We start from the raw sequence: 60,948 nt of genomic DNA on the forward strand, positions 1-60,948 counted from the left end.
GTGGGTGTATCTGAAGCAGATGTTTGTCTAGCTTGTATCCTCTCTCATCTCACTGAATTCTGGAAGACGCTGAGTGCCCCCAGCTCTCACTGAAGTCAGGAAGAGTTGAAGGGGCTCAGCGCCTGACAAGAGCGCTGTTAAATGGTGATCTATATTGCTTGTAACACAAAAGCCATCTCTTTCCTCCATTTTGCTTGTTGTTAGTTTGTTAACAAAGGGAAATGATTGATTTCAAGCCACATTTGCTGGGAAACAGGCATGTTTTCCACCTCTCTCATTTTGTTGTAAAGGAATGTTAGTGCTGGGGGCATGTACTGGATTAACAGTGATGGAGGCCAAAGAGAACAAGGACAGCAGGGGCAGCTCTGTGAGCTTCCCCCCTCACCTCGCCCTACTAACATGCCTCCTTCCTGACCTGGAGGAACCCGCAGTCTCCATACCTGTTCAATCCTTTGGTTCTTTGCTAAAATGCCAACAGGGCTGCTCACTTTGGATGGTGGCTGCTCATGGTCAAATCATTCTCAAAATAGTGAGATACAGGAGCATAGAGCCCTAGAACAGTGATTCTCAACCAGGGTGCATAGAGGTCTTCTACAGGGAACATCACCTCATCTAGATATTTGCCTAGTTTTACAACAGGCTACATAAAAAGCACTAGCAAAGTCAGTACAAACTACAATTTCATACAATGACTTCTTTATACTGCTCTATATACTATATACTGAAATGTAAGTACAATATTTATATTCCAATTGATTTATTTTATAATTATATGGTAAAAATAAGAAAGGAAGCCATTTTTCAGTAATAGTGTACTCTGACACTTTTATATTTTTATCTCTGATTTTGTAAGCAAGTTGTTTTTAAGTGAGGTGCAACTTGTGGGTACTCAAGACAAATCAGACTCTGCAAAGGGGTACAATAGTCTGGAAAGGTTGAGAGCCAGTGCTCCAGAAGTTATGGAAGATCAAGTCCATCTCCTTGCTCCTCCCAGCACATCAGCTTGAGGTACATTAACGACCTTGAACAGGACAGATATAGTTACAAGGTATGGCTTTTATACAGCTAGGGGTCTTATTCTAGATTTAGAAGGTATTCTGCCTTCTCCACTACAAAGGCCTAATACAGCTATGAACACTCTCTGCATGTCACTGAGTATTCCATTGTCATTTGCTTGTGTTACATGCCTCTATTTTAATACTGACTTGAACTAATCTTTGAGCTGACTTCTGCCTTGGTGTGCAAGGGGGCCAAGGGAGAAGTGCAGAGGGGCGCCTCCTCCCCTGCCAAATAGCCACATAGAATGGCTCCCCAGCATGCACAAATGCACAGGCAGAAATTCCTGATTGACGTGCCGAAGCTCATACCACATCCCAAAGAGAGTGAGGGCTGTTGGAAGAGGGGGCTACACAGTCCACAGGGGGCTAGTGGCTATGGTGCTTTAATACTGACTTGAACTAATCTTTGAGCTGACTTCTGCCTTGGTGTGCAAGGGGCCAAGGAGAAGTGCAGAGGGCGCCTCCTCCTGCCAAATAGCCACATAGAATGGCTCCCCAGCATGCACAAATGCACAGGCAGAAATTCCTGATTGACGTGCCGAAGCTCATACCACATCCCAAAGAGAGTGAGGGCTGTTGGAAGAGGGGGCTACACAGTCCACAGGGGGCTAGTGGCTATGGTGCTGTCAGCAATAAGTGCTAGCTGGAGGAGGTCAGGGCATAGCATACACCTGCTTAAGAAGAGCACTAAAATGCAGTCAAAAGTTCAAGGATCCTGATGCAGAAGCATCTGCCGTGGCCCTACTTATTCTCCCAGAACTGCTGCTTTCACCAGTTAGGATTGGGAGTCGAGTTCATTTTGCAATGTCTGGATGCAGAACTGGATCCAAATCTGAAATTCCCCAATACGTGGAGGTATTTGGATTCCGCCTTCCGGTTTGGCCCAATACAGAGAGAGGGCCAAGCGCTGAAGTTCCAATCCACCATATCTGGATCTTAGGTTCAGCTACCACATTGAGATCCTGTTACAAATACCTAGTCAGCTAACATCTGGTTCTGGAGCTGCATATCCACCTAGTTTGATGAGATTCAGCCTCAGTGCAAGCCCATCCCTAATATGCTTGACAACACACTGCCCAGACTTTTCATTCAATAGTCCATATATATCCCTGGAGAAGGCTATTTTCAATCATAAAGTTCCCATCACACCTGCCTTTATTTTGTGGAAATCTCCTGAATTCACAGTGCTAACTACACATTTACAATCTTTTCAAGTGTGAGATGTGGCAAGAGCAAATATTTTCCTTAGATACCCTACTTTATATGTCACCCTCTTAAATCAATTACATTAAGTTACATCAGGCCCCTCCTGGCAAGTCAACTCTGATGATGAAAAATATATTTGAAGAGGACAGGGGGAGAACTTGTTCGTTCCAATCTTTCCTGCAATTCCTGTTGCCTTCATATGAAAGTAGGGCACCTCTTTGCACAAGACAACATGGCAGTGTCTCTCATTTTAAAACAACTCATTCTCAAGTATTTTTTTCAGGGTTGACTGTACCTTTTCAATTTGGTCCAATACTTTGGGAGATTAAAGATAAACTTTGCTAATTGCATTTAGATTAAAATCCTAAAAAGTTGAAGCAAAGCATTCTACTGGCAAATTCATGGAGCAGCAAAAGATTCCCATTAGATAAATACAACATTGTCTAACTGGTTTTAATTAGGGTGAAAATGCTTTACTATTAACCATGCAAAAACAGTTTTACTGCACGAGGTAGCATCACTACAGAGCCTTATTGAGGTACTGAAAAATCCTATTAGTAACTAATTGATGCAATTATGATGCTAGTGACACACCTGAAGTAGCTGAGGGCATGAAATTAAACTGTTCTACCATACATGAGTGTCTTAAAACGGAAAGCCGAGGAGGCACACACACACTTAGGACCAAATCTTTTCCCCTGCCCAAAGCCTGATTAGATGGGCCTTGCACTAAGGACTTCACTTGACAATTGGTGGTGGGGTGGGAGGCAGAAGTCTCCTTCATCAGGCTGCTCCATGGAGGGCTGTGCTCTTCCACTACATACACATGTACATGGGGGCGGGGAGAGGGGACTACAAATGCACTGCTGACATAACTCATCCTACCCCCAAATGCCTCCTCTTTGAGTCAACTGTAGAGGTCCTTCTGCCACACTAATTTCACTGCATTCAGGGCTTTACTTGGGCTACAGGATTTGGCACTTAATGGATTACTCTCTTACCAGAATGCAGGGAATTTATGTATGTAACTCACATGAGCATTAATAGATGTTTCCCCTGCTAAATCCTCTGTCTATAAAGGAGAGAGTAGACATAGTAGCATGCCAATCATCTAAAATACCAGCTTCACAGGTGCCTGTCACAGATACTCCGTAACTGATCATCCATACAGTCTAACCAGGAGTCTGGTTCCAGAGGTTCAGTGGTATGGAATGGTACTGCACTTCCCTCCAGAAGTGGTAGCCATACAGAGTACGGTATGGCCCCTAGAAAAGGGCCTTGGGAATCCTCTCCTGTGATTTCATGGATCAAGGATCTTTGCAGTTGACTGACAGTGAGCCAGCTGCAAAAAAACCGGGGCAGCTTTACAGGCCAACACTTTGACTAACAATAAATAAATGCAAAAGTTGAAATGCTCATTTAGGACATATTGTCCTGGATTGTGTGACTATCCACCAACCCTGCAGGAAAATTGGTTTAGAGAGAAAAATAAAAGCAAAACCTCTCCATACATTTGCCAGCTCTTACTCCAGCCTTGAGCTGAGTGACAGAGAAGTGTCAAAAATAGCCACCATGTCTGCAGACAGGGCCTTCTGAAATCAGGATAATAGATGTAGGAGACAAGAGTAGAGGGAGAACTGTCAAATACACAAAGGTTTTGTGTAAAGTATTTATCTGCTGCCATTTCTCTATGTTCACATCCATCACCTTTTTTAAAAGAGAAGGAGAAATGGGGCAGACTTTTACAGCTCAGATGAGCTTTGGCTGAAGATATATATATATTCCTTTGGCAAGGAAGGCTACATATTATTTTGGATGGATACAGCCCTTAAAAGTCATTGCTCACAAGATTAATACAACAAAGACATTACCCATTAATAGAATATTGAATACAAATATTTGTATAAAATTGCTACCACAATTAATTTTACATTTCCCCCCTTGTTATCAGGCCATAGAAACATATTAGTGCCTAAATGTAAACAGTTGTCAAGTCTATCAGCAACTTCCCTTAAGCTACTGCCCTCCAATGCTCCATATATCCCATGTAACTCATGTACCCAATTCACCATGGGAGGTTATGTATGTGCACAGTAGGGCTATCTGGTAAACCTTGTGATTCATTTATCCCCATAGATGAATCATTGGCAGTTAATTAGGCTGCAGAATTACTGCACTTTAAGTCATTTCTTTCATTCATAAATAAAGCTTATTTGACCACATGGCTTTTGTGGGAAATTTGGATTTCAGCATAATGAACCAAAAAGAGCCCCGGTCTTTATTTTCTAGAAGGGGTCAATCCAATGAACTATAATCATTATCCTTTCTGGCTGGAAAGAGTCTGATGGAAATTGGAGCTTTTGCCCCTCGCGTTTAAAACTCACTTGCCAGCACTTCATCCTCTGGAGTATAGGTTCTGGAAATATGAAGCAGATTCAGTACTAACACTCAGATTATCGTATCTGCTCACTGTCTTTAGAAGGGGAGTCCTAGTTAAACCAGCCATGCATCCACCTGCATGCCACTGCTTTAAGATTAATAATATCTACACTTTACACATTGCCAACTGATCATGGGTATTTTAGTTCAACACACAAGAATCCTGAAAATTACAATTGAGCCAATGCCCACCATCCAATGCATCTGCACAACTAGATAACTAGATTTCCATGGAGAATAAGATACAGAGCATTTTTCATATAATGTTGTGATAGAAATACCAATCCCAAAAGCAGATTAAAAACTCAACAAAAGGAACAAACGAAAAACAGAAGAGCTACTAGAAAATCTAACCAATAGGAAATAAACATTTTCTACATAAATCTCACTTTCATTTTGTATTTCGCATATCGGCATTGGCCTTTCACATCTAATTTATACATGACATGTATTGGTTGTTCTTGATTAAAGCTTTTGCCCCCACAAAATTTGCCAATGCATCCAAACTTTGCTACTGAAGTTCAAGTTTAATAACTTGCACTTCATTTCTAGTACTGTGGCAGCTTTTAATGAACAAAATGTGTCTACCTATATATATTTATATAGCTATACATGTATATATACACAAACACACACAACAAACACGCTTGTAGCCATCCACTCCTTCAGTATTCCAATCTCCGGTCTTCTTAAAACGTGAAGGCATACACCACTCCCACAACCACAATGTTTCCAATTGTTGCTATGATCGCAATCCATAACAATATGGCATCGTTTGAGGAGCGGGATGTCTCTTCTGGCTGGTTCTGCATTGAAGCAGCTGCATGGACATTGGCTGATGAATTAAACAAGGAGTATTCTGTACCAAAATCCTCATTGGGTGAGTCCATGAAGGCTCCTCCCATAACAGGAATCTGTGAAGAAGAATTTGACAACATTAGATTAAAGTCCAGGGTCAACTTTTTTTTGGGTCTTAATATGTTATTTATCTTTTCATACAAAGCAGTAACTACCACTCATTCTGTCAAAACTGCAAAGCTCTCACATGCATGATATATATATGGAAGACTGTTCTTTGCCAGGCACATTCCTTGCCTTAATAATTAGACCATGGGTGGGCAAACTACAGCCTGCAGGCTGGATCCAGCCCATCAGGGCTTTGGATCTGGCCTGTGGGATTGCCAGCCCCATGGCACCACTGGGCTAAGGCAGGCTCCCTGCATTCCCTGGCCCCGTGCTGCTCCCAGAAGCAGCCGGCACCACGTCCCTGCGGTCCCTGGAGAGGAAGGGAGGGCAGAGGGCTCCACGCATTGCCCTTTCCTGTAGACACTGCCCCCCGCAGCTCCCATTGGCTGGGAATGAGGAACCATGGCCAATGGGAGCTTCGGAGGAGGTACCCGCAGGTGAGGGCAGCACACGGAGCCCTCTGTCCCTCCTCCCTCCAGGGGCTGCAGGGACGTGGTGCCGACCGCTTACGGGAGCAGCATGGTGCCAGCGCAAGAAGGGAGCCTGCCTTAACCTCACTGTGCACTGCTGCCACCCTGGAGCTGCTCCAGGTAAGCAGCGCCAGGCTGGACCCTGCACCCCGAACCCCTCCTTCACCCCAACGCCCTGCCCTGAGCCCCCTGCCACAACCCTCCTGCACCTCAACCCCCTGCCCTGAGCCCCCTGCTGCACCCCACACCCCTCCTGCATCCCAACCCCCTGCTGCACCCCAACCCCCTGCCTTGAGCCCCCGCCACACCCCTCCCGCACCCCAACCTCCTGCCCCAGCCCTGCATGCAATTTCCCCACCCAGATCTGGCCCTCGGGCCAAAAAGTTTGCCCACCCCTGCATTAGACAATGGATCTGTCCATGCCTTGCATCACCTTCATGGGATCTTTGCACTTTTTGACAGTATAGGCAGATTTTAAATGTGTACATCATACCATTTCCATCAGCACTATTAACTTCATTTCAGGGCACCTGTGATATTATACATGGATCTGAGAACGACAGTTTCTTTCTGTACATCTGGGTATTTATATGATTCCCATCAACATAATTTCTGAGTAGAGGTGGCTGGACTTTAAATTCAGTCTGTGATTGGGGAATCAGGCACTTTTAAGACCATGCCTGCATTTTTACTTCTCTCAAGCAGGATAATCTTATACTGTAAAGTAGCTGCTCAGCTCCTTTCTTTTGCTCCTCTCTTTGGACAATCATCCAAAATGGGAGGGCTATAAGATGGGAGCAGCTGAAGAACTACCCTTCCCTGCTTGGCAAGCCTTCTTTAAGGGCTAGCCAGCCCTTGTGACTAAGTAGGTACTTCTGAGCTGGGATAGGGTGATTCCACTCTAAGAGCAGCAGGAAGCGGTAGAGAGAGGGGAGACACTCAGGGAGAGACAATGAGAGGAAGCTGTGGCAGAGGCTGCAGTCAGAAGAGCTGCAGTGAGCAGGAGGCTCTTGTCAGATACCCTTGACCAGGAGGAAGGGTTTGGTCCTGGAAGCCAGAGGTCTGAAGAACTTTGAGGTCCAGGGAGAACAAACTCCACGGGAATAGCAAAAGACTCCAGCCAGACAGGGCTGAGAGAGGCCTGACAAGGCAGGGAAAAGCTATGGAGAGCAGACGCAGGGGGAGAAGAGAAGCCCTAGCAGTGAGTTTTGTATTGTGTCTTATGTCAATAAATTAGACCTTAGGAGAGTGGGCATTGTTGGACAAAAATAAATAAATAAATAAAAATGCCCATATGGAGTTTATTTAAGAAGCACCTGGAAGGGGGAAACACAGGCAGGCTGTCTGCAGAGCTACCGTAGCCCATGAGCTGGCACTCAGGAGGTGGCCAGCTCATTCACACACCCTACAGTGGGGTTGTGCAGTGGAAGGCCTTGCTAGGGTATCCCCAGCATAGGAGCTAAGGGCAATACAAAAGGAGTGGAGCAGGCCAGAGAATATGATCCAGTGAGGCAACGCTAGGAACATAACTGAAGAGATCTGGCAGCCACTCCCATGTTCTAAATAAAAGATAACATTCCCTTCCTAGAGAGAGAGAGATTATAGACAAATGTGTTCACTGGCATCATTGATATATCATGTAGGTAACACTGTATTCAACTCTTTGGATAATTCATAACACAAACAATCTGAATCAAGGCAAAATTGTGTGTATGAAACCCACATGATCTTGATGATCAACTATTTTAAAGACCTCTCACGGCTGAACAAACTCTACCAAAAAGCCAAAATTAAAGTTATATGGACTTCTGAAGGAAGGCAAATGACCTTTCTAGTAGGGCTGTATATGCCCTCCAGCCACCCAGATGTCAAAATATAGGCAGTGGCTTACAGAATGGCTGTCACTTCATAACTAAAGTAAAAACTATCAACACCAAGAAACCTAGCAGAATTGTGCTGCTTAGAGGAATTAAACAAGTGGAATGCAGAAATAATGCAAAAGAAAATGATATATGATGTTCTTCCCTCACATGATGTATAATCAAACAGTGACCAGGTAAATTACACATAATAAAAGAAAACACAAAAGTCCCTACACATTCATAATTCATCTTCTTCTACCAGGAGAGCTATTGACCGAAGTTCAATGTTTTGTCCTCCTGTGAAAGAAACCTACAAAAGCTTATTCATACACTCCCCCCTGGAATTGGAACATACCCTTGTGGAGACAGAAGATTCATAAACCCAAACAAGTACACTAAAAATTCACTGAACAAGTTGCAGAAGACTTAATTGATGATAAAGGGCCAAAGCCATCAGGTGGTGTGAATCTGAGTAATTAATGGAGTTATTTTGACATTCTGGCCCAATACGTTCAGAAACCAAACAGGAGTACAGCACTGTCTGCTGAAAATACAGTCGGGGATTTCATGCTCCACCTTTCCTCCCCACTATATAGACATCCCCGGTGCAAAGACTCAGATTCCCTTGCTACACGTAATGGAGGTGTCAACGGTGTGCATGGAACTAAACAAAAGCACTCAGTAAAAAGGCAATTGTTCCGTGCTTGATTCAAAATCTAAGGATATGGATGTTTCAAGGCACACCAACAGTTTGGTAGTGAAGTTTAAAAGGCTGATTGATTCATTGTCTCCTTAAGAACAATGTAAATCATGCTCCCAAGCTTGTCTTAGGGCATATATAAAAAGAAGTACAGCTACATCACCATCTCTTCCAACAAATCTGTTGACTCCTCATTCATTTAAGGATCAAGTCACTGCTGTCATAGGGACAAATTCTGAAGGCAGAAAATAAAAAATGCTAGGCAAAATCAAATCTTCCTGCAGAAAATTTCAATGTTATGGAAACCACATTTTTCATCAAAAAAAATTGAGTAAAAAATTCCTGACCAGATCTAATTTCAACTAAATGCACTTGCATTCTGAAAGATGTTCTTTCCTGTAATCATCGGCCACAGGAAAAGCTTAAGGCAAATTCAGTTTCCTTGTCTGTGGCTTAAGAGCACCCCGTTGGCAGCCATGCAAGGGGACAGGCAGAATTTGGGGAGTTCCTCCAAGAAGTGAACCCCTTGACAGCATGGGTATGTAGAATGCATCAGCTCTCAGCATGGCAGTTGCACAGGAGGACGAGATATGGATGGCACAGGGCAGAGAGCCTGCTACTTCCAGGGATCCTCCCCTCACAGGGGAATGAGGCACATACGGAGGCTTCTCTCGCTCTTGTCTAGTTGTGTTTATAGCCTGGCTTACTGTAGTGGTCTGTACATGTGAACAGATATGTATTTGTAATAAATAAATTGATAAACACAACTACTAAATCATGGTTGTGATTTTCAAAGCTGTCTAAAGGATGTGGACACACAACCCCCATTTATTTCAATGGGGACTATGTGTCTAAATCCCTTATCTGGTTTTGAAAATCTCAACCAATCGCCATAAAACAAATTTCTTGAGTCAGGTTCCTTGTTCTTCGGTTTGGTGAAATGCACTTATACTGTTTCTTGTTGGTATAATCTGGGGTTACCCACAGCACCAAGAATGGAACCATGTGCACTGAGGAGGCAGAGACTAATCAGCCCTCTGAGGTCTGAATAACAAAGGGGCCCTCCACACACACAGCCACCCTTGCATTTACAGTAGGGGGCAGCGTGCCGCCTCCATGGCTCAGTCCCCCTTCACCTAGACCTTGCGGAGGGCGCTTGTGGGTATGGGGATCCAGAGCTGGAAAGGGGGCAGGAAGGAAGGGGATGAGAGGCTGGGTCCATGGCAGAAGTGGGAACACTTTCATAGGTACTTCCAGAGCAATCTACAGCAGAGCCCTCCTGTACAGCCACGTTGCCAGGAAGCTAGAGGGGGCACAAAGGGCCTCAGAGTTGGTGCAGAGGTATGAAGCCTTTGCATGGACAGGTCTTTTGCATATCCCCAGGTTCTGCCATCAGTATCCCCTGCTTATTTCACAGGGTGAGGTGGGCTGGTGCATGAGGCAAACTTGTCACTGACATTCACTCTTAACACTCTTTGGGGAAAGTATCATGAGGGGAGTCTCACTGAGATTCCCCACCCCCAAATCCCTCCAGCGGTTTTTCTGTGGGAGAGTTGACTGATCACACAACATCAAAACATGCTGTGCCCTGTGGATCAGACACCAAGAAGTAGTATTTACATACATTTCTCTATTAACAGTTTATTACATGTGGCAGTAAAAAGATCTATTCCAGAACTTTGTATCCGTCCTGACCTAATAAACATGACTCTGAGGCAAGCCTGGGAAAATACAGTGCTTTTGATTTACTTGAGAGGACAGCTGAACCAAACCACGTAAATAAAAACACTATTAATCTTTAGCTGGTTTTTGCTTCATTGTAAAGAAGCCAGAGCTTTAACTCAGCCTGGTTACGGGTTCCATCAAATGGTATTAGATTGGACCCACAATTTAAGAATGGTGGAAATCTTGTAATATTTTGATTATTAAGGCCCTGATCCTGTAAAAAAGTATGCACACACTTAACTTTAAGCAGGGGAGTACAGCAACTCCTCACTTAAAGTTATTCTGCTTAACGTTGTTTTGTTGTTACATTGCTGATCAATTAGGGAACATGCTCGTTTAAAGTCGTGCAATGCTCCCTTATAACATTGTTTGGCAGCTGCCTGCTTTGTCCACTGCTTGCAGAAAGACCAGCCCATTTGAGCTAGTGGTGGGGGCATGGAACCAGGGTGGACCGGCAGCCCCCTGGATACGCTTCCCTAAATTCACTGTGCAGCAGCCGCCCAGCAGGCTAGCAATTGCCAGCAGTTCAGCTGTCCCTCCCCCCTCTGCTGTGTGCTACTCCTGCCCTCTGCCTTGGAGCTGCTCCCAGAAGCCTCCTGCTTGCTGTGCAGAGGGTGGGGGATAAGGATGCTAATGTCAGGGTGTCCCTCCTGCCCCGCTCCTGCCCTCCAACTCCACAGAGCACCGTGGGGAGCAGGACAGGGCTCAGGACAGAAGGAGCTTGCTGGCAGCAGTTGCTGTCTCAACTTGCTGATCTAATTAAAAAGCCAGTGTACTTAGAGTGGGGACAGAGTTCTTAAAGGGGCAATGCGTGTCTCTCGCTCTCTCTCTCTCACACACACACAGGGTGTGTGTCTCTCTTGCTCTCTGCCATACTGTTTCCCTTTCCTCCATTTGTGCTGCCGTGTAGAGTGTGAGGCTACATTAACAATGTGTTAACCCTTGAGGGCTCAGCTGAGTGCTAGTTCATCATTTAGTGGTAAGGCATTCCCTGGGAAATATCCCACCCTCTGACTTCACCACCTCAACCAAGCTTCACAATCATCATTGCTATGTACAGTATTAAATTGTTTGTTTATAACTCATACTGTGTATATGTGTGTGCATATATATATATATATATATATATAATATAGTCTTTTGTCTGGCGAAATTTTTTTCCCCTGGAACCTAACTCCCCCATTTACATTAATTCTTATGGGGAAATTGGATTCACTTAACATTGTTTCCCTTAAAGTAGCATTTTTCAGGAACATAACTACAACGTTCAGTGAGGAGTTACTGTAGTCTCATTGGCTTCAAATTAAGCACGTGCTTAAGACTGCATAGGAGAGTTGCCTTAGAGTGAACAACAACTTGGGAGGAATATTTTCCATGATAGAATGTTTGAGTAGATTGGGTCGGCTACTGGATAGAGCAGAGCCATACCAGTGAGAGGATAAGCTTATGCTATGTTAATTAGTACCTAACTAATAACAATTAGACCAAATGCACCTGTGGTGTAACTACAAGGACTGCAAAGTAACTATTATACCAGCAATACATTTAGTTTTGTGTCTCTGAACTAGGAGGTGGCATTATCCACAACTTCTCTCCTGGAGAAGCATGATGCACAAATCTTATGTATGGGATAAGGCTGAAAAACATTAAAACATATGCTTCTTCATCCTGACTTGGAGAAGTGAAATGATCAGTTTTGCCTTTTTATATCTGAGAACTTTAAATAATATTACTGTTAATGCATTAACCCTCAGGGCACCATTGTGAGGGAGGTCAGTGTGGTTATCCCCATTTTCCATCTGTCTGGCTAAATCAAGGCAGAGACAGGTGTGACATTGGCAGACCAGGTGCCCCTAGGCTTCACTGAACACTGACAAATGCACAGCTGGAAACCAGACTGGCTGAAGAGTGTGTTAGTATTATTAAAACAGATATAAGAGTTATCAGAATGTGCTTTAGTGTTTAGACTTTATGGAATGCTTGTAGGATCCTTGTAGGATGCCTTAAGCAGGGGGTTGGACTAGATGACCTCCTGAGGTCTCTTCCAACCCTAATCTTCTATGATGTTGCATGTTTTAAACCTACTTATAACATCTGTATCCCATGTTACAAGGCAATGTTTAAATGTCTGTTCGGTAACTATAAAAATGTTTGCTTTGCCTATGTCTACCCTACAGACCTTACAGTGGCACAGCTGTAGCACTGCAGCTGCACCACCGTAAGGTCTCCCATGTAGCCACTCTATGCTAATGGGAGAGCTCTCTCCCAGCAGCATAATTAAACCACCCCCAACAAACAGCCATAGCTATGTTGGCAAGAGAGCATCTCCCGCCGACAGAGTGCTGTCCACACCAGTGCTTTTGTCGGTGAAACTTATTTCTGTCAGGGATGTGTTTTTTGTTGACAAAACAATGAATGTGTACACACCGCGATGCAACTTTTGGCAGCAAAGATACCCTGTTTTGGCAACAAAATAAAACTACCCCAACAAGAGACATAAAGCTTTTTGTGCAAAAATTTTGTCAACAAAGTGCCAGTGTAGACACCATGCTTGATTTTATCACTTTAATTGGTCTCCAGGAGGTGTTCCACAATGTCCATCCTGACCCCTCTGGTCAGCAGTTTGAACTCCACCGCCCTGCAGCCAGGTAATGCATATACAGGCAGTTTAATCATTTGCTTACTGGAATGTAAGGCCCCAAATTTCACCATTGCTTCCTAGGAAAACTACATTCAGTGTAACATTGCAGCACCAATCACTGAGATATACATTACTGGTTCTCACTTTCAAAGTGTTTCCTCAAAGCCTCCCTTATTCAAATTGCCCCCCTCTGGGCCCCTTAGATAGTCCTGGTATCTGGCTGCCCAAAATCAGCAACCGAGCAGTCCGACTCAATGCTCCACCCCCGAGCAAACCTTTCACCCTTAGCTTCACAAAGATTATGCAAAGTACAACACGTGGCTATGACCAGGGAATATTATCCTCATTAAGGTCTAACCTGCCATAAAGGCATTGCCAGCGTGCCTTTAATCTGCCAAAGGCACATTCCACTGTATCTGGCACCTACTCAGACTGTTGTTGAACCACTCCTTACTGCTGTCCAGGTTTCCCATGGAAGGTTTCATGAGCCATGGCTGTAAGGGGAATGCCGGGTCTCCCAGGATCACTATGCGCATTTCAACATCCCCCACTGTAATCTTCTGGTCTGGCAAGAAAGTCCCCGCTTGTAGCTTTCTATAGAGGCTGCTGTTCCTGAAGATGCGTGCATCATGCACCTTCCCAGACCACCCCACACTGATGTCAGTGAAACACCCAAAGTGATCCACAAGCACCTACAACAACATGGAGAAGTACTCCTTCCTATTGATGTACTCCACCGCAAGGTGGTCTGGTGCCAAAATTGGAATGTGTGCGCCATCTATCACCCCTCCACAGTTGGGGAAAGCCTTTCTGCAAAGCCGTCCACTATTTCACGCACATTTCCCTGAGTCACGGTCCTTTGTAGCAGGATGCGATTAATTTCCCTGCACACTTGTATTAACACAGCCCCAGCAGTTGACTTCCCGACTCCAAATTGATTCATGACCGACCGGTAGCTGTCTGGAGTTGCCAGCTTCCACACAGTGATTGCCACACGCTTCTCTACTGATTTTTATTATACTGCTTTTTGAGTGTCGACATAATTTTTGTCGACAAAACTCTATGACCACTAAAAGGCCTATGACTGTAAATTCCCCACAGTCAGGGGAGAAGCATTACCATGCGTGAAATGCTAGTTTACAATAAGAAGCGTTATCTTCTCCCCAACAAAAGAAGGTCTACAGATATCAGACAGGTTTCAGAGTAGCAGCCGTGTTAGTCTGTATCCGCAAAAAGAACAGGAGTACTTGTGGCACCTTAGAGACTAAAATTTATTTGAGCTTAAGCTTTTGTGGGCTACAGCTTTACAAAGATTATGCAAAGTACAACCCTCTTCCAACCCTAATCTTCTATGATTAGCCCACGAAAGCTTAAGTTCAAATAAATTTGTTAGTCTCTAAGATGCCACAAGTACTCCTGTTCTTTTTGCGGATATCAGACAAGCCATTATCAATAGAAGACTTTGTTGGCTGCTTCCCCCTTGCCCCTGAAGAGGGTACGTGCACAAGCCCATGTCTCATCACAGGTTGAAGCCGTGGGAAGGGAATAAAAATGCCTGTTAAGGAGAAATTGGTATCGTTTTGCTGTTTGGACTCTGAGGGGCAAAGATTCCTAAATATAAGCAAGAGGTCCCCAAGCTGCTTGGCTTGGGTTAGCCCTAACAGAGATAAAAGCTTGCTTATTATAGAAGCTTCTATTATCTTTTGAACTTAAGATTGTACCTCATTTATATGTATGTTTACCTGCTTTAGCCTTGTAAATAATTCTTATTTCTTTTTCCTTGTTAATTTGTTACAGGATTGGATACAAGTGTTGTCTTTGGTTTGAGATCTCAATACAATTGCTCTGGCATAACTGACTGGTCCTTCAGGACAGAGAGTAACCTGAATATTGGTGTGATTTTTGGAGTAAGGAGAAATCCATCACAGAGGCAGGCTTGGCTGGGTAGCAAGATAGATTGGAGTACCTAAGGGGACTGTCTGTAAGCTCCCTATTAAGGCTGTTATAAGAGATCACACTTGTTACTTTGTTGATGAAATCTAAGTATAGAACACACAACCACACTGTGGTTCATGCCCTGTTTCTTGGCAGTCTGTTCTGGGGTTGGCACTTATGGCACTGAGCCACACCAGACAGTGTGACAACAGGCTAAGTGACTTGCCCAAGAACACAGAAAAAGTGAGTGCCAGAGCCAGGAACAGAACCCAAATCTTCTGACTCAGTCCTGTGCTTTGAACACCAGAGCCAAGGAATGTAAACATGAGAAAGGCACACAGGTGAATCAACGTGAGAGTATGGAACCTGGTTCGATATCACATATGTATAAACTGCTCTGTGCTTTCAAAATGAAATGATACCACTGCGATAAGGCAATTCAGATGTGTTTGGCTATGCCATATTAAATATCACCAAAGGCAGCAAAATACATGCTACAAAACACAATTCCAGGACACATTTATTATTCAAAAGGAGGGATAGCTCAGTGGTTCGAGCATTAGCTTACTAAGCCTAGGGTTATGAGCTCAATCCTTGAGGGGGCCACTTAGTTGGGGATTGGTCCTGCTTTGAGCAGGGGGTTGGACTAGATGACCGCCTGAGGTCCCTTCTGACCATGATATTATATGATGAAATGATTTGTACCAAAACTCTGCTACTAACTAGATGAGCTTTTTTGGGTCTGGGGAAGCAGGGGCATATTGCTGGTCTGGACTGAACAGAAAGCAAATAAGTGCTTTGCTCAGGTCCAACCCTGAACATAGGCTCCAGTGTGGATCAAGCCTTTTGCATTTTGCTGGGCTCTTTGAAAACACACTGCTGTTTAGGTACCTAATGTCAGGATACAATATCTTGAAATGATATATGACTGAACATTGTGTCTAGATCAGGGGTTCTCAAACTGGGGATCGGGACCCCTCAAGTGGGGGTTGTGAGCTGTAAGATTACATGTGGGGGTTGTGAGCTGTAAGCTTCCACCCCAAACCCTACTTTTCCTCCAGCATTTATAATGATGTTAAATATATAAAAATGTGTTTTTAATTTATAAGGAGGGGGGGTCGCACTCAGAAGCTTGCTATGTGAAAGGGGTCACCAGTACAAAAGTTTGAGAACCATTGGTCTAGAGCCATAGATCAAGGAGGCTATTAAACGTTAACCTGCTTCATCATAGGTGGTCCTTTTCTTCCTTTACAGGAATGAAAAGGAAAGAATAGATTTATTCTGTGAAGGAAACAAGAATGGATAGTTATCTCACTGTACTGATCCTATTTCTTAAAGGATGATTACCATTAGCATCAAACAGGCTGATCCTGCAAGGTGCTGAGCCTTTCCCACTACCCTCAGCTCCTGATGGAGTCATTAGGAGTTGAGGGTGCTCAGCACATTGTAAGATGGCCACATAAAATACAACTCTTTCACCTAAGGAGAATGGACTACAGCAAGGAAAGTTAGTAAAAGACACTTTTCAAAAAAAATGTGTAATGAACTGAGTATTCCAGGGACAGAAAAATATTTTTATCACAAAAACGGTACCTAAAACTGATCACCGGTCATCCTCTGATCCTAAAATAAATGATTCACAAAATTCCAAATCAAGAAGCATACATTTACAAATGCCTTATTATATTATCACTCCACAGTCTGATTTTTGTTCCACCCGTTTAAGAATGTGGGGGCAAGATCATTGTTTGCTTTCCTACACATTTCCAGAGAATAATTCAAAAACCAGTCAGAGAACACTTCAACCTCCCTGGACACTTGATAACAGACTTAAAAGTGGCAATTCTTCAACAAAATAACTTCAAAAACAGATTCCAATGAGAAACTGCAGAACTGGAATTAATTTGCAAACTGGACACCATCAAATTAGGCATGAATAAAGACTGGGAGTGGCTGGGTCACTACAAAAACTAAAAACTAATTTCCCCATGCTAATTTCCCCCTGCTGTTACTCACATCTTCTTGTCATGTTTGAAATGGGCCACCCTGATTATCACTACAAAAGTGATTTTTTTCCTCCTGTGGATAACAGCTCACTTTCATTGAATTGTCTCGTTAGCATTGGTAAGGCAACTCCCATCTTTTCATGTACTATGTGTCTATATCTTCCTATTGTATTTTCCACTCCATGCATCTGATGAAGTGGGTTTTAGCCTATGAAAGCTTATGCTCAAATAAATTTGTTAGTCTCTAAGGTGCCACAAGGACTCCTCGTTGTTTTTGCTGATACAGACTAACACGGCTACAACTCTGAAACCTGTCCAATAATCATAGCTTCTTGGGCTTAAGCTAGAATGTTTGAAAAAGCCCTTGGAAAAAAATCTTTGGTCAACAAATGAACCTTTACTTATCGGGGCAGAGGGGAATTATGTTTGCCACAAACACCACACATCATTTGCAGAGGGAACTGGTGCTTGCTGTTCAACAGGCTCTCCAGGGCCTCTTTAACGTCAATGGAAAACACCTATTAACATCAATGGGAAATGGATCAAGCTTCAGTAGCATGTCTGCTGCACCTTCCACCTTTTGGTTTTCAACAGTAAATTATCATTTATTTCTGAATCAAGAACCTATTTCTCCGTTATTAGAGGGGGGAGGATTAGTGCATTATCCATCTTCAAAAGATGAAATGTGGAGTGAAGTCAAAGCTTTGAACAATCCTGTTATTCTCATATTAATCTTTATTCGAGCCTGAGCTTATACAGACAGATTTCTCAAACTATCCCCAGGGGAGCATTAGTAAATGATGCTATAAGTATCAAACAGGCCTTGAAATGGGGAGAGTGCAGTCTCAGGTTGGGATTACATTTTAAACACCTACTTTATTCAAGGCACTTGAGAGACAATCTTTCAGAAAACAAAACCATAGTGTTTTTAGCGAGAAAGGACCAGAGCATTAGAGCCTGCACTAAGAATTTGGAGCAAACACAGCTCTAAGCTCTGCACATCCCAGGGAAAGAAGAGGCTAACAACTTCTCAAGGGATCCCACCCATTTTTGTGGGAACAGCCTCTGTAAAATCAATTATCTTCTAAAAATGATTTGGTTTCCTTTGACCCAAAGAATACAGGGGCATGTGTGGTTTAACAGGCTCTCTTCTGGGTGGCTGAACAGCATCGTGGGCCAGTGAAGAGTGGGAGGAGTGAAGAGATGGCTCCTGATGCTTATGGAGCAGGGCATTACTAATCAGTTACCATGTTTCACTGGGAAGGTGGGTGCAGTGTAATTGAGTAGTGGGCTAGTGATTCCTATATACGGTACCAATAGTTTATAGACTGAGGATCAAATTTTCTCCTTCACCACACCATAAAAGACCTAGAAGGGCAGGGCAGGCTTACATGTCCTGTTGCCGTTCAACCATATCATCTCTTGTGGGAGGTGAGGCTTGCAGCAGAGTAGTCTTGCCATGGGGAGTGACCATCAAGAGGTGAAGAAGCTGAGATGCAGGGATGGACTGGTGGGTCTCTGGCCTTCCATGTGGCAGGGATCTGTCTCTGGGAGTCCCCTGGCCCCTATTTCTGCTCTGCAGCATTGTCATATGAGGCCCTTGCCCTTCACTGTGCACATATTCTCACTACTGCGTCACAGAGGGTTATTGCTTCTAGCAGCATTAACTCACATTGCCTCAAATGTCAAGTCCCACTTACCTGCAAGGGGAACAAGGTAACTCTTCCCCCTCACGTCTTACCTATGTGGATTTAACTTCTCACCAGCACACCTAGCCACACTCCTCTTTGTCATGTACAGCTGAGCTCAAGAGAAGCAGCTTAGTGTGGAGGATAACAGAGCATAGCCACTTTCCCCCATGACAGGACCTCTACTCAACTCTGCTTCACAGAATTTGGCCCATCATTTGCAAAGCATGTGGGGAACCTTTTGGGATGAAATGTGTTTGATACATGTAAACTGTTATCAATAGCACTCAAAGCTGTAAAAGGCAGACCCCCCCGCCCCTTCAGTGTGGCCTGCTCTAAAGGCTCCAAGTGGAATGTAAAGCATATTTCATTTTTAATGGAAAATAACCAGTGTAACATTTATACTACATCAGTGGTTCTCAAAATGTGGGTTGGGACCAATGTTCTCTCTAATTTTTTTCACACATGTGTGGAATAAATTTTGTTATGTGCACTAAGTTAATGTGTGGATGTGCGCCACCAGTAGAAACAAAAAACCTAGATATAATATATATTTTTTAAACGTGACCAATAGGGATAATTTCTCCAGCCAGGACAAGTTAGGCATTTTAAAACTCACTACTCAAATAATTAAATTTAAGTGTAAGAGAGAAATAAAAATTATGAAATATTATGCATAGACCAGTCAAAAAATTAAAATAACACACTTTGAAAGAATAAAATTACAGATAATATATGTGCATTGCAGGAAGGACCAAGAAGTAACAACAACAACAGTGTTGTGAGGTGTGTGACACAGACTCTGTGTGTGTCTGTGAGAGAGTGTGTGCATGTATGTGACACACAGACTGTGTGACAGAGACAATGTGTGTGTGTGTGACACAGAGACTGTGTGTATGATGGCTGCTGGGGAAGTTTCTGAGAGACGCCTGTCCACTGTCTCTTTAAGGCACTCACTGAAAACTCTCCTCCTCCTGAACCATGTCCCTCTCCCCTGCTCTGCGGAGATGGGGTAGATGGGCAGGGGAGAGGGGGAGAGACAGAGTGTGTGTGTGTGTGTGTGAGTCTGAGAGACTGTGCACTGTCTTTTTAAGGCACTCACTCACCCAAAGGCTTGTTCAGACTTCAGAGCTGCTGAGAGTCCTGAGCCCTATTCCCTCTCCCCTGCTCTGTGGAGATGGGGTACAGGGGCTGGGGGAGGGGAAGGGAGACACCCTGACATCAGCACCATCCTTTCCCCCTCCCCAGCCCTGCTCTGCACAGCCAGCATGAGGGTCCTGGGAGCAGCTGCAGAAGCAAGGTGGCTGCAAAGCAACGAGGGGGAGAGGTACCTGAACACACACTGCCGTCTGGATGTGCATGGCTCTGCTATTCAAATGCACAGCACTTGAATCTCTCCTGGGCGGCTGCCCAAGCGCGCAGCTTCCAGGGAACAGAGGTTGGGATCCCAAAGTGGGTTGCGACCTCCTTTTAATGAGGTTGCCAGGGCTGGCATTAGACTTGCTGGGGCCCGGGCTCAAAGCCCGAGCCCCAGGCCTGAGCCCTGGGCAGCACGGCTCAGGCTTGGGCTTCAGCCCTGGGCTCAGGTTACAGGCCCCCGCCCCCTACCCAGGGCTGAGGCCCTTGGGCTTTGACTTTGGTCCCCCTCTGGCCTGGGGCAGTGGGGCTTGAACGGGCTCAGGCTTTGGTTCCTGCTCCTGAAGCTGTGTAGTAATTTTTGTTGTCAGAAGGGGGGCACAGTGCAATGAAGTTTGAGAACCCCTGTACTACACAGAGTAACGGAGAGAGATGTGTGAGTGTGCATTTGTAATGCTATCACTAGAACACTTCATTTGAAGGGTCTGCCTCTTAAACAAATCATTTTACTAGACTTAGATTATTTATTATGTGAATCCAAGAAGCTATAAGTACCTTAAGACACATGGTGCTGCCACTTCTGTGTAAGTACCATTCAGAGTACATGGACAGTGTGGACATGCACAGCATTGCAAGTAATGTCAAGTCGGAACCCTGCAATACCACACACAATGCAATTGAATAGTTTTCAACATCTGAGAGTAGCACATGGCGAAAAAGCTCAGCTGACTTTTTGAAGGACTTGCAGTGACCCATTATGAAGTGTTGACTTTCAGCAGCTGGTACAGACATATTTTATAACATTGAGTCTCTCTATTTATAGGTTTGCTCTTCATCACAGATTGGAAGGCATTTATTCTCTAATAGTTGCCTTCTGAATAAAATCACATCTCCCTTAGCACAAAACACTTTGTTAAAATTGCCTTCCTCTTAGTCTGGTATCTCCTTGCCATACCGCAGTGAGAGAGGAAAGACAGTTCAATGGTGAGGCCTTTAGATTTGGATTGAGCTGTGTTCAAGTCCCAGCTCATCCATGGACTTCCTGTGCACCTTTGGGCAAGTCATTTAGTCTTTCTGTGCCTTAGTTCCCCATTTGTAAAATAAGGATAAGAGCACTGCCCTATCTCACAGGTGTGTTATGGGGAGAACTCAAAGACTGCGGGGTGCTCAGATACTACAGTGATGGGGCCCTCTAACTACCTAAGATGGCCAGATTCACCTAGTAGGTCTTAAGGATGGAAAGCAGGAAACATGGACAAGATGCTCAGCTGTTGTAATTTAATGTAGCTCTATTGAGATAATTGAAGATGCATTGATTTACAGCAGCTGAGGATCTTGCCCATGTCATCCTACCATGGCAGACTGGCATCCTCACTGTGCCAGCTCTGACTCCTTCTGAAGTCCATGGGTCGGGACCCCGAAGTGGGTTGCGTTGAGAGACTTGGGCAGCTTTCCCTCAGCAGGTCTGTCCTCACACTGACACCCTCTGGTTTTCCTGAAAGCTGCTGTAAATGACATCTCCTTTATTGGGTCAAGGTGCCCTGCTGCTAGCCATATCTATTGTGACCTGCCTGTCTTCATGAATAAAGCGTGGGCTGGGAGGAGTAATGCTACTTTGTTTCAGAACATCTTTATCTTTATATTCCCCCCGCCCAAATATATTGCTAGATCTTGATCTGGGTCCTGGGAAAGAGAGAGAATGTGTTCAAATAAAAAAAGAGCTTAAGTAAAAGACTATAGAGTACACATCACATATCCTCATCTCCGACATCATGTCTCTCTTTGATTCTGAAATAGCTGATGCAACATAAAGATGAAGAGTAGGGCCGCCGAGAGCAGGTTCGGGCCCCAGTGAAAATTTTTTGGGCCCCCCAGCAAGGGCGGACTGGCTAAACGGGGCCGACGAAGCCGGGGAAGCTGGGCCCCGGGCCCCCGTCCGGACTGCCGGGCCCCAATAATTTGTACCGGCTCCCCGCCCCCCGCCATCGTCCATGATGAAGAGAAAGAAAGAAAATAAATAGGGAAAGAAAATGCTGAACAAAAATGAGTTACAATTCTTATGAAAACCAATACATCATTAGCAGTATTCTTACTCCTCAGTTATTGCAGCGGGTCTGAAAACATGTGGTTTTAAGGAAAATATCCATTAAGGAAAAAGCTGAGGCTTTTTTCCCTTTGAAGCGTTTCCCTTTGAAGCATTCTCTTTGAAAGCCAGATAGAGTCTTCCATTCCTGCATGTGTTTTCCCATGAGGGAACTAATATTTAGAATGGTTTAATATAATGATGTTATCATTAGGGTTACACCATGATGACGGCACTGCCCTGCCTCTCTCTGGGTATATTTGAGGCTATAACCCTTACAGCTGTCTCAGAGTTGCTGACAATGAGGCAGTTATTTTGTATCATTACCTACAGTAGTGCTGCTGTGATAGCAATTACTCCCCTCAGTAGGCAAATGTATCCTAGCCTGCCTTTGTACTACAATCAACACTATATAAAATGCATCAGGCACATAGTTTGATGGATCTTCACTCTGCATGGAATAGCTATATGTTTCTTTGATGAAATAGAGCTAAACTGTATTAGCTTGTTAGTGTGGCATAGCTAAGGCTCAGCTGGTTAATGTTTTATGGGCAGTGCAACTGAGTTTGAACTAGCTGACAAGATATTATTATTCCCAGTACAAGCTGGTTCACACAATGGTCAACATAGGCTACATAGTGGGTTTTTAAAAAATTCTTCATGTTTTAGACCCATTAAGATTTACTCTCACATAATGGGTCCCCCCAGATTCAGCCCCTCCAACACTTGCTCTCTGAAATTCTTCCAGCCTTTGTCAGAAGCACCAAAACTACCTAAATCGACATCAAATGTAGCCATTTTGAGTGGACAGATTTTTATTTTTTATGAACTCACTATTTTTATTTTTGTGAGACTGTGGAATCCCATCAATGGAAGTGGGCTGGTCTTGATGACCTCTAAAGGTCCCTTCCAGTCCTACATTTCTATGACTCTATGAAAAGTTCCACACACTCATAGAGGGTTCCAAAACAGGGCAATGTGTTTCATGTCTTCAGATTTCCTGGCAAACATTTTGCACATCAGTGGTTTCTAGCCCATAACACAAGAGAATGCAAGAGCAAGCATTTCATGGAGGTTTCTTTGACATCTAGATATCATCTTTTCAGTCTCAGAAAGCACTGATGCTGCTCTGAATGGTTCTCTACATGCCAGTCATCATTTGAGTAAATGTACCCTTGAAATGAAATTGGTAACCATGATGTAACAATTTCATAATGTACTCTGTGACAAGAGATATTGTAGAAAATAGAATTCGGCATTATATCCTTTAAAAAAGAAGGTAATTTGTCTCAACTGTGCTTCGCTGCTGCCTGAAGTGTATCTCAGTTAAGTAAAGAAAGTTGTTTATTTATTGTCTATTATGTACAGGAATCATGGAATTAAAACAAAAATGAAATACTATCCACCCAACTGTTAAACTGTCAACATAGAAATATAATATATAACATATACATTCAACATAGTAATATATTTAATCATTGTTTTAATCGCACTGTTAAACAATAGACTACCAATTGAAATTTATTAAATATTTGGGATTTTTTTTTACATTTTCAAATATATTGATTTAAATTACAACACAATACAAAGTGTACAGTGCTCACTTTATATTATTTTTATTACAAATATTTGCACTGTAAAAATGATAAATAAAAGAAATAGTATTTTTCAATTCAACTCATACAAGTACTGTAGTGCAATCTCTTTACCATGAAAGTGCAACTTACAAATGTAGATTTTTTTTGTTATATATCTGCACTCAAAAACAAAACAATGTAAAACTTTAGAGCCTACAAGTCCACTCAGTCCTATTCTTGTTCAGCCAATCCTTAAGACAAACAAGTTTGTTTACATTTAAGGGAGATAATACTGCCTGCTGCTTATTTACAATGTCACCTGAAAGTGAAAACAGGCATTCACATGGCACTTTTTTACCTGGCATTGCAAGGTATTTATGTGCCAGATATGCTAAACATTTGTCTGCCCCTTCATGCTTCGGCCACCATTCCAGAGGACATGCTTCCATGCTGATGACACGTTGAAAAAATAATGCATTAATTAAATGTCTGACTGAACTCCTTGGGGGAGAATTATGTATCTCCTGTTCTGTTTTACCCGCATCCTGCCATATATTTCAGTCTCAGATGATGACCCAGCACATGTTGTTCATTTAAGAACACTTTCACTGCAGATTTGACAAAACGCAAAGAAGGTACCAATGTGAGATTTCTAAAGATAGCTACAGCACTTGACCCAAGTTTAAGAATCTGAAGTGCCTTCCAAAATCTGAGAGGGATGAGGTATGGAGCATGCTTTCAGAAGTCTTAAAAGAGCAACACTCCAATGTGGAAAATACAGCACCCGAACCACCAAGAAAATCAACCTTCTGCTGGTGGCATCTGACTCAGATGATGAAAATGAACATGCGTTCGTCCATACTGCTTTGGATCGTTCTCATGCAGAACCTGTCATCAGCATGGACACGTCCTCTGGAATGGTGGTTGAAGCATGAACCTTTAGCACATCTGGCACACAAATATCTTGCGACACCAGCTACAACAGTGCCATGTGAACACCTGTTCTCACTTTCAGGTGACACTGTAAACAAGAAGCGGGCAGCATTATCTCATGCAAATGTAAACAAACATTTTCTGAGAGATCGGCTGAACAAGAAGTAGGACTGAGTGAACTTGTAGACTCTAAAGTTTTACATTGTTTTATTTTTGAATGCAGTTGTTTTTTGTACATAATTCTACATTGGAAGTTCAACTTTCATGATAAGGAGATTGCACTACAGTATTTGTAATAGGTGAACTGAAAACTATTATTTATTTTATTTTTTACAGTACAAATGTTTGTAATAAAAATAAATATAAAGTGAGCACTGTACACTTTGTATTCTGTATTGTAATTGAAATATATTTGAAAATGTAGAAAGCATCCAAAAATATTTAAATACATTGTATTCTATTATTGTTTAAAAGCATGATTAATTGTGAGACTAATTACAATTTTTTTAATTGCATGATTAATCACTATTTTTTTAATCGCTTGACACCCCTAGATCATATGAATCTCATCAGTGGAAAGATACTGTCTAGCATAATGGCTTCACTTTCAGATTACCAGAGACGATAGAAGTAATGAAACTTTAGTTTATTGAGAATATGTGACATACAAAGATGTGGAGTTTATAACAGGCTGCTTGGGAGAAAAGTACCATGTTTTGCAGACTGGTTAGCTCAGGGGATTGGCAATACTTTGTACAACCTCTCACTTACAGGTTGCTGATATGAATCTGAGCCAAGTCAGTAGAAAATGAAAACTCTGATCATTTGAAGGCTGTTTTGCGACCTATGAAAAATGAATTTGGTGATCTCAGTCCAATTCAAAAGCCCACGTCACTTAGCCATGATCCAAACCACACTGAAGTAAATGGAAAGGCTCCTATTAAATTCAATGGAGTTTGGATCAAGCTTTTATTTACATTCTCAGCTGAGACACCAAGAACTGGAAAGTCATGAAGCCTGACCTATCCTTTCTCTCCTGGAGGTGGTCAGTTCTGGTCAGGGCGGAGGGGATGAGAGGCACTATGATCCAGTGGATAGGGCATTGGCATGGTTATTCGTGAAACTTGGCTTCTACTTCTGGCTCTGCCATTGACCTGCTCTATAACTTGAACAAGTCACTTCACGTTTCTTTTCTCTCCACTTTTATATCAATTCCTTATTTATATTTTAGCTCTTCATGGCAGGGACTGTTTCTTATTATGTTTTTAAGACAGCGCCTAGAACAATGAGGCCTCAATCTCAATTGGGGAGTCTACCCACTTGTGTAATATAAATAATAACACAATTGTTTGCATTACTGTAGTTCTCAGAAACCTCAATCAAAAGTGGGTCTTATCATCCTGGGCATTGAACCAACATACGTGAAGACATATCTGCTCTGAAGTGACTTAAAGAATCACTTCTGGTTCTATTAACAGTGGATATTTCAATCAGATGAATATCAGAATATTTCAGAACCCTGATCCATCCCTTGTTTTTTCATTTCTGTTTTAAATGGTAATTAGTTACACTTGGAAACGTTCTGTGGCATCAGCCCATTTTTTACCTTTTTCTTGTTACCCATATTAAAAGAAATAAAGAAATTACTTTATCTAGGCTCAGTATCAACTGCATGTCACAATTACCAGTGATGCTTTATACCAACACCTGTATTAACGTGTGGCATAGATGAGTGGGAGACACCAGCTGCTGGCAGGTATCCACTCCAGATACCTGATCTACCTATGAGATTTCAAGTCATTGGACACAGAAGCTCCAATTCTCCTCTCACACTGATTTTTCACTGGTATAACAACATTGACTTCAATAGCTTTACACCTGATTTACAGATGTGTAAGTGAGAGGAGACTCAGGCCCCCTCACTTTTTCCCCACTCACACTATTATTGCAGGCAGTACATCATCTGGAAATGTTTCTAGGAATGGCAGCCATTCAGAGCAAGCTGAAGCTGTGATGTAATCTGTGGTTGTTTAACCGGTATGGCAGCTCTGAGAAAGAAGAGATCCAAGCAAGTGGAGTCCACTTATTCTGCAATAGCAACAACCTGTGAGCTCCAAGTATCCTGGGTTACTTAGTCCCTGTTTGGCCCACACATGATATGAAATGTGCTTGCAGATCACACTGCAGGCTGTAGATGCATGATTGCATGAAATAGTAGGCCAAACTCTCAACTACTTAGGAAGTCCACATGAAATATGCATGTGACCCTAAAGAAAAAGGACCTATGGCTTGTGAAGTAGTTGTACTGTCTAATTAGCATGGTAATTTAACTTCCAAATATAGTATGGTTAAACTTTAATAATGTTGGAATCTCTTAAAACAGATGCTCTCAGATAGATTTCTGATTATCCACTAATGACTGTCGTACACAATTATGTCTCTGGTTTCAAAGGTTACGGGGTTTACCTGCTGGTAGGCAAATGCTGACAAGTCACAGCAAACAAATGTACTCAAGCCAACACCCTGGTGATGCAGTTACAATAATTCAAAGAGGTGGACAGTGTAATCACCAGCATTTGCAGTGTCTGCATTAGCTTCTCTGTAGAACACTACCCTGCTCTGATCCCTGCTTGAAAAGTTGTGCTGTAGGTCCTCCTCTAGGCTTGTTGGGTCAACAAGGAGTGTTGACGGAACTTCACAAACTAGCTTAGGGAAAAGGGAAATTGCCACAGCCTAGAGTGTCACAGACAGGCAGGAGGCAGCTGCGGAGGAAGAGGGACATCATGGGTATATGATGGTTAGGGATGATCAGTTGGGGCCCTGCATACTTCACATTGGGCCTGATCCAAAGACCACTGAAGTCAGTGGAAAGACTCATTGACTTCAGTGGACTTTGAATTAGGCCTAGAGGCCTGTACAAACCCTACAACAAGCCCTGGACTTTGGCATACCACCAACTTCCAGCAACGTGACTGGATGGATCGAGGCAGAAAATACATGTTTATTCCCATACCAAGGGAATACAATACACGTGTATGGTTTACCAGCTTAGTTAAGAACACATGAAAATAGGAATTCACGCTGGAAATGCTAACAAGATCTGTAATTAGAGCACCGCTGTCACAAGTGGATCAGAGTGGGAAGTGGTTTTCCTGTCCCATGAAAATTCTCGAGATTTTAAAAACATTTCCTATAAAAAGTTGAAATCTTGAAAATTTTCACAAATCAAAAAGGCAAAAGAAATTAGCTCAGTCACTCAAAATGTTTTGTTTTAATAATTTTGCAACATTTCAGTTGTGAGCTTTCACATTCTTTAAAATTTTGTTTTACTATAAACTAATGAAACGCCATTTTGAAATAAAAAAAAAAAGAATTGTGCATGTTGGAAATTTTTGACAATATGAAAACTCCCCCGCCCCGAAGACAGAAAGTTTCTAGAAAGCAGATAAGAGGATGATTCATTACCAAGGGAGCGTCTCTGTAGCCTATCTGTCTTAGAACTGAACTGACATGTTTCAAAAAAGAAACAGTGCCAAAAAAAATCTAATCTAGGTATTTATTGGAACCTTTACAGCACAGGATCAAATGAGATGGATTTTGAGTATGACACTACTTACAAAACACAGTAAAAACAAGACCTGAGAGCAACACAATTCTCACGTCTTGATTTGTTTCACACCCGCAGGAGGAACATTGTGAAAATAAGCAAATTTTGCTTCTCTATTATATCTCTTACTTCTATCTGGGCCAGTCTTTTCAGAGATTTCCAAAGGGCTCTGCATCTCCATTTGAAAATTTTTAGGGATCCTGCAAATGAAAAGGTTGAAAACCACTGATATCGACTGTAAGCCCTGCAAGACAGGGACGGTCTCTTACTCCATGTTTGTGCAACGCCCAGTACAATGGAACCCCATTCATGATTGGACCCAAGGTACTATCAGGGTAGAAATATATAAATACGACTGATGCATCAGGATCAAAATAATGCACCAGTCAAGGTCTTCCATTCATATATTCCTCATTTACCTCCCATAATTTGCCCACTGGCAAATCAAGTGATGACAGCAGTAAGGGAAGCCATGTTTTTATATCATTCCTCTTCCTGGTATGGGATAATTCCAGAAATGGCTGGCCAATCACGGCCATCAATACTATGATGTCATTTGGAATTATGCCATATAGATACATAGGGGCAAAATTGTTAAAAGTTAACTAGTGATGTTAGGAGCCTCAGGTTTATGGGTATCTGATTTGAAACCCCTTAGTACTGCTTGATTTTCAGAAAGAGCTGAGCAACTGCCCTCTGAAAGTGAAGCCACTTTAGCGTGTCTCAAACTGGGCACCCCCAAAAGAGGTACCCGCTATTACTAGTCACTTTTGACGATCTTGGACCACAGATCTCAGACAACCCTCCGGGTAGTAGGTTGCTGTTGTTCAGTCCAACTCTAACAAAAGATGAGGTTATTAGTAATTATTAGTCTCACTATAACTATTTTTATTGTTATCATTATTCTCATTAGTTTATAGAGCAGCATTCTCAGTGAGCCAGTAGCTTCATAACAAGCTAAAATGTAGCAAATAGTTCCACAAATTCAGTCAAAAGAATAAATAAATAAATGTAGTTCTTGTGTGTAGATTAATGAATGAAGGTTGGGTCCAAGAGCTTGGGGAGGAGCATACCAGAGGAGAAAGCGACGCTCAGCCTCAACCATAGCGGAGCGACGCTCTGTTGTATATCAGTGTTGTATATCTTCATATGGAAAGGAGGGGTTTAAGATCAGCTATTAAGCAAGGTAGCAATATAATTTCACAGGGATAAATTAGAGGAAGAAATTCCAGGGAGGAGCGGCCAGTCCCAGGGACCAAAGGAATGGATACCAGCAGGAGCAGACACAGAAGGACTGGTGGACACTGGTGATGTAATCAGAGTGCTTTATAGTGTTTTGGCTGGACACTCTCTCCCCAGTGCTGACTGGCTGTTTGCTCCAACCCCTCCCTCACATTCTCTGCACCCAAGCCTCACTCCACCAGCCCTGCACACCCGTCTCCTTTCTCAACCTACTATTTCTCCCCTGCCCTGCCCCCTCACAGCTCTCCCTTCTCTTGTCTTTACGTCTAGCTAATCCCCCCCAACTAAATCCCAGCCAAATAATTTTTTTAAATTGTGATACTCACATGGTGTTTGCAGACTCACTCTACTTCCTCTACTTGTGTATTATATCCCTTCCCTTACCCTTTATCTGTCTTGTCTATTTAGTTTGTAAGCATTTTTGGGACAGGTACAGTCTATTACTCTGTGTCTGAACAGTGCCTAGTCAATGGGATCCCAAACTCCGTTGATCCCTAGTTGTTACAATATTAGTTTATTAATTATTATTAATTAAAATCCTGGCACTGCACCAGTAAGGAGATTGGAAATCCATTATTGCTACATATACTGGGTCTGTGCACGTGCTCCATCTCAACATATCCTCCCAATGCCTAGGTAGGACAGAGTCTATGACTATCCCATGGAGAAGTTGAGCATCCTGAAAAATCTAGTCAGACACCAAGATATCCAGAATATGTTTCCCAATAGGAAGGATCATGCCTGATCTCTAACTTTTTGGTGCTCCTTGCAATGCCATGGCAATGCTTACCTACAAAGATGTTTTATTCTTTGATAGATCAGAAGAACAGATGAACATTAGAAAGCCTGATTTCCAGCAGTGCTCTAGGTTCCACATCTTTTGTGCCTATCAGGAAATAGATACATTTAAGTTATTGAGCTCAACATAATTAAAATGTATCCAACTGCTTTAAAATCTTTGAAAATGCACAATGTTAGCAACAGAGCTGTGCAGGAACCAGAATTTCCTTTCTGCAAAACCATTTCAATTTTCTGCAAAACATTTTGGGTTGATCAGAGCATTCTGTTTTGATCAAATCTAAATGTTTCATTCTGATTTCAATATTTTAAGTTAAAAAAAAGAAAATTCAGGTCAAAAAGCCATTTTGAAACAAAAAAATGAATTTTTTTTTCTGATAATGGATTTTTTAAAAGCTGAAAATATTACAAAATGAAAAATCAGAACATTTGGCCTTATCAAAACTATTTTTTCCATTTTTTAAAAGAAAATTTTGTTGTAATAGACAGGTTCCTTTAGACAATACGGCATTTTCTGATGGAAATATGTTTTGTCTGAAAAAATTTGACAACCTCTAGTTAGCATGTGAGATGAAATTGTGAATCTTTTACCAGTCACTATTAAATGACTGTTGAGATGTCTCTGTTATGCAAAAATAAACTATAGCAGAGAGAAGATAAGAAGAATTAATTCTTCCAGAGACAGCACTTGCTAATTGGCTTGTCCATGTAGTCAAAACTGAGAACTTCCTTAATATCCTTTATGAGATCATTTCAAACTGGAGTAAATCAAAACACTGAGTTTCAAACATCCCTCAGATTTCAAGGATGTTTGAAATACATCCTGAAGATTCAATGTTCCTTGCCCCATAGTCCCTCGTCTATCCTTTATGTTTTAGATTGCAGGCTCCTTAGGACAGTGACCTGTTTTAATATATAGACCCTGGCACATTTTTGGGTGCTATATAACTAATAGTAATACGCTGAATCTGAACTTTGCAAATGTGCCACATCTAAGGTTGCCAGCTTTCTAACTGCTGAAAACCAGACACTTCAGTCCCACCCCTTCCCCCAGGTCCTGCCCCCACTCACTCTTCTTCCCACCTCCCACGGTCACTCACTCCCTGCTATCCAGGGACTCACTTGCCTCCTGCAGAGCTGGGCTGACATGGAGCCTGCCTGCCTGCCCAGTCAGGGGACAGTGGGGTGGAGGAGGGGGTTGGTCCCTGGAGGGGTCGGGGCAGGAGCACAGCAAGGCTGGCGGGGTTGGTACCCTGAGCGAGGGGCCAGAGCGGGAGTACAGCAGAGTGGGGACACACAGGATCCCCCTCTCAGGCGGTGGCAGCACTCGTACCTACCTCTCTGCCAGAGAGGCTGGAGCTGTGTGCAGGAGCCAGCCTGCCACTTTTATCCCTCAGCAACTGAGCGGAGAGCAGCTCCTCCAGGCTCCAGCAGCAGCTGCTGCTCTTCCTGTCTCTTGGCAGGGAGCCTGACTGTGGTTACTCCGGTAACCAGACTTTTAGTGATTGGTCTGCACTGCTGAATGGATGCTGCCAGGTCTCCTTTTCAACCAGACTTTCTGGTCAAAAACCGAACACCTGGCAACCCTAGTCCCATCTTTGTCATGAGCCAATCCAGAAACCCAGATCAGAACACCCTGTATTTTGGTGGTGTTTGAAATCCAGATCCGAAAGCAGATTCAAATCCTTGGGCATGAAGCCATCTTTACCTTCAGTACACAATCATTACAAATTTATTGTGTTTTTGCAGCATGGCTAGCTAGACAAAACTGGAAAAAGGGAGGCAGTAACGTGGTAGTTGATGTGTGCTTGGTTGATATAGTGATATATGCATGTGGATAATTCAGGACTGATAAATGAAAAGCTAGCATTTTCTCACTGCTCCACAAAGGATGCAATGATGTGAGCATTCATAAGAGTCTGGCAGTGATTGTTCTCTGTGCTGCCAGCAAGTTGGATGAAGAATTACTGAAACTCAGACTGTTTCAGGGGAAAGAAATCTCACACAAATAAATAAATCTACAAAAGAATTACTCTTCTAAATGCAACTTTATTAACTGGATAATTCCCTGGCATTGTTGTTGAGACAAGGTGATTAAAACTAAAGAGGTAACTGGATTTGCCAGTCTGGTTAACTCCTTTGAGGGTTATTACTTGGCTAACCCAGAGTAGGAGGAAAGGGATGAGCATGAGGAAACTGGAATGACAAAAAGAGACTGAGCTCAGTTGGTGTAACTGATCTTTTTCTAGTGCACGTTATTTGTCTCTTCAGCTTTGCTCCAACAGCTAATACTTTGAACAAACCATTTCCTTTCCTGAGCAAAAACTGAGAGTTTATCATCAAAGCAAATGTGCTTGGGATATATGAAAAAACACTATGTGATCCAACTTGTCCAGTAAAATATGGTCAGTCCATACAACATGTAGCAGGACTATGAGTGAGCAGCTACGGAGCACTGGACATTTTGAGGTCATTTTGAGAGGATCCACAGGAGGTCAACAGCTTTCAGAAGAATTTGGCTATATGCATGGGAACATATTACTCATGAGCTTTCAGCATTTCTGCCAATGGGATAAAATTTCATGAAGATTATATTTAACAAGCTGAACCCTTTGCAGTTCGATGGACTACAAATTGATTTTTTTATTATTTATTATTATTATTAACTATTATCTGTATTACCGTAGCACTTAGGAGTCAGTCAAGGACCAGGAACCCATTGTGCTAGGTGCCATACACATGCAGAACAAAATGGCGGTTCCTGCCCCCAGAGAGTTGACAATCTAAGTACAAGGCAAGAGAGAACAGATGGAGACAGAAAGACAAGGGTGGAAACAATGAGACAATATTGGTCAACTTGACAGGCAGTGGTCTCGGCACACCAACAGCTGAACTGTCAAGTTTTTTGTAGGCCTCATGACAGAGGTGAGTTTTAAAGAGCGATTTGAAGGAGAAAAATGAGGTAGCTTTGTGGATGTTTACGGGGAGCTCCTCCCAAGCATGAGATGCAGCATGGGAGAAAACATGAAGGTGGTTGTTTGAAGATTTAACAGTGGACAATGGAGGCTGGCATAACTGGACAATCAGAGGAGGAAGTTGCCATATCCATACTGAATGAGAGAGGATAGATAGGCTGTGAAGGGCTTTGAAAGTGAAGACAGGAAGTTTATGTTTGTTGTGATAGAAAAGGGGAGGCCACTGGAGGGATATGAAGAGGGGGATGATATAATCCAAGTGATGAGCTAGGAAAATGATTTCTGCAGCAGCATTCAGAGTGGATCCGAGCAGAGCAAGACTGCATTTGTCAAGGCCAGAGAAATGGTTACGCAGACAAAATCTTCATGATTTACACATAGCCTGGATGTGAGGACCTAGAGAGAGATTCAAGTAAAAAATGAAGCCCAAGTTAGGGGCCCGAGCAACAGGTAGGACGATAATGTTGTCCACAGTGACTGAGAAAGGAGGTGGAAGGGAAGGTTTGGGAAGAAAGATAAAGAACTCTATTTTAGCTATGTTGAGCTTGAGCTAATGACTAGACATCGAGGAGAAGATGTTAGAACAAAAGACCAAGATTTTAGTTTGGACAGGCTCCAGTCTGGAGTAGGGAGGTAGATCTGTGAGTTGTCAACATATAGAGATGGTAGTTGAATTTGTGTTTGCAGATGAGATTAACCAATGATGAGGTGTAGAGGGAAAAAGCCCTGTGGAACCCACACAGAAAGTTGGGGGTGGGGGATGATGAGAATTCTCCAAAGGACACACTGATGGAGCAACTAGAGAAGTAGGAGGAGAATCGTAGAATCATAGAATATCAGGGTTGGAAGAGACCTCAGGAGGTCATCTAGTCCAACACCCTGCTCAGAGCAGGACCAACACCAACTAAATCATCCCAGCCAGGGCTTTGTCAAGCCAGCCCTTAAAAACCTCTAAAGATGGAGATTCCACCACCTCCCTAGGTAACCCATTCTAGTGCTTCACCACCCTCCTAGTGAAATAGTGTTTCCTAATATCCAACCTAGACCTCCCCCACTGCAACTTGAGACCATTACTCCTTGTTCTGTCATCTGCTACCACTGAGAACAGCCTACCTCCATCCTCTTTGGAACCTGCTATCAAATCCCCCCTCACTCTTCTCTTCTGCAGACTAAATAACCCCAGTTCCCTCAGCCTCTCCTCGTAAGTCATGTGCCTTAGGCCCCTAATCATTTTCATTGCCCTCCACTGGACTCTCTCCAATTTGTCCACATCCCTTCTGTAGTGGGGGGACCAAAACTGGACGCAATACTACAGATGTGGCCTCACCAGTGCCGAATAGAGGGGAATAATCACCAGAAGATGACAATGATAGAAGCCCAAAGTCTTAGGGTACGTCTTCAATGCAGAGTAGTTCAAGTTATCTCTTCTTGTGTTAGCCTAGCTTGAGTATCATTGGCCATACTGCAAAATAATACTGGAGCAGCACAGACTGTTTGCAGGGTCGGCTCTCGGTTTTTTGCCACCCCAGGCAAAAAAAAAAAGACAAAAAAACCTCCGAGAGCACAAAAAAAACCCCCAAAAAACCCTGGTGCCTAGAGCCGGTCCTGAGTGTTTGTATTGGCAGCATCAGCCCCACTCAAGCTTCAACCCACAGCCCCTGACAAGCCAGCTAGAGTTTTTAGAACTAGAGATTGTTTTGTATGGCTAGGAGCTGGGTTATGGGCAGCATTTGAATTACACCTTGAGCTAACACTCGAGTGAAGTCAAGACCTTAGCGGCAAAAATTACTGAATTTCAAGTAAGTGCTGTGCAGAAATAGATTGGGCTCAAGAACTGATCATCCCTAACATTATTTTCATCACGCATGTTCCCTGGTTTCTAATATATCCACACTATATTAAAAAGAAACAACCAAAATAGCCACCAACCGCATAATATATAAAGCCCTGCAAATCTCTGGATATCCGCGGACCGTGTTTGCGGATTGGATGCAGATACAAATTTTGTATCTGCGCAGGGCTCTAATAATATCTGTTTCCTTTCCTTGTCTATAACAAACATTTATCCACATACATTATTTACTGACCTGTGCAAATCAATGCTGGCATCACCAAAAAGTGCAAAAATAATAAAAATATTGATCTGATTTTTACTAGGTGTATTCAACTTATAGATAAGCAAATTTGAGCCCCCTCCCATGCACTGTTTTTCTGCCCAAAATTGCTTGTGTGCCCAGGTGATCAAATTTGTGTGCAGAATACACTAAAGGACTGTGCCCTTTCAGATTTAGCTTTTTTATCAATGCAGTGAGGAGACAGAGAATAATTAATTGGAAGGCACACAGACTGTAAGAACAAATAATTAACTTTTTAAAGTGTGAAATTCTTTGCCTGATGGTTAAAGTGTTCTGGAGTCCTTTGTAACTGTACTCTGTCATTACACTCTTTGTTGAGCTGTGTGAAACCACTTTACCAGTTTTCATTTTGATGCATACACTGTAATTAAGCCTCACAAACTCCATTTGAATAAGGTAGGGAAATATTATCCTCATTTTACATCTGCAAAAAGAAACTCGGCTCCTAAGGATCACATTTGGCCTACACATAAACCCAAAGAAATCAATGGAGTTTAACAATTAACAAGAGGTTAACTTGGCCCAGAGAAATTAAATAAAATAGAATGACTTGTCCAAGGTCACATAGCAAGACAGTAGCAGAAACAGGAGTTCAGGAATAGAAAAACCCAGATCTTCTTATTCTTGGTCTTAACCTCTAGATTTGATAAGAAGTGAAATTTAGCCATATATATCAGCAAATGCTTTTTTCCCCCTGAAAACAGGAAGTTTCACCATGAGTTAAATCAGAAATACTCCCGCCTCTGCAAATCTTTGTGTTCGAATGGCAAGATTTTTTGCATCCAAATAAACCACTTTTTGTTTTTATCCACAGAAATCATCAAAATAATGGAGCTGCAATCACTTTTCCATTTTTGTTAAAATGCAGAACCACGATTAGTTTTGCGGACAGCAGACAGCTAGTTTCTCATTTGTATATCAAATACTATTGCAAACCACAGTTCTCGCTGAGTTAAAAATCAGAAAATTAAACAATCTAAGCCAGAGGTCGATTCAAATGAACCATGGCCTTGATCATCTGTAAAATTTTGGGCCTTGGTTACAGAATCATGAGACGGGTTATGGGGGAGGGACAAGGTGTCTAGAAATATATATGTACGGAGTACGGTGTATTTGCGTGGAAATGTGATATTCATTCAGACTTAGAAATGTGGATGCCCATTCAGAGCACTGGGCCTTGATTGGTCTTTGCATTGGCTGCTATAAAGAGGACAGTGATCAATTGTTCTCCATGTCCACTGAAGGTAGGACAGGAAGTAATCAGTTTAATCTACAGCAAGGGAGATTTAGGTCAGATAATAGGAAAAAGTTTGTAACTATACAGACAGTTAAGTCCTGGAATAGGCTTCCAAGGGAGGTTGTGGAATCTCCAATCTTTGGAGGTTTTTAAGGACAGGTTAGATAAACACCTGTCAGGGATGGTCTAGGTATATCAGCATGGGGAGCTGGACTAGATGACCTCTTGAGCACTACATATCTATGGATTACATTTTAATCCTCCACAGTTTCAAACTGACTGATACGAGCATTGCATGTATCCTTTTCAAATGTCATTTTCGGAGAAATTTGTTATATAGTCTCACTTTGCAAAGTCTCACTTTGGAAAAAATTAATAGATATCTCCCTATTAAACTTTTAATATTTTAGCATGTAAGCTCTAAAATGCTCACTACTGTGGTCTTACAGACACAGCATTGTCTGGACGAATAGATTCAAAAAAAATTTGGGATGCAAGGAGTCAGACTCTATTAAGTGGAAAGAAGAACAAAAAGAAATTGAAAGATTACTGACAATGAAAAATATGAGGCCAAAGTTGAAAACAGTAATAACAAATGCAAGAGAAACAGATCCCTAATCTTGAGACTACATAAGCAGTATTGCTGTGTGAAAGTCACAATTTCCATCTAGGGCTGCCAACGTTCTCATTGCTGAAAACTGAAAACCCTTGCCGCATCCCTTGCCCTGCTTCTTCCCCAGATGCCCCAACCCTGCCCCGCCTCATCCCCCCAAGCACCACCCTGGGAACAGCACTAACTGCTGTAACTAGCACATCAAATTTGCATGCTTACAGTTTCACCATTTTCCCAATTTCAGTTAATCTTCTCATTGACTTATAATTAAATTAGAGCCTGGTAACATAGTCCGGTCAACATAGTGCACTTCTGACTGCACAGATCCCCTTAAATCTGGACCTTTAAAATTAATTATATTAATTAATGTATTATATTATGTTATATTACATTATATATTATCCTCTATCATTTGTCATAAGCTATTTTTCTGTTTTCAGTGGAGCTATAGTTAACATAGGTATTTTGACCAGCTTGTGTAACATCTAATTCTGCCAGGATATCTCTGTATATTTGCATCAGTTCAATTAGCACCATCCTGGGAACAGCACTAACTGCTGTAACTAGCACATCAAATTTGCATGCTTACTGTTTCACCATTTTTCATGTGTCTGATGGCCCCATTCTCCCCTGAGGGCTGGGCTCCCTGGCAGGACTACACCTCCCATGATGCATCAAGTGGTTCAGTCAGAAGGGAGACCATGTTGCATCATAGGAAGTGTAGTCCAGACAAGAGGTCTGGCCCATCGGAGAAAATGGGGGCATCAGACATCTGCATTAACAACACCCATAAGGCAATGCAGCATTATACAGAGATGCAGTTTAGTGTTGAACTGACTGGAAAAGAAGCACTTCAGATCAGTTCCACAAACTGAAATATTTCATTTAGTTTTCCCAACAGAAAATTGACAAAAATTGACAAAAATAAAAAAAAATTCCACAGAAAATTTCACTATTATCAAAATTGTTTTCGCCATTGAAAAATCATTCAGATGGAAAATTCCCAACAAGTTCTAATAAGCAGTTTCTAAAATGATCCATCAATTAATGAGGAGAGAATTTTTAAGGGAAAATATGTAGCGCTGTGGCCTTTCTTTTCATGCCTGCAAAAAGGCACACACAGGTCATTGCAAACAGATGTGTTTGGTGTGTTGCAGTCTGACATTTGGGTCTATTACATCCATGAGGAAAAAATAAAAATGATGATCATTAGTTCCTTTGTTTAATAATTTCAATGTTCCAATTCATCATATAACATCCAGCATTCATGATGGGCTATGCTACCTGCTGAGTGCTGATTACTTGCTTTATTAAGCTTCTACTTTTTAAATTTCTGTGTACAAATGATTCATTGCATTTACTGATTATTCAGGTGCAGAGCTGGGAGAGGACACTACATTCAGATGGAAAACAGTAGTGCCAAAAATAATAAAATAATTGAGCGCTGAAGGCAAAGTGTGTGTGACCGGAGCTGGTGATTAGCAGCGATGTGCATGTTCAGAATATCTGCTCATGACCCCTGCATATTTTACAAACCCTGCTGTATGTTTTATGCATGTGACAATTATAACATGTCTCACTGGACTCTTTTTTCTTTGGATGGGTAACTAGCTCTGTGCAGGCAGTGCCTGTTCCTGCTCCCACTAAAAGCCTAAGGCTAGTTTGTGTTTATAGCACTTAGCCTGCAGTTAGGGGTGGCATGGAGCTGAGAAGATCCAGGGGCAGCCTAAGGGGCACGGTGCATCAGTGAGGCACAATTTCGCTGGTGCTCCCCTATTGCTCTTGGGAACAGGGGGCACTTATTTCACTCTTTGAAAGGGTGCAGCTTTGTTGGCTGCTACACGGGGGTGGTGGGAGACAGAGCTAAAGCTCCACCAACTTTCCACCCCTGACTGCCCGCTTGCTCCTTAAGGTAAGTCTGCACTGCACACCCGTGATGGCAGCATGTAGGCCATGTGTAGCTATATGCGGCAGCAAAAAACAGGCTGCGTCCACACTGCGGTGTGTAGCTGGAGATGGCAGTGAAAGGCTTTTGCAGAGGGGAGACAGCGAGAAAAATCCTGGCAGGTCAGGAGCTGCTGGAGCCTCCCCCTGTCAGAGCCTGTCCCCGCTGCAGGGATCTGACGGACCTTTCCTCACTGCCGGAGTCTGTCCCTAGAGCAGGAAAAAGCTCTGGCAGCTCCCTGTGGTGGGGAAGGGCTCTGGCAATGGGACACTACACTGCTAAAATAGCAATGCCGGTGGGGGAGGCACTGCTTGGGTGGGTGTGTAGAGAACAGTGTAGGGTACATACCTTAAGCCTATGTCTACACTGCAGACCTCTTGTGGCAATGTGTAGGGTATGTGTAGCTACATGCCACAATGAAAAGCAGGCTAAATCCACATTGTAGCACGTAGCTTTGTCAGTGAAAGGCTCTGGCAGGGGGAGGAAGCAGGGAAAGTCCTGGCAGTAGGGATCTGCCAGACCCTTTCCCTGCTGCTGGAGTCCTTCACCTCTCCTGCAGGTCCCCGTGAGGGGAAAGACTCTGGCAGCTGGGAGACAGCTGAAGGATACTACACTGCTAAAACAGCAGTGTTGATAGAGGGGCACTTCTTTGGTGTGTAGAAAGCCACACAGAGTACGTACTTGAGTACATCCCCTAAGGGTCTGACATATCTTTTTGCACCTAAGCAGCACCTCACTGTCTACACTGCTATTCATACCCATGCTGGGGGGGAGGGGAGGATTGTTACACATTGCTGTATGGAGCGTGCAGTGTAGATGTACCTTTAGCATAGCATCAGGTAAACAACTTCACTGTTTGATCCCCATAGCCCTAACATGGTGGCCTATAGGGGCGGTGGGAGGTTTGGGGGAGACTTATTCCCCTGCACAATGGCATTAGGGCTGGTACAGCCTAGCCCGTAAATGGTAACAATATGAGGTGACATCCTATCACTTCTGAGGTTTTCTGATAGTAAGAACACACACGCTGCATCACATTGAGATCGGTAGACAGGTTTACAATATAGAAATATGCCATTACTAACGCTTTGGCCCATCTCTGTGCCCATCAACCTGGCTGTCTGGAGAGTTCGGAAAATTAACAAAAGGTTACCATGGTGTAAATCTGGAGTCATTCTAATGGGTTTTATGGTGTTACACTGTATTTGTGCATTGTAACAGAGTAAAATTTGGACCTAAGGGAATAATTTAAGACAGGTTATTAAGTAAATGCTCCCAGGCAATACCAAATTTAAGAAAGGATGGGGAACTGTATTGCTAGGAGGGTTGGTTACAGTGATATGGGCCTTGTACAAAGAGTCTGGTTTACTGTCATTTAGAAAACTGCAAGAGAAATTTAAATTGAAAAATATTCAAGAACCTTGATTTTGTCAGTTGAAGGATTGCTCCACTTAGTCACTCCTGAAGCCTTCTGGGAAGTGCCCTATTTGCAAGAGTAGAGGTAGAATTCAAAATGTTATTAAAGGGAAGGCTCAGGAACAGGCAAACAGAATCCTACATAGGATTATGCTTTTAACATCTTTAATGGGGAATGCATTTAACAACCCTAAAAGACATGGGCTGAATTAATTTGACACTAGCTGGAGTTGTGGATGGGAAAGGAATAGTTAGTTGCGTCACGTATCTCCTAATTCACATTAATAACTGGGTGACCTATTGTGGCTTACTGAGTACACAAAAAATTATAAATGCAAATATATTGCACCCTATGTATTCTCTTCATTCATTTTAACAAATGTAGCTTAGTTTTAATGATTTATGATAATACTTTAAGGCACTAGCCAGTATACCATAGCACCAGCAGACAAGGGAGAATGGACAATCACCTTCACTGGAGATAATCAGATGCCCATCTATCAGGAATAGGTCAGGGATAATTAATTCAATCTAATGCAGAGGGGTGGACTAGGCAGCCCTTTTAACCTGATCTTTGGCAGGAGTAATTAGTGGGCATCTGTTCATTTCATGAATCTGTTTATTTTATTGGAGGTGGCATGAGTGAAGTCCTGCAAACTGGGTGGGATTTTCATGTAACATAAATCTCCTAGACTGATGATCCTATGGCAAGGAGCTTGTTCAGGTGAGCTCAGAAAGGTCTTATTCTAAATGAAGTTTATCAATGTGTTGAAAACAAATATTGTAGAAAATGGTCCTGATCTTGAGGTGCTAGGTATATGCAAGTCCCACTGACTTTAATGGGAGTTGCAGGTGCTATATTCTTTTATTTTGTTTAACTGAGTCCCCTATACCAGGCATCGACTCAACAAAATACATAAACACATTTAACTTTAAGCAGGTCAGCTTTGCTGAATCGGGGCTTATTGCATTATTTAGAAAAGAATGTATACTATCAACAATTTTGTTTGACTTTAAAAAATATCTAGTGACTAAATGAGCTGTTATAAAATTGGTCTTGTGCCCATGTTTTTGAGGAGGATGTGTTGGAAGGTCTGAGGCTAAGTGTTTGTTTTTAGGTTACAAGGGAGAAAGCGTTAATTGTTTCAAATGTTTCCCCCCCCCCCACTGTTTTCAAAAAACAAACAAAATAAATCTTCAATTTGATTTTATAGTCATACAACTATGAATCCTCTCAGCCTTTTTATAGTTAATATTGTTTGGCCATGTGCTGAATATTTTTTCATTTTAGTAGATTTGGAAAGCCTGAGATAACACACCCACTGAATCCAAGAATAAAATCTTTACTTTAAGGGCCAGATCCTCAGCTGGTATAAATTTAATCAATGGAGCTTTGCCAACTTAAATCAGCTAAGGATCTGGCATTAAATGCTTAGACCTCCTACTAATTTAGTATAGGAAGTAGAAGAAATTCAATTACCAACTTATACCGCATGTTGTCAATATTGTTTAAGCAACTAGCAGGGATATTACATTATTACTTGTGATTTAGTTTTTTAATGGTCTACTTTAAAAATAATTAGAAAATATTTTCATACTACTGAGTGAATATTGAATCCATTTACTCCTGTGTTTTTAGAACTTTCTGTGCCAAAAATAGGTGCACGCTGGCTGACATGGAACAACAAGGTCTAAATATGACAGACAGTTGGAGTATTATCTCTTTTGTCACCATCTTGTTCCTTCTTTGAAAGAAGGTAAGGCACTTGCAGCTACCATAACTGAGCTGAATATGAGGTAACCCTCAATAAGTAGCCCTACATAAGCTGAAAGTGGGTTCTCCTCCCCCAACCCTGCATTTGTTGCCTCTGAGCAAATCAACAATCACTGAGTTTCACCTAGTTCCTGGGATGTGTAAATGTAGAGCCTGATTCTGCCAGCCTGCCCTGGCTTTACTGAAAGATTTGCCCTCAGAGAGCTTGCGAGATTGGGCCTGAAAAGATTGCTTTTGCTTTCACAGCACAGAGATGACACTTATTGAAGTCACTTCGAATGAAAGGGGGCCCTAATAACCGATTGTGTACGACTGCGGTGAGTGCAGCGTGGAAGGGCAAGACTTGCTTAAGATGGGGAAGGAGATTAGACTTCATCAAGTTCAAAGAGAATCAGAGAGACAGAATGTTGGCTTTGAGATGGGGATATGCAGTAGTATAAGTTCCTCGTGTAACCCAGGCACGGGGAGACGGGTAAACAGCGGAATAGGACACATGTGCACACCACCACACCAGTCCAGCTGGCTCTCTGTGCATGACGCAAGAAGTAGGAGAAACCTTCCTGCCCCCATGTAGGACTAGTCTCATCTTGACCTGGAGGAGAGGCAGTGTGTTCCACTGGACAGACCGTCAAACGGAGAGTCATAGAATCACAGAATATCAGGGTTGGAAGGAACCTCTGGAGGTCATCTAGTCCAACCCCCTGCTCAACGCAGGACCAATCCCCAGACAGATTTTTGCCCCCAATCCCTCCTCAAGGATTGAATTTACAACACTGGGTTTAGGAGGCTAATGGGCAAACCACTGAGCTATCCCTCCCCACAGGCCTGATTATACTACTAATTTACTCCTTGACATCTTAAGTGAGTCACACCACCCTTCTGTGCCTCAGGTGCCCTGTCTGTAAATGATACTTACCTTCCTCTGGAAAGTGGCTTGAAATCAACGGGACTTAAGCACATAATTGAAGTTAAATCAGGGCCTAAAAATGGCAAGCATGTGTAGCGTTTAGGAATTGGGTAATATGCTTTTAAATAGTGTGCGAGCCCCCCAGTGGTCCCAACCATCTTCTGTTTTAGAAGCCACCAGATCTATGAGAGAGCAGCAGTGTATACATGTAGCTAAGCCTTGCATGTTATATATGTTTAGTAAATATAGTTACTTAGGCTTTAAGTGTGATTCCTTCATATGACGTTTCTTGTACAAGAGCAATATGCAGAACAGTATCGCTATTAAAATGGAAATTAGAGAGGGAAGAAACGTTTAATTAAATCATCTTGTCTGGCCTGACAAAGCAAGATTGCTGTTTATTCACTCGTACAGTTTCTTAATATATTAACAATACTTTATTTATATAATTTTCCATTGTTTTTATTTTATTAAATTTCTTAAATAACATGGGTTAAGCAGCATGACTGGACTGATTTCATTTCACAGGAGGCCTCGATAAATCCATAGCCTCTCCTCTAGCACCGAATTAAAATTTTATAATCTAGATGCAGTTTCCTAATCCAACACTGCTGGAAATAATGAGCTGGCATCCAGACTACGGCAAACATACTCAAAATCAATTCAAACCGTTCTATATTGTATACCCAATAAGGCAGACAGTAATCAGTGCCATTTTATCATGAAAGGCACATCCAGTACTTATCATTCCAGAGAGCATCCACTGATGTATTATTACACTGAGTATATAACACAACAGAGAGAAAGAGAGGGACAGATCACACACACACACACACACACACACACAGAGACAGAAGGGTGAAGCTATTTTTCTTGGTATCAGAAAGGTCCAGCTATCAAATGGCAGAATTTGGCCACTGCCTTTCTTCCATTTCCCATATTCTCCTCACCCCCACTTCCTTTGCTTTGCTGAACAGAAATGGTTTGTTGAATTGGGGCCCTCAATGGCAGCTTCTTTAGCATATTACCTTTTGCTGACAGATCACTAAATTCTCTTTTTATGGCTGTTGCATATTCCAGGGAACAGATATCACCAGGCAAATATTATGGAAATGGGATTAATTATGTAGTCACAACATCTGAAAAATACTTGCATTTCAAATGTTGTTAAGAATACATCATAACCCTTCACGCTGAGTAAGGAAGATACTATCACAACAAAGTGTGTTCTATTCTAAATCCTCTCTGCACGCTAAATCAGGGATGCTTGGGTAAAGATGAGGACCACGTGGAAAGCGTAAAGCACAGTTGTAAAGGAAAGTTTTCAAAGGGGGCCTGGTTCTGTTCATTCTCCATGACATTACATGGATAATGATTGGCAAAGCTACATAGGAAGGCAAGGCATCTGGGAGAAAAAAACTGTATTTTCTGCTCTTTCTATCCCATCTACATGTTGAGTGCCAGAGCACACCAGGAGAATAAACCAACTGTCACACTTTGACAATGAATCAGTTCAGGATTTCACTGACGTAGCCATCTGTGCATTTTCACAGCATGCCTGGTCAAGTGGTGTGAGGCCTAGAATTGTGAAAAGGTAGCAGCGCATTTGGCAAAGACTAGCACAGAAGGGGCTGCCAGTAATACCAAATGATGCTCATTAAAGTTAGGACATGACAAATAACAAGCATTTTTATGTTGATAAAGTCCACCCACAATGTTGGTAAGCAAGGGAGGAAATTTGAGGACAGGTGAACAGGGAAAAAAAGGAGGTGTCTGAACTCACTCCCTTCCCCTCAATTGTTTTCTTTTTACGTTTTAAACATTTTTCTCCAAGTGATTAGGTATCACCATGTACTGAAAATGGGATTCAGAGCAGTTCAGATCTGGGTTACTGGCTCAATCAGCCCAGATTAAGAGTGACCACAAGATTTTACCTTCTGATATTTTGATGGCCTCTATGAAATGTGTGGTTGTTTTCATGCCAGGTGCATTAGATTCTATATCACAACTGACACTAACTGGCACTCTGGTTGGGAGACTGGGCAGAGAAGCCAAGAGAAGAATGAACAAAGACAGAAGTACCTTTTCTCCTATAAAAATCAAAGGCACATTGGTACAGAGCGGCAAGGGAAAGCTTATGCAGGTGCTGCCTGTATTCTACGTATTCAGTGAACACAGGCGTTCAATCTGCTGGGCTGCTAATCCAGCACATTTCACAAGCACTACATTCACATGGGAAAACGATGTTCAAATATTATAAAAATCCTCCACCTAAATAATAATATATAGCACATTTAATTCAAAGTGCTTTGCAAGGTAGTGTTTATTACCCCTATTTTACAGATGGGGAAATTGAGGCATGGGGAGATGAAGTTATTTGCTCAAGTTCACACGCTGAACCAGTGTCACTATCAGGACAAGAATTCATGTCTGTTGGCTCTGAATCCCATAGGCCAATAAAGATGCCCTCCTAATCTGTGCTACTGGTCGCCTTGGCCAACCTGAACTTTGCAGCTCTGCCACAAAGCAATGGCTCTTGTTAGTCCTTCCAATAGGGCTGTGCTAAAATGTGAGAGAATTTCACCTTTTGGTCCAAATCTTTCAAAGACCCAAGCATGGGTATGAATGTAAGACTTTGAAGATTGGTGCTTTAGTTTGTTGCGTGCACTAGAGCAATGGCTCTCAACCAGGGGCCTGGGGTCTCCTAGGGGGCCGCAAGCAGGTTTCATGGGGGCCGCCAAGCAGGGCCAGCATTAGATTCGCTGGGGCCCAGAGCAGAAAGCCAAAGCCCCACCACATAGGGCTGAAAGCTGGCCAAAGCTGAAGCCTGAGCAATGTAGCTTCACAGGGACCCCTGTGGCATAGAACCCCAGGCAACTGTTCTGCTTGCTACCCTGTAACACCAGCCCTGGCCTTTATATGCAGAAAACTAGTTATTGTGGCACAGGTGAGCTGTGGAGCTTTTACAGCAGGGATGGGCAAACTTTTTGGCCCGAGGGCCACATCGGGGTTTCAAAACTGTATGGAGGGCCGGGTAGGGAAGGCTGTGCCTCCCCAAACAGCCTGGTGCCCTCCCACTTCCCACCCCCTGACTGCCCCCCTCAGAAGCCCTGACCCATTCAAACCCTCCCTGCTCCTTCTCCCCTGACCGCCCCCTCCCAGGACTCCCTGCTCCTAACCACCACCCCGGGACTGAACCCCCTATCCAACCGCCCCCCTGCTCCCTGACTGCCCCAACCCCTATCCACACCCCCACCCCAGACACGCCCCCTCCCGGGACTCCTACGCCTATCCAACCCCTTCTATTCCCCGTCCCCTGACTGCCGCCCCCCCCCAGAACCTCTGCCCTATCCAACTGCCTCCTGCCCCCTGGCAGTCCCCCGGGACCACCCGCTCCCCGCCCCCTTACCATGCCGGAGCCAGCCACGCACTGGCAGTGCAGCGAGGTGAGGCTGCGGGGGAAGGGGGACAGCAGAGAGGGGCCGGGGGCTGGCCTCCCCGGCCGGGAGCTCCAGGGCCGAGCAGGACGGTCCTGTGGGCCGTAGTTTGCCCACCTCTGTTCTATAGCATGTTGGGGGGGTGGGGGGGGAGGGAAGGCTCAGAAAGAAAAAGGTTGAGAATCCCTGCACACAAAAGCTGAGTTAGGAAATGAGAGTGGAAAGTCCAAGAAGTGCCAGGCAGATCTGCGGGACTCCTTTCTCAAAGAAAATTTTCATACAGTCTGAAGACACAGGCGTAGAAAGGAAGGTTATGGGACAGGCCTAGCAAATGCTAACAGTGTGATAATGGAAGCCTGGCTCTGGAAAATGACCTTTCTCCCTCTGGTCCAATTGTCCAGATAGCCTACATCCACTTTGAGCACAGAGCCGGCTCTAGGCACCAGCGCTCCAAGCATGTGCTTGGGGCGGCACGTTCCAAGGGGCGGCACGTTCCAAGGGGCGGCACTCCAGCTCTTTTTTTTTTTTCACTTGGGGCGCAAAAAGCCGGGAGCCGGCCCTGAGCGGAGGTGAGCTGCGGCCGTGGGGGGCGTGGAGAGGGCCACAGGAAGTAACCCTGGGGAGGGGGGGGCAGAGGAACCGCTCTTCCCCTCCCCCGGCTCACCTCCGCCTCCTCCCCTGACCGTGCCGCCGCTCTGCTTCTCCTCCCTCCCTGAGGGAGTGGTAAGATGGGAAATACGGTGCGCCCGGGGGGGAGGCGGGGCCGGGGATTTGGGGAAGGGGTTGGAATGGGTCAGGGATGGGATGGAATTGGGGCGGGGCCAGGGGTGCACAGGAAAATTTTTTTGCTTGGGGCGGCAAAAAGCTTGGAGCCAGCCCTGTTGAAGCAGAGTCCACTGTATCACATGTAGCCCCAGTATTGTGAGCCAGTGACCCCAAATCAGCAAGGCACTTAAGCATGTGCCTCACTTTAATCACAAGAGAAGTCCATGGGGTTGCTCACAAGTTCAAAGTTAGGCACATGCTTAAGTATCTCGCTCAACTGGAGCCACAGATCAGTTGCAGAGAACCAGCCCCTCTGAGTCTTCAGCATCAGATACTCTGTCTTGGAAACTCTTTTATTTGGGGAGACTCTTTTTGATCTGCCTCATTCTCCCGTTACTCCTCTCTGCTCCAAGCATGCGCATGCTGCAGCGCCCTCCGGAGGGGGGTGGCTTTAGTGATCTCTTAGGTTCTTCCTCCTCCCGCGGGACTGAACATGCTGCTTCTACCATGTGACCAGCTCCTGCCAGTCCCAGGTTCCTGCAGCTCAAACCGTGATGCCCAGCAGGGGAGCATGTGCCTTACTGATGCTTGACTGGTGGGTTTGGCAGAGGATAAATAATGTTGTAAGTATTATTGTTTAAAAAGCTAAACATCATTTCACAGATGTTTCCCCTGTTTATAACATTATAACCACGTCTCAGAAATAAGCAGATCAGCAGCAGCAGCAAAAAAACCAGTTTTGGGGTAAAAAAATGTACTAGTTGATCATTCAGCACAGAGGACTCAGCTTGTCATATAACAAAAGAACTGGCACTTGGTCTGCCTCTGCCTCCCAACGTCTGTTCCTAACAGGCTTCCAGCTCATTTGAAGTGACTGGAATACTAATTTTTTCTAGTTAGCTGGTTCTTGGCAGGTTCGGGGCCTGACAGCTAATACGAGTGCAGAATTCAACGCTGAATGGGAGCGAGGAAAGGTTCAGTCGAGGAGCAGGAATAATTGTGGTTTCAAACTTGCCTTGCTGGGAGACATACATAAAAGGAGCTGCGCGTGGGTGTGAGCCTGTGTGTGGGCATACAGTAGCTGCAAGTAATAAACCAAATTATGGCTGTCATGCACCCAGAAACTCATGTCAGAGCATTTGCATGCAACAAGGTATCACAATGGGGAATGTTTTCCTCTGCTCCTGGTTTTCTCCCAAAGCTGTGGAGAGGGCATTCATCAAACATTCAGCACCAGACATCTTCAGGCCATGTCCTGGGATTGCAGGGAAGGGGCATTAACCATTTTTAGGTTAAATTTACTCTTCCGCAGGTGAGGGAAGTGCAAGGTTTGCACATCATTTAACTCTTAAAAATGCACCCTTGAGTGCATCTGGCCCCTGGCCCTACAATGAGAATTACAGACACCCCAGATATGCAAGCTATTTGTGCTTCTGGCATGAACAACATGCAGGCCAGATTCTCCTTTCACTTATATCGGTTTCACACAGGTGTTACTCCATTGATGCCAATGGAATTAGTCCTGGTTTAGCCCTGAGTGTGAGAGGAGAATCAGGCCCTTAGTGGATGGCACAAATGTTGCCGATTTACTGCTGCTCTGGGTGGACCTCCAGTGAGATGACAGCGCTCGTCTGTTGAAAGCACTTTTTTAATAAGAGCAACACTGATTTACCATTTCTATTTTAAGGCATCCATTTACATGGTGGTCCGTGTAAGCCATTTAGGGCAGTGGTCCCCAAACATTTTATCTCACACCCATCCCTTACCCTATCTGTCCCCTACCCCCACCCCGTCCCAGGAGCCAGGGCCGGGAGCGGGGCCGCAGCTCTGGAAGAGGGGGACACAGACCAGGGTAAGGGGGCCGAGGTTGGGCCCATGGCTAGGGACAGAGCCTTAGCCTGAGGCCAGCAGCTGGGGCACCAGGTGCGGGGCCAGCAGCCAGGGCCCCAGGCATGGGGCTGACAGCCGGGGCTGGCAGCCGGGACCCTAGAAGTGGGGCCGGGAGCAGAGCCCTGGGCGTTGGGCTGGCAGCTGGGGCCCTGGGCGTGGGCCGGGAGCGGAGCTCGAGACATGGAGCTGGCAGCCAGGGCTGGGGCCAGGAGCAGAGCTGTGTGGTGTTTCCTCCCCGTGCCCTGTGGGAGCTGGCCCAGCCATGCCCTCCCCGAACGTTCCTCTGTGCCCCCCTAGGGGGCATGCCCCAAAGTTTGGGGACCTCTGATTTAGCAGGTTCTTTTTATATTATAACACTCACCTAGTCAAGGGACTATGTGAAATCATAGCAGTGCCGGCACTAGCCCATTCAGGGTCCTAAGTAGGAATATTTTTGCCCCCCAAACACATAATAATTAGTAGGGGGCCCCTTGAGCTGCCTTAGGCCCTAAGCCAGTGGCTCCCAACCATTCCAGACGACTGTACCCCTTTCAGAAGTCTGATTTGTCTTGCGTACCCTCAACTTTCACTTCACTTAAAAACTAGTTGCTTACAAAAATCAGACATAAACATACAGAAGTGGCACAGCACATTATTAAGCAATTTTTCAGTATTTCTAATTTTTACCATATAGTTATAAAATAAATCAACTGGAATATAAGTACTGTACTTACATTTCAGTGTGTAGTATATAGATCAGTATAAACAAGTCATTGCCTATATGACATTTTAGTTTGTACTGATTTTGCTAGTGCTTTTTTATGTAGCCTGAGTAAAATTAGATAACTATCTAGATGAATTGATGTACCCCTGGAACACCTCTGCATACCCCTAGTGGTATGTTACCCCCGGTTGAGAACCAGTACCCTAAACAATTGCTTAGTCTGCTTATGCTTAATGCTATCAAGGGGCAGGATTGAACCTGGGACCTCTGGAGCTTAAAGCAAACAAGCAGTAGAATGGATTCTCATTTTGTAGCTCTACATCTCCTACCAAGTTTTGGTTTGTTTGGGGGTTTTCTAAGTGGGGCGGAGAAATAGTTTGCTTTAAAAAAAATAAAATTGTGTCATTGGTCTAAACTCTTCTATGCTGAGTGTTGCCTTGCACAGGAATTGGAGAAGGTGCATCAAGAGCCGGAACTGGCTCCCTAATTCTCAACTGCATCTCTACCACAACTGCCAGGCAGTTTCTCCCACTGGCAGAGTGGCCTTAGGGGGGATGCTGTGGTGGAGAAGTGGTGCAAAGAGAACAATCACAGGCCACAGAATCTTGTCCAATATCTATAGCAGCCATACAAAATTCTCAAGAAAGTGTATCAGCCTGCAACAGAGTACTGAGCAACAGCAGCTAAGCCAGCACTCTGGTCACTGCAGTGCTAACTGCTGTGCTTTTTCCAGAGCAGACCTCATTAAGAAGAGCTAGGCCTAACTGATGGGCTGAGGAGAACTAAAAGGCTAATTAAGCTGGGGGGCTCCCTAGCTGTAAGGCTGTATAGTATACAAGGGTAATAGGAACCAGCATTGTAAATAAACTGCACCAGGTGTTTTACCAGCATACAGGTCTCTGAGCTGTTTGTGGAATTGAGCAGGGACAGGAGTGAGCCGGCCCTGCCACACGGCCCATAAAAAACCCTTGTAACAACGGTAATGATTATTATAATTAAAACAACTAATGATAACTTTCTAGCCCACAAAGAATGTTACTTGCCAATAAAGTTTGTCAGTTTATTCATTCTTCATAAAGTGTCTGTCTAATTTAGCATGCTTTTCTGTTTGCACTTTATCCCTGCATTGTGAGATTCAGTCTATGTCCATTAAAAAGGGATTTGTATAAAACTCAGGGCCAAATTTTCTAAAGAATACAGGTTGCAACTCTGTTTATGTACACTTAGAACCCAATAATATAAGAATGGAGGGAGTACTCCAAGAATTCATTTCCCATTGATTTCAAAGGAGTTGACAGTGCTCAGCTCATTTAAGAGTGCCCAGACCATGGCAATACTGGGATCTTAGGGCAGGGCAGAATATGCACATAAGCATGAACAGTATATTCAACCAGCATGTGGTGCTTCTTCAATCTTGGTTCCTCTCCACACTTCCACCTCTTGCAATTTCATCTTTACAAGGGGACCCCGACAGAGCTCCTGTCATAACAAAGCTGGGAAATAGTCCTTTTTTTTTTTTTAAAGAGTGTTGATGGATAATACCAATGTCTGTTTCCAAATATTTTCATCCACTTCATTTTTGCACTAGCAGGAAATTTTAAAAAAGACTCAGATTCTAATTGTCAACGATTCAGAATGTAGTGACAGGGGATGTGGTGATTCATAACAGACTCCGAAATAAAATCGTAATTGTAATGCTTCATAAAATTCAGTTATTAGCTGATTGCCACATAAAACTGACAGCAAAGAGGGGCACCGTTCTCACTAAACTGCGTATCCATGCACATGTACAAAACCCCACACAAACACAAACTAATGAATGGAAAACCCAGGTGTCCACAATAAGTACACACACACACACTCCTACCCACCCACCTTTCCTTCCCTAAAAGTTTTAGTAATTGCCAATGAGACAAGGTAGGTAAGGTAATCTCTCTCTTTGGACCAACTTCTGTTGATGAGAGAAATAAATCGCATATGGGATCAAATCCCAAACAGGCCAAACCAAAGACTACTCACACCAGAGCCCTTAGCAGCAGATAGCCTTTTGTATAGTAATGGGCCCCAACAAATGTCGTGGACCTGAACACGACTGACTTCTGTGGTAAAGGGGAATGGGGTGGAATTTGATCTGTATCTAAATTTCCCAAGTGGCCCATATCTCTATAATGGGCCATATCAAAACCCCTGATCTTAAAAGACGCCCTGAACTTTGAGAATTTGAAACCTGGGTCTGGACCTGAATTTTGAAAATTACTTTAACTTTTGGAAAACAGAAAAGCTGGTAGAGGAATTTATGGTGCCTTATTATATTGTAAGTGTTTATGCAAGTTTGTATTGAAATGATTATGTTTTCATATAAGGGAAGGTCTGCATCCACTTCGGTAGGATTATTAATGTTGGCTGCTAAGGATCAAAGAGGATTTGGCTTTTAAGTCTAAAAAGCTGACATGTGATACTCATGCATCTTTAAATCTCCTTTTCTAAACTGTTTTCTTCCACATGATATACTGTTTTGAAGCTCAGAACATTTTCCTGAACTTGTGCCAAACAAAGAACAAGTTCTCAAGTGTGATGCATTCCTGAATATCAGATACACCGACTCAAGGTACCAAGCAAGTCAACAAGATCTAACTCTTTAAGCTGATATTGAATCCAAGTTTCAACACACACATCTAGAATCAGTAGTCAAGATTTTGCCTTATGCTGGGACCACTTTATGCTGCTGTAAAGGGGCCATAAAGGTTTTTAAAGGCCCCTACGGAATAACCTCATTGTCGGAGGTTCTTCAAATAGCATAATGTCTTTATAATAGCTCTACACTGGCATCACTTCCTGGACCCTCTGGTAGGGGATGTGGTAGGGTTGACTGGGGAGATGGGAACATGGCAAGATCACACTATGATCTGGCTGTCCTATGCTAGCGTAACACTCCATGTAGTATATTAACAAGCTGGCACAATTTAGAGGCCTGGAGTTTCTCTAAGCTGCACTGGGGATAAAGAACACATTCCTGTGCAAAGGACCTGATCCATGCCTATTAAAGTCAATTGAATGACTCACATCCTACACAGAATATGGGAACAATTAAAATAGAATCTGCTATATATTATTTTAAATGTGTTTCTTTAACCTCTGCAGTGCATGGCTGAGCTGCACTTTAATGTCTATGGAGGACAAGGTATAAGATGTACCTAGCCCTAGCATAAATTCAAGGTTAGAGAAGTCACTCTAGCAACCCCAAGAATTTGTACTTAATCTGAGCAAACTCAAATTGCAGCCCTAAGAGTTAACTTTAACTTGACCTTGGATTCTCAGAAGTTGTACAAAACAATCTTTTGAACCAGGCAGAACAGAAAGATAATTTAATTTTGTAAATTACACTTGTGTCAATGAACTCATTTAAAACCTTGACCACATTCTCTAGAGTCTTAAATGGCTTAGTTTTTTCCTTACCAGGTACTCTTTTTGTTGGTACAATGCAAAGGACATTGATGGGGTTCAGAAAATAGCAGTTTACATAGCACTTAGTGCAATAAAAATACAAAGAAAGGAAAGCAGGATTCCCCAATTTTCATTTTCACTATGGAGCAAAAATTACTCCTATCTTTTCTATTCTTTTAATCATTGTGGGGGTAGGGAATATTGCAAATGTAAATCCTAAAAAATAACTCACTGGAACTAGTTATACAATTGGCATGTATCATCGCAATGATATGTATCACACTGAAGACCATATAACCATTCTTTTTCACCAATTTTTTGTAATCGCTTAAAGCTGTTGTCTAATTACAGAGTTTTTAAAAACAAAAACCAAAACAAAACCAGAAAACATATCTTTGCCTGGTACTGGGTTGTGTTCACTGACAAAATAATTCATAGATTCCAAGGCCAGAAGGGACCATTGTGATCTAGTCAGATCTGTATAACACAGGCCATAGAACTTCCCTAAAATAATTCAAAGAAAATACCTTTTAGAAAAATATCTAACCTTGATTTCAAAATTGTCAGTGATGGAGAATCCATCACAACTGTTGGGGTTAATTCCCTCACAATCAAAAATTTGCACCTTTTTTGCAGTCTGAATTTGTCTAGCTTTAGCTTCCAGTCATTGGATTGCATTACATCTTTATCTGCTAGTCTGAAGAGCCCATTATTAAATATTTGTTCTCCATATAGGTACTTAGACTGTAATCCAATCACCCCTTAACCTTCTCTTTGTTAAGCAAAATAGATTGAGCTCCCCAAGTCTATTATTTTAAGGAACATTTTCTAATCTTTTAATCATTCTCATGGCTCTTGTCTGAACCCTTTACAATTTATCAACATCCTTTTTGAACTGTAGGCACCAGAACTGGCCATAATCTTCCAACAGTGGTTGCACTAGTGCCAAATACAGAAGTAAAATAACCTCTCCACTCCCTACTCAAGAGTCCCCAGTTTACACATCCCAGAATTACATTCGCTCTTTGGGTCATAGCATCACACTGGGAGCTCATGTTCAGCTGATTAGCCACCATGAACCTCCCTCCCAATCTTTGTCAGAGGATAGGGTCCAGGATAGTGTCCCTCATCATGTAAGTATGGCCTACATTCTTGGTTCTTCAATGTATATATGTACATTTAGCTGTATCAAAACACATGTTGTTTACCGAGCAATCCAGATTGCTCTGAATCAGTCACTTGTCCTTGTCATTGTTTACCTCTCCCCCAATCTGTCTCATCTGCAAACTTAATCAGTGATGATTTTATGTTTTCTTCTGGGTCATTGATAACATTTCGAATAACCTAGGGCCAATAACTGATTTCTGCAGGATCCCACTGGAAACACACCTGCTTGATGACAGTTCCCCATTTACAACTACATGTTCAGACTTATCAGCCAGTTTTTAATCTGTTTCATGTGTACCATGTTAATTTTATATAGTTCCAGGATTTTTTAATCAAAATGTCATGCAGTGCCAAGTCAAATGACTTACAGAAATCTAACACTATTACCTTTATCACCCAAATTTGTAATATCATTAAAAATATATATCCACTTAGCTTGACAGGCTCTATTTTCTATAAACCCATGTTGATTTCCATTAACAACATTATCCTTCTTTAATTTTGTATTAATCAAGTCCCAGAACAGCCACTCCAATATCTTACCCGGGATCAGTGTCAGGCTGACAGGCCTACCCATGTCATTTCATTTATCCTAAATTGGCACAACAGTCACCTTCTTTCAGTCTTTTTTCATTTGCCCAGTGCTCCAAAACTTTTTGAAAAATCAACATTAAACTGTCCTGTGAGCTCCTCAGCCAGCTCTTTTAAAAATGTTTGGATGCAAGCTATCTGGACCTACTGATGTAAAAATGTTTAACTTCAGTATCTTCTGTTTAATATCCTCCAGAAATACTAGTGGAATGGAAAGAGTGTTATGAACACTATATGATGAGACTATATCACCTGTTTTCCCCCAAATACATATTTATTGAATACTTCTGCCTTTTTTACATTATTATTGATAATTTTACCATTTCCATTTAGTAATGGACCAATAACACTGTCACAATTCTTTTTGTTCCTAATATATTTTTAAAACTCCTTATTGTTCTTAACTCTGCTGGCCATAGATTTCTCCTTGTGTTCTTTTGCTGCCCGTATCAATTTTCTACAGTTTCTAACTTATGATTTATAGTCATTATTATCAATTTCCTCTTTCTTCTATTTGTTTTTTATTTGTATAGCTGCTTTCACTTCCCCCCTAAACTAAGTCAGTTTTTTTAACCAGCACAGCTTTCTGATATGCAGTCAGAATTCAGGGCTCAGTCTGCAAAGTCCCACATGCCCTCAGCTCCCATTGGGCACTGAGGGTGTTCAGCCCCGCACAGAATTGGGCCCTTATTTTGAAAGACTGAATCACTATGTAAAATAAAGAGAAGCCAATTTTATTTCTAAGATTATTTACAGTGCAAATGTGCTCCCAGGTGAACACACAGCACACAAAGGTAAAATATATATACTACACAGCACACAAAGGTAACATATAGCTCAAAACTTGCATGCCAACATATCTCGTATACTGTTTTTCAGTAGTACATAACTATACTCTTTGAAGTCCATATTAAAATGCAAAACCTTATTAGCATGAGTCACCCCACTGAAATTAATGGGAGTGTTTGCAAGAGTAACGATTGTTCGGGTCTGCAAGATTGGGCCATAAGTGAACGCACACAGTAAGAAAGCACAGACACAGCCTCGCAAAACATGTTTGTTTTTTGCAACTGTGACTTAGTTGTTGTGATCAAGTATAGTACTTCAGAACATAGGAATAAATGCACTAGAACCAAGATTTTCTAACTATGGGTGTCCAAAGTTAAGCGCCTAACTCTGTATTTAGGAACCTAAACAAAAGTAGTCAGATTTTCAGAGGTGCTGAGCATTCAAAGCTCCTATTGATTTCAATAGTTTTGGGTGCTCAGCACTTCTGAAAACCAGGAGACTTTTATACAGATGCTTAAATGGGAATGTAGGTGCCTAATTTTAAAGATGTACAAGTTTGCGAATATTGGCCAACAGCGTATTTTTAGTAGATACACTGGAGTCTAAGAGGTAACTTCACTACCAGCATTACATTTTCACTGAGACATGAAGAGAAAGAGACTTTGCGTAAATTAAATGAGGCCAGATCTTATGTCAGTGTAAGTCAGCCTAGTACCACTGAGGTCACTTGAGCTAACCCCTTTTATACCAGCCACCAAAGTGTGTAGATCAGAGAAGCTCTGAGGTATATGGTACAGGTGGGCAACTGGCCGTATCCAGTACACCAGATCATTTTATTTGTCCCACCCATAGCAGGGTTGCAGTCTCAGAATTTAAGACTGAGTCAGGTAGCTGAGAGGTGCGATCTTTTAATAAAACTGCTGGTGCCTCATACCGCTCTGTTTGGCTCCATTTACCAACCAACGCAGACTCCAGTGCCACCACATACCACCCTGCTCCACTTACCGTCCCCCATTGTCTAATTGCTTGGGAACTGAAAGCTAATCAGATTCTGGCCAGGCTCCCTTACAAAGGGCTAGGGCAGGTCACACCTCTGCCAACAAGGAGGAAATACCCAGAGCTGAGTGGCATGGGAGCCTGTGTTGATGGGGAACAGAGCACAGCCCAGGACTGGGCATAGGAGCCCATGTGCCAGTTCACAACAGCACTCATTGGCCCAACCACCTCTCCATCACTTACACAGGGGAGGGGCTCTGTCCCATGCCTCCCGACTTTGGTTACTGCCTTTCCATTGGCTCTCATCTGCCCCAGACAATCTGACTATGGCCAGCCCCAGTCCGCCTCCCCCCCACCAACACACACCTCCCTCAGCCATGGGTGGGTCCAATGGGGAGGCAATAACCAGAGTTGGGTAATGTCAGATTCTCTTCCCTGCTGGCATGATGAAGGGGTGGGGCTGGGTCAAATTTGAATGTCTTTTTTGATCCAGCGCATGGGCTCCTGCTCCCAGGGTGGCGCCCGAGTCCATGGGGAAGCAGAGTGGAAGCAGACTTAAAGCAACAAAGACAAAAACATCTTTCATAGTTATTTTTTGTTATTTTCATTTACCAAGGGGCTGTCCATAAATGACACAACATCTTTTCTAGTCATTTTTCAAGACCTTCCTCTCACTCTTGTAACACTGAAACAAACAAGAAAATTAAGGATCCACCCTTAATGTGTTACATAATTAATGGACAACCTCTAATCCCCTGCTCTTCTGCACACTGGAAAAAAGATTCATGAAAGATTTGTTTAAACTTTGTTTTATTTAATTAAAGGTTGAGCTGTCAGGGGCTTTTATATTTAAAAACACTTCAGTTTTACACTCTTAGTACATAGTTATTTGTTTGGTCAACATGCTATATGTAGCAAACATTTCTGAGTTATGCAATATGTAGCCTAAAAACAAAGAGTTTTAGTGGTCCTCTGCTACCTTAAAGTTGCCCATCCTTGATGTATTGTGTGAATGCATTACTTAAAGATCAGGAATATTAATGGCCTGATGAACTCACAAGAGCAAGGAAATTCAATTAAGATTTAACCCTTGCCTTTGTGGCTAACTATGCTCTTCGCTCATAAGCATTGCCTACCTTGTCATAAAAATCAGGTATAATATTTATGCATCGGGCATTTATGCAGTAAAATGGCAAACACAATCTTACTGGATCTCTGGGTGAGTGGACATTCCCACTAAACAGAAAAGACTACTTCACTTTTGGGCAACGGGATCAGCCCTCATTCAGGAGGACATAGCCCGGTACCCACACCAAGAAAATGTAGGCTGTGGAGAGGGAGAGGATGCATAGAAGAGAACACTACCATCCCATTAATGAAATACAGCACACTTGGGACCAGATTTTGCTCTCAGTTACACTCATAAAATGAGTGTCCAGGCCATTACACTGATGGAAACTGAGACCAGAAATTGGCCCTTAGTATATTTCTAAAGAGAGATGGGCTGAATCCTTTGGCAAAGTTCCAAATTTTGCAGATCATACCTACCTCTCTGTAAAAACCAAACCAAACAAACAAAAACCTCCACTAAAAATGACCTTAAAGTCTCCTAAAAGTACAGTCTATTGAAGATGCCCTATTGGCATAAAAACCTGTGTTTTCATAGCATATCTTAGATACAGCTTCTTTCTTCAAAACAAAACAATACAAAAAAAATGTCCGTATCGCACAGGTCACAGACTTTTCTTGGCCTTGAGGATATCTGGAACCACTCAGTTGCTCTCCCCATAGCGAATGTTTATTTCATTATATATTTATAGGACTACCTCACAGAACTTAGTTGGCAGCTTGTCATACGTTTGCACATACACATGACATATACAGAAACAGTTTTCAGAACCAGAAAATAATATATATAAACACCCAGACATTCACAAACGCACACTTAAAGAGAGAAAAACAAATTGTACACTGTACTCCCATTAATATTTCAGGGGATAAAATAATCTCTGGCTCTGGTGGGAAAAATACTATTCTCACTCCAATTTGAAAACAAAATAAATACAATAGAAAGCACGGCTGCATAAGGAGATGACCGTTGATTTTATACAACCATATTTCAGCCTTGGAGGCACCCAGCAGACATTAGCACTGGAAATATTTCATGCTTCCTCCTCGCTGAATACAACATAATCCAATTTAACATGAAATCACCTGGCATAAACTTGAAGCGTAACGTAATATAAACGAATGGTCTGGCAGCCAGCTGAGCACCAATAGGCAACTAAAAAATAAGATTTTGCTTCTAATGTTGCTGCTGTTGTGCCCCTGCAAGAATATAAACCTAGCAGTAGAGAGGCAACTATGAAACTATTTATAGAGAACTGCAGCTCCATTTTCAGAAGTGCAGCTCTGTTCAATGTAAACAGCTGTTGTGCTGTATGCTGATTTGTTAATATGGTGCCTAACGATTTCCTGGAAGGTCTTTGAGAAAATAAAGCGACTGTACTGGATATTATTAATGATTGTTATGAAACTAATTGTGATTAATAGTTTCTGTAATCAAGTCAGTACAATTTTTTATTTATGTGAAAGGGTGCTGGCTGGCCTTGAAATCTTGCTGGTTTTCTTTCCCCAGGGAGCACAAGGAGAATCCCTTCTCCCCTTTGCCAAATAACGACATTGTACAATTTAAATGATCATTAAGCAGGATTGACTGTACACAAAACACTCCCTCTGTTGCCAGCTGTTTGGGTCGGTGCTCGCCTTTCGCTCTGTTCTAAACAGAGCTTCAGAGTCACTCGGAAAAGGAGCCTCCCTGCTGGGCAGGGAGTGGGGGAAGCTCAGTTATCACAATGCATCCGCTCCGATCCACATGCCCCGCTCCCTCTCGCAGCCTCTGGCTAGCTGGGGCATTGGCAATACAGCAGCCCCTGCCGGGCACGGCCCACCCGGGAGCCTCAGGGCCAGGCAGGAGCAGCGGGGAGAAAGAAAGCAGCATTTTTCCCCCGTGGTCCCCCGCGCACCTGCCAAGCTCTCCGGACTGGAGGCTAAGGCCGGGCAGCCCCTGGGGGCGGGAGGGGGTGGAGTTTCGGGGGCGGGAGGGGGCTCAGATCCTGTGGGTGGGGGCTAACCAGGCACTGAGATCTGGTGCCTCTGGCGGGACTGGCCACTTACCTGTGCAGCCATGAAGGAAAGGTCCATGGTGCTGCTGCTGTTGGTGCTGCTGCTGCTGCTGGAGAGGATGCTGCTGCTGCTGCTGCCCGGGGTCGGCAGGTCTCTGTGGCGCTGCGGAGGAGGAGGGGGGAGCTGGTCCTCCCCCAGCAGCAGCCGCGGGCGCGTTAGCAGTTCCAGCTCAGTGCGGTCGCGGCGCCCCGGCAGCAGCCCGGCTCCCCGCAGCCTCGTCTCATGGTCTGCGCGGGCAGCGGCTCAGGCAGCGGCAGCTCCCAGCCAGCCCGAGCTGTCATGTGATCCCCGCCCCCTCCCCGCTCCCCGCCTGCTGCTCGGGCGAAGCCCCGCAGCCCTGCCCGGGCTCTGCCGCCAGCCGCAACGGGGCCGCGCGAGCCTGGCTGAGCCGGTCCCCGCGATTAGCGGCGTGCGGGGCCTGCTCCCCGGCTTCCCCGCTCCAATCCGCTGCCGCCCTTGGCCAGACATTGCGCCTTCCCTGGCCCCGCATTGCCACCGGCTTCACCCCCACTTACTCCTGCCGGGGCAGCGGGAACCAGCCTGACTGTGTCAGGCACAGGCAGGCCTTCAAACCTGGGGCGAGGGGATGTACGGGCCCCTAAGGGGATCCCCCCCCAAAGACCACTCCCAGGCTACTAGTGCATGCAAAGCCTAACACTCTTAGGCCTGAAGGGAAGGGCAAGCCC

The 60,948-nt window shown here is 43.3% G+C and overlaps 1 protein-coding gene across 1 annotated transcript; it reads right to left on the reverse strand.

Annotated features, from left to right (window-relative positions):
* Positions 1–1,535: 1,535 nt before the first annotated feature.
* On the reverse strand, positions 1,536–60,530 carry C4H14orf132 (chromosome 4 C14orf132 homolog). Its single transcript, XM_039533680.1, has 2 exons — positions 60,254–60,530; positions 1,536–5,617 (listed from the first exon to the last, which is right to left on the reverse strand). Exons 1-2 carry the CDS (start codon positions 60,278–60,280, stop codon positions 5,393–5,395), a joined length of 252 nt encoding a protein of 83 aa, XP_039389614.1. The 5' UTR covers positions 60,281–60,530; the 3' UTR covers positions 1,536–5,392.
* Positions 60,531–60,948: the final 418 nt, after the last annotated feature.

Source organism: Mauremys reevesii, linkage group 4 (genome assembly GCF_016161935.1).
Source record: "Mauremys reevesii isolate NIE-2019 linkage group 4, ASM1616193v1, whole genome shotgun sequence".
NCBI lineage: Eukaryota > Metazoa > Chordata > Testudines > Geoemydidae > Mauremys > Mauremys reevesii.

Excerpts from the sequence above, each read along its gene's own strand:
- C4H14orf132 (XM_039533680.1), bottom strand. The coding sequence starts at position 60,280 with ATGGACCTTTCCTTCATGGCTGCACAG. Across the intron at positions 5,618-60,253 it reads TTTCCTTCATGGCTGCACAG|ATTCCTGTTATGGGAGGAGC; the intron begins GTAAGTGGCCAG and ends TCTTCTTCACAG.